The 60,948-nt window shown below is 38.6% G+C and overlaps 3 protein-coding genes across 6 annotated transcripts in view; 2 read left to right on the top strand and 1 right to left on the bottom strand.

Moving 5' to 3' along the window:
* Nucleotides 1–236: 236 nt before the first annotated feature.
* Nucleotides 237–25,068, top strand: GKAP1 (G kinase anchoring protein 1). Its single transcript, XM_065657242.1, has 12 exons — nt 237–339; nt 6,313–6,576; nt 8,702–8,845; nt 11,927–12,004; nt 13,596–13,719; nt 14,790–14,812; nt 15,496–15,648; nt 16,026–16,127; nt 17,326–17,389; nt 19,546–19,616; nt 20,560–20,637; nt 22,584–25,068. Exons 2-12 carry the CDS (start codon nt 6,364–6,366, stop codon nt 22,629–22,631), a joined length of 1,098 nt encoding a protein of 365 aa, XP_065513314.1. The 5' UTR covers nt 237–339; nt 6,313–6,363; the 3' UTR covers nt 22,632–25,068.
* A 3,483-nt stretch (nt 25,069–28,551) lies between these two features.
* UBQLN1 (ubiquilin 1) lies at nt 28,552–54,140 on the top strand. 2 transcript variants are annotated; one of them, XM_065656421.1, is made up of 11 exons: nt 28,552–28,848; nt 38,157–38,308; nt 43,032–43,147; nt 44,361–44,623; nt 45,408–45,566; nt 46,182–46,425; nt 46,919–47,061; nt 48,027–48,110; nt 50,622–50,737; nt 51,064–51,232; nt 52,981–54,140. In XM_065656421.1, the coding sequence occupies exons 1-11, from the start codon at nt 28,687–28,689 to the stop codon at nt 53,131–53,133; spliced, it is 1,761 nt and encodes a 586-aa protein (XP_065512493.1). In that variant the 5' UTR covers nt 28,552–28,686; the 3' UTR covers nt 53,134–54,140. The 2 variants fall into 2 exon arrangements, with proteins under 2 accessions (XP_065512493.1, XP_065512494.1); XM_065656422.1 differs by having other exon boundaries at nt 28,607–28,848; nt 52,978–54,140.
* Nucleotides 54,141–59,801: 5,661 nt separating this feature from the next.
* The window catches only part of IDNK (IDNK gluconokinase), a 6,762-nt gene continuing 5,615 nt past the window's right edge, over nt 59,802–60,948 (bottom strand). For all 3 annotated transcript variants that reach the window (XM_065656480.1, XM_065656481.1, XM_065656482.1), the window contains one exon: nt 59,802–60,948. This exon is cut by the window's right edge and continues 278 nt beyond it. In XM_065656480.1, coding sequence (XP_065512552.1) covers nt 60,866–60,948 — 83 coding nt within the window. In that variant the 3' untranslated portion in view covers nt 59,802–60,865.

The raw sequence follows: 60,948 nt of genomic DNA, 5'->3' as shown, positions 1-60,948 counted from the left end.
GCTCCCGCGGTGCATGCCGGGCAGGGCAGGGCAGGGCCGGCCCGGGGGCCGAGGAGAGGCGGCTCGGGCCCGGCCGCGCTGCCGCCTCGCGTCCCGCCGCCGTTTGACCCCGGCGGGGGCCCGTACGGGCCGGCGCTGCCGGGCTGCCGTCATTAACACCGCCCTGACGCGGCCCAGCCAACCAGCGGGCGAGGGACAGAGACCCGCCGGGCAGCGCCGCGCGCGCGCGGCGGCGACAGCGCCCGCCCCGCCCACGGCCCAGCTCCGCTGCAGCTGCCCGCCCCGGGGCAGCGGCGCGGCCGCTCTCCTCCTCCTCCTCCTCCTGCCGCCGCGACCGGAGTGAGTGTCCCGTGGGGGGCGCCCGCCGCTGCCCGCTTGCTTCCCCTTGCCGTGCTGTGCCCCGCGCTGCCCGCGGGCCTGTAGCGGCGCGGGGGGTGTGGGCGCCAGCGGCCCCTTCCGAGTGGGCCTCACCGGGCGCCGGCGGGAGAGCGGCGCCCCCGCCGCGAGAGGCGTTGCGGTGGCGGGGCGGTTGGCGGGGTCGCCGGGGCGGGGGGTGAGCGCCCGTCGTCTGGCCGCGGCCGGGCCGGGCTGTCCCGCCGTAACTTCGCGGCTGCTCCCCCGCGCGTCCCGCGCTCCGGGCGTCTGCGCGGAGCCGCCGCTCGCTCCCGCCCCCCGCGCGCGGGGACGCGCCGGGCTGCGCGGCCCCGCGCGTGACGGGCAAACGCGCGGGGCGGGGCGGGGCCCGTGCCTGCCGGACGCGGGGGTGCGGGCGCTTCTCCCCAGACGTGAAGTCTGGGTTATCTGCGGTGGCACAGGGCGGGCTCGCTGTCTCTGGTGCCGTGTTACTCCGCTACAGCCGAAGTGCTGATAATAACTAGAAGCCAGAACGTCATTGGGACATAGTATTTACTGATCACTGGATGTTTGGTCATGTAAAGTTACTAACGTGTTGGTTTCTAAAGGGTACCGATATGTATTGGTATCTAAGAACGCTAATATTTTTTGTTGCCTTAGTCACGCACAGTAAATTTAGTGTGGAGTTTCAAAGTTTGTTAGATAGAATTCCTAACTTTAGAACTTTAAAACTTAACTCGTGTCCTTTAACTTTTTTGGGGGGAGGGAAGAGGTGGGAATCACGGGAAGAAAAGCATGGGAGGTCACGCTGTCGATCAGCGTTCCGTGCTCAAACTGAAGTCAGACTTGCCTGGTTGCTTTTGCCTTTTAATCCCGAGTTTAAAGAACATTTTAAAACCTGTTCTTCCTCAAGAACATTGATGATTTTTTTTTTTTTCCAAAGCACAGCAGTAAATGCACCATATTCCCCTTTCAAACTGTACAAGGCCCCTTACCTGTCTTGGTTTTATTGCTGCCATGTATGCCAGTGGTGCAAATCTCAAGCAGATTTCTGAACCAGGGTGGTTGGTTGGTTTGGGTTTTTTTTTTTTGGCTGTAAAGTTGCTTGTAAAACTCATTGACAAGCTGGTGACTTTAAGTAATTTTAAGGGTTTGGAGCAGTTTAATGCAGTTTTATAGCTTTTGATCAGATGGCATAAACCAAAAGCAATTTAAATGGTGAGAGCTTGTCCAAGTGGGAGGACCTCCTGTGCAAAACTTCCTGTACGTGCACTGATAAGGAAAAGTACATTGAGCTTGCCGTGATAAATGTGTAAACAGGCAAAGCTCACTTTGTAACTTGCAGAAGGTGTGAAGGTTGATCAGTGCCAGAAAGGAATTGACATGTTCCTTTATTTGTAGATGTGTATTTTAGTGTTATTTCACTTTTACAAGCAAGTACTGAATCAGTCAATACTTCAGTGTTTGCAAAGAGCGTATATTGATTGTAGATTATCATAAACATGTATTTTAGTGATAGAAACAAGTAGAACAAGTGGGAAGAAGCTGTAGCATGACAATACACTATTTTAAAAGTTTTCTCACATTTGTATCTTTATTAGTGGTTTATTTGATGATGAGAGTGGCTGAGTAGGAAATGAGTTATATTTTTGGGCTCTTCTGCATGTTTTCCTTGAAATAGTAAAGCCCCACATTCGAAGCTACGTGGTTATTTCACAGATGCTTAGAGGTGTACTGCTGGCATCGCCTGGAGGTTCTGACTTGTGGTGTGCCGCTCACTTCTTAGAGGTGCGTGAACACTTAAGGGTTCAATGGTCGGCCAGGCGCCTGTGCAAAGCTGCACACAGGCCAGGGAGCTGCTGATGCTCAAAGAAAACAAGCTTATGGATGCGTGCTAAACTCTTCTTAGTATACGTATTTGGACAGTTTACAGTAGGGCTTTTAAAACTTAAGTGTTTCAAAAGCTATTTCGCCTGCAACGTGTGGGTAAATGTACGTAACTAATACAAAAGGGATTTCAAGTTATGGTAATACCAGATGAGTGTGTTACTTTTATTACTGCAGTCTTCGTTACATCATGTTTAAAAGGAGACTGAAGCTCTTCAGGGCATGGGTGGATCTTATAGTTCAAAATACACTTAGTACACTTCAGGGAACCGAAGTTAAAAAGATACCGTTTCTCTTCGGTCATATCACAATTCAACTTCCTAAATATGTCTCATTCTTTAGCAAGAGCTTAAGGTAGAGTAAGCATTTTGTGCTTACAAATACTGTATCAGACGTGCTAAAGTAATACAGTACTTGTTTCATAAATGGGACCGAAGAAATTCCAAAATAATCTGTTCATGTAGGCTGACATGATTTATAGAAGGGTATGACCTAAGAATGAGTAGAGGACGAAAAAAAAATACTACTTGTGAGCCATAACAAATGCTTTTATGTTGCCTGGAAATTGTATGGTGTATCATGCTTATGTTGTTGATAGTCTGAATATGTCATTTTGGTTGTAGGAGCTCTTCTCGTGATCTTTATAGTTTGAAACAGGTCGCAGAGGCAGTTGAACTCAGTCTGCTAGTGATTTGCAAAGCAGAAAGTTTTGAAACGGGCTCATTTATTGGTACCAGCTGTGTGCGATGCCATAGTGATGTTGCAACTTCAAAATCTATTATCAGTTATCTTTTTATTAACAGAAAAACGAAGGGCTGGGTACATTAGAGAAAGTCTGTTCAGAAGACTAATGCATGACACATGGAAACAGCTTCAAGTATTGATGTTTGCTGGGCTTTTTTAGCTTGCAGGCTTGACATATTAATGAGTTGTGTAGATGCCACAAGCACACTCTGCTTCCTCTTGCTCCTCTTGGAGATTTTCACTGTATTCTATATCATAAGGAAAGGAATTGTCTTGTGTTTAGATGGGCTTTGGCCAGTTGACTGTTATGCATATATAACATTTCGCAGACTGCCAAGCTCCTGCAGCCACTGTAAACATTGAAATGACATTTTCAGATCCTAGTTTGATCTGTAGAATTATGTAACACTCTGTGGTATTTGAATGCTTTTTCGTGTGTCATCAAAAAGCCTCTTTGAGCACAACCTCAAGCTTAAGAATGTCAATGCTTTTTAATTTTATAAGGCTGTTCATATCTATAATATAAAGAACAACACAAATTATAATTCTGTTAAAGGGGAAAAAAAAATCTCAGGGGTGGCAAGCATTTATGCTTTGCTGAAAGCTTTTGAGATCAGCCCATTGGTTTCCTATGGGAAGGGGAGTCAAATCTTGGAAAAGAAATATTAGGTACTTGGTAAAATTTTTCTGTCAGAATTGTAGATGTGGCATTAAAATGTGAAGCATGGCATGGTGGTAGGCCTTAGTGAATCACTGGATCCGCCTTTTTAAGTCTTGCAAAAGTGGGATGATGAGATCCTGCTGTAATATAAATAGCCGTATTGAAATGTCCTACTAACTGAGTTAGCAATGTTAACAGCTCTTCTAGACTTAACTGGAAAAATAATAATCTCATGTGTTTGCAGTTTCCTCTACAAGCCCATTACTGTCCATTTTTCTGTTCTGTGGAAACAAATGTAATTCAGGAATAAACTTCTGTAAATAAATTCCATGTTGTTACTGAAATATTTCAGTGAATTACAACAGCAGAATTCTGTGGGTATTACTTGCTTAATAGCTTGTCAGCTGGGCACCTTATTGCTTGCCGACTGCAGTCAGACACAAAAGTATACCTGTTGTATTTTTGTTGTATTTTGTTGAAAAGAGAGAGGGGAGTTTGCAGCCATATTTCATAACAAGAGATTAGCTGCTATGGCTGAGTCCAACCTCTTTTCATCTCTATCTCTGTTCTAAAGTAACTACTAATTGTCCCTTGACAATATTTTCTCTTAAACTCTATTGCCAAAGAATCTAGCTGCTACCACTGGAGCGTGAAAACATGAAATGTTTTAAAATTGTATGGGTAAAAGGAGTATTTGTCACCGTTAGCAGCTGACAATTTAATAAAGACTGAGTTGTGAAATTTGGTCTATGAAAACCCAAATACATCACAGTAAGTAGATAGAGACTAGAAATTCCAAGCTTTTGACGGATTAGAGTCATCCTGTAGTGCACTGTTTTTTTCAAAAATGAAATACTGTAGAGAGTTTACAAACTTTCAGTGTTGTAGTCTGGTGTAGTGCAAAGAGCACCATCTAGTTTTGTAAGTTCGTGTTATAGCGCAACTGAGCACTTACCTTTGGTGCTGTTTTTCTGTGAAGATTAATCTTTAATCTTTCCTCTGAGTTTCAGATTTCAACTTACTGTATGTTCAGGTAGTAAGAGCACAACATCTCGCTGCTGTAACTAAGCTCCTAAGTAGGGTAACTGTAGTTACTGAGTATTAAAATACATTTAAAAACATACCACAAACCCAGGAAAATCCAAACTCACTCTGTTATTTAATCATTTAAAGAGAGTTAACAAGTACTGATTACTTATGGTGTTTTAGATGTGACTAATGTGAGTATTTGTAGATCCATTGTTGTGGTCTAATTAGAGTCTGAACATCAGCATCAAGTAGATTCTCATTTTGATGTCCAGTTGGTTTTATTCTTAGGATATGGCTGGCTGCATAGGATCAGCTTTATTTTGCTTTTTTGAGAGAAACAGAGTAGGGTAACTTTTGTATGAGAATAATGCTGTTCACTGTAACCTTTGTCTTTGGTAAACTTGAAGAAGGACAGTGGTAGCTTACTTGCTCATTCTCTTTCACCTCTGAGAAATAAAATGTAATACTCCTTTTTAATAATTGTTTTGGGTAATGGTCACAATGGTGACCATTTACCATAGCATTGTTTTGTGTTGATGTGTCTGAGCATCTTTAGAGCGCCTATACAGGTTTGTCCTTGAGAAAGTCTGGAATTTAATTATAAAAATCTCTTGAAATTTCTGTAGATCCTCATGCTCTTCTATAATAGTATTTAACAAGCAGCACGTTTGTAGAACATCTAGGCAGACATTCAACTTCTCATGTTCACATCTGCCAAACTGTAAGGATTTCTTTCAAACAGCACTTTCAAAAAGTATGTATTATTTCACTACACCTCTCTGTCACAGTTTATCAACATAGCTAGACATTTTCCTTGAAGTTTATAATCACCAACGGAATAACATCACTTTCAATCCTTTCTTAATTCACTAAATTTTGCTTGGACACGTTGAAATTAGCCACATATTCTTATGCCAAAATTTAACTTTTACACTAGATAAATTATTTGTACTTTGGAGTGATTTCATGGCGATGTACACATCAGTTCTAGCTACAGGGGGCAGTGGAAAGTGTGTTTCCCATTTCTGCCTCCCCCCAGCACAACCTCTGTGTTGTGCTGTGAGAACAGGTGAGCCTAATGTTTGAGAACAGGAGGAGCCACAGTGCTGGGTTTGCCTTCCTGAGGAGAACACTGCTTGTTGAATCTCCAGTGGCTTGGGAACAAAATCATACCGCTTGTAAAATAGGAAATACGGCTACTTACCCCAAACGGAAGCCTACATATGCATAATATCTACTTGTTTTCAAAGCATGCATTTGTGAGGATGGCATCTGAAACAGTTTTGGAGCCCTATACTATTCTATATATTTCTTTCTTTCGTTTTTCTCATGCAGATCATGAAGGCCATCTTCTTTCAGAGCCTTCTATTTGTTTTTTTCTATCAAACATAATCTCTCAGGAACAAATGTATTAGCCTAAAATAACATTTGTTTTATAGATTATTCTTTCCTTTCGTAGTTCTTGTTTGAATACTTAAGAAAATACAACTTAGTAAAAATATAAAGAAATATTACTGAGTTTGAGTTTGTGGTGTTTGGGGGTTTTTTAAAATACTAATCTTTTAGCTAAGAGAGATGAATTATTGATTATTTGGTCTAACACTGTTTTCATTCTTATTTCTCTGCTACTTTCCTAGGAAACCTAATAACTGAAAAGAAGCCAGCTCAGTAGAATTTCAGATGTGGCAATGGCATCTAGTGTAATCAGTTCGGTTCCCACTACTGCATCTCGTTTCGCTTTACTGCAAGTTGAAAGTGATTCTGATTCGGAGCCTGGAAAAGGAAGAAGTGGCCGAGGTGCCAGTAAATCTCAGGCTTCAGGAAGAAGATCATCTGCAAATGAGAAAAAAAGAAATAAAAGGAGAAAAAAGAAAGAACAGCAGCAGAGTGAGGCCAATGAGGTAAAGGGATTATGTTTGCAGTATTGGGTAAGGGTGTTATCTGGTAAATAATTTTTGTTGTTCCTGTCAAATCATTGTTTTGTTTTGTTTGTTTTGTCTTTATGAAACAAATGGTACTTTTTGTTCTTTGCTTTATTAAGAATTCTTTATATAAAGGTAGGGTACTCCCTACTATACAAGTTGAAAATTTTTAATGACAATAAATTGCTACGTTTTACTTTTTTGACAGCACTACTTGAACAATTAGTTTTCTGATGAAGGGCATGACATTTGTAAAAAGTCATTAATAGGAATCATACTGTTGTCAGAGATTCATAGGTAGTGAGTTCTAGTTGCCTGCTTGGAGACAGCCAGCATGTTAAAATTCAAAGTTGCTTTCAAGGCTTTTTTTCTTTTTAGGAGATGGTTAGACCTACTTGCTTTGTCTTAAGAACTTTAAAATATGGTTTCCTAAGTTGTAATTTTTAGATTTATGCATTACTCCAGACCCTTAATCTATTAAATCCAGAGCCTTTTTTTTTCTCCTGTGAACCAGAGGGCAGGACGAAGAACAGTGGTGATTTTCTAACATTGGGATTCTTAAACCTCAGATGAAATGGAAATTAAGAAGTTAGATTGAAAGAATTGTTCCAAGGTTCTGCAAACTGGAATTCTAGATTGCTGTGTTTGACAACTGGTCTGAGATAATCTTTCTGCCTGAAACTGTACCTATACATCTCTTATCAAATTTAGTATGTGAAACACACAAAACCCCAAAACCCATCTTTTTTTTCTTTTAGCATCTATTAAAATTTTTTAAATTTTAGTAGTTGCAGTAATGCTGGGGTTTTTTCAGCTTTGCTGTTCTTTTTATGTCATAGATTAAGTTTTCAGTAAGCATACCTGTTGTTTCTTTATGCCTGCCTTAACACCATCAAAAGTTTTAATGTCGTAAGGATAATTGTGTGTATGTATATGCACTACTCTACAGAAATTCATTTGCGTGGAAATTATACTTATTCTTGTGATGGCTGACTCATTTTCACCAGCCCAGCATGTACTATGTTGATGTCTATACTCCACTGAAATTACAAATCAGAGTGGTCTGCACCAGTATTTTTGCCAGCACTGTAACCTGGAGAAGGAAGCAGGGGTTGCAGTGCTGGTGTGGGCAGCAGGGGACACAATAGTGGAACAAAAGGCAGTATGGCAGGGGCCTGTTTGGAGAGAAAGGAAAACAATTCTGAAGGAATTGCGTTATTGCCTGATATTAAGTAACTTTAAGCTAAGGTGAGCTGTCATTTTAAGAAGGGGTCATGACACTCGATAAACACACATTGAAGAGAACATTGGTTGTGTACTTCGTTTCTGTTTGTTTCATCTTTCTTCTGATAATAGCTTCTTTCTCCCTTCTAGGATCCTTTATGTTAAGGAAATTCCTGTCTCTTAAGTTGGTAGTAGATTGTATTGGTGCCTTTATTTTCACTCTAAGTAAGGATCAGACTGTTAATGTTGAAGCCTGAGCAATGAATGTGTTTGAGCTGCCAAATTTGCAGATTATTTGTTCACTATCAAATTTTATAATTATGTAAGGTATTTTTAAGATGGTACTGTTGTATCCATATGGTGCAATGATTAAAAATAATTCTTACTGCAGGTTCTTAAAATGTGAACACGTTTAGATTGTTGACAAACTGTAAGGGCTGTCCACGTTTTTCTTTTTCTACCTGAACATCTAGTGCGTCTGTTTGCTGATGCCCAATCTGTGTATACCACGTTTTCTTTGGCATTATATTTCATTTGGGTCAGATGTGAGGACACTGTAATATCTGATCTGGCATGAAATCTGTCAGACACATTTATTTCTTAAGATTTGTTGAAAGTATTTTCAGCTGGCATAATATGTTTACTTTTTCACTGTTTTATGTTATGTGGCTGTGGTGTTTCTGGTTTACAGTTTTCTATAATTTTACATTATTGTGTGTACCGTAAATGATTAAACAAAACCATATCCCAAACAACAGAGTAAGGTAAAGCGCATGCATGTCTATTTGCACATGTATCTGAATGCCTTTCTTAGTCCATTAAAACTGTTTCTGTATACTTGTCAACATTTTCATTAACGTTAAAAATAACTCCTTTTCAGCTGAGAAACCTTGCTTTTAAAAAGATTCCTCAGAAATCCTCATATGGAGGCTGTCTATCTCAGAATGAACAAAAACCGCACGCTGCAATGCAGAAGGACTCTCAGGAAGAAAATTGGCAGGAGTGGAGACAAAGAGATGAGCAGGTACAGCTTACTGTATTTACTGTCTTTGGCTTTTCTGAAATATGTTACTCTGTAAAGTTAAGCATCATGGATAAAGAGAGATGGCTGGAGAAGAAGGAACAAAATACTGCCCCATAGAAGGAAAGGTTTCAGTGGAAATTCAGGCCCCGTCTTTTGTTAGATATAGTTTAGACTCAGCATAGGCTGCTGTTTGCACACGTCATAGCCGGACTGTGAATACTGGAGTATGGTTAAGAGGAATTTATATCATTTGGACAACAAGTAGAAGTACTACCATGGAAGGATGGTGAAATGCTGTGATGGGAGCAAAGCTGGGGATGTTTTGGTGGAGCAATATATGGATATACAGTACGGTTCTGTAGTAAACCAGGCTTGGCAAGCTCTGTTAGGCATGAAATAACTAGTTCATTTCTAGGTAACAAAGAACACTTGAACTCTGAGTGCTGACTGTCCTTCAGCACACTAGGGTAGTCCTATAGCTTAAGAACCTCTGGTTTTTAATGTTAGAACGTATTTTTGGTAATAATATTGTTAGTAGGGTTCATTAACACTTGAAGAATACCATAGAGATAAAGCAGACTGCCTGTGCAGTATTTTCACCAAAGCTACCACAAACAGAATTTATATAGCAAAATATACTTAATCCAAACCAGTAAAACAATCTTCACCTTGAACAAATACAATAGTTTGCTGCCTTTGTAATGGCACGGTGTTATAGATGATATGAATTATCTGAATTGTTTGTAGTACTTCAGCTATTTTAGGCCAAAATATCATAGATGAACAAAGAAAGAATTAGTTTTAGTGCTTAAATAAATATTTTGGCATGCTTTTTTCTAAATTACTTTTAAATAAAATAATTATCTGCTATGCACTCATTTACTGTGGATGATAGTTTTGGCTGTCTCACACTTGAAGATCTACTTCAGAGTAACTTTGCACAATCTTTTTCGAGGCAAATTGCTAATAAGTGACACCAACTGGAGTTAAAGTGTTTTTACAGAGAAATTTTCTACTTAGATCTCACTAAAAAAGGTGGTATTGAACTGCTTCTTGTTCTCATTAAGACACGATACAGAAAGCCCTAATGACAAAAGACTGACATTTGGATTCTATCTTTGATTACTTTGTGTGTTGCTTAGGCTTTGGTATAGGTGCCTCCTGAAACAGAGTATAGACAAGTTCTTAACTTTGCAGGCTTCTAGATGGTTGTCCTAGCAGTTGAGTAATGACCTAGTAATCCTGTTGAAAATTTCCAGAGCTAATTAACTTCAGAATTACCTTTTAAAGGTACAGATTTCCTTTGTTCAGTACTTACAGGTCTGGAGGTTTTTTTTATTGTTTGTGGTGTGAAGCAATTATTTCAGGTAAAAAATAATTTTATGGTCTATTTGCTGGATGGTGAAATGGCCAGACAAAATAAACTCAGTTATAAACAATTCTTATTAATTTCAATCTTATTGACATATAGCCTGTGAAGTTACCTTGGGATTCTTTTATTTTAAAAATAACTCTAGAGCAATTACTGTGCTCTGCCCTTCGGGGGACCCGCAGCATCTCCCCACCCACCCACCACGAAAACCTTGCCAGTGAGGCACAGTGCTGCCAAATGATGCTAAGGTTGAACCACAAACCAAACACGGAGCTAGGGATGACAGTATCGCAAAGTCTGTGTCCAATCCTGTAGCAATTTGTGCTGAGCGTGCTATTTTACTGTGTTTCAAATAACCGCTCAAATAGGGCTGGTTTACTGTGGTGAGAACTAGAAGCCACTCTTTGGTTTTCTCTCGTGCGAGACTGATCATATGAATTGTTGAACAGTTAGGAAGAATGTGTGTGTGTTTACACCATATAATCACTTTTAGGCATATGTAAGGCATATGGGAACTTCTAAGGTTTTTTTCAGAATGTATAGTTCCTATAGACAAAAAAGGTAGTGTACATCACACAGCCCAGTTTGAGCAAAGTACATTCAGACCACTTAAGTCATTATTCACTCTAACAGCTCTTGCCGTTTGTTCTGGAATGAATGAGAAGAACCTCAATTTGAAATTCAAAGAACAAGAAAATGATGGTTACATAATTATATTCACTAATCAATGTTTCATTTAAGGGCATGAAAAGGAGAGAGCTATGATTAAGAATAAGGTTTGCATTTGGCAGCACATTACACAGGGGATTGTAGTGATTCCTTAAGACACTAGACCTCAAAGGAACAGAGTTTCAGAACAACTTAATTTTGGTTAACTTTGCTGTAAACAGTAACTTAGGTTATTCACTGTTCATACACTTACGTTATCCACTATCTGATTTTACTATAGCATCTATATCCTCTAGGTAAATCTCTTATTTTGGCTCCATTGAACTGTTGCTGGTACTGTTCTTCTCAATTAAATCCTTCAACATTCTGTGCAGCAGGAGCTGGACTTGCCTGCACTCACCTATTTTCCTCTAACACAGAAAAAAAGAGACATCCCATCTTTCATTCCTGTTGTACTGTTCCTAGTTCTTTTGCTTAATAGCTCACATCTAGAAAGCTTCAAATTTTCTCTGCATCTTCCAAGAAGATTTACATACTTCCTTTTCTCAGAAATGACAGAAAAAATATCTGGAAGCTCTCTGTTTAAGAGAAAAAATAAAAGTGCTCTTAACATTCTTTTCTATGCAGTGGATGGGTGCTTAGACTTTCTGGTAGTCTACAGTGACCATTTTCATCCTTCAACATCCTTTGGTTTTCATGTTTCAGACTAAAAATGAAATTACTTCAAAGAAATCTCATGTAAACAAATTATCAAGATGGTAACTGTATTACATAAAAATGCGCTCGATTTACTGTATGCTTACATCCATCACAAAGTTTCCTGAAGCAAGATATTTTATTACTTAAGGTACAAAAAACTATATTAGCTGTTAATAATGCCATGTGCCACATCAGTGAAACTTAGCTTTTTGGCAATTGTAGTGATACATGTATTGAAGCTGAAATTTTAGTGTGGTCTTAGTAGTTTTGTCTGCTTTTCTTTTTTTTTTTTTTTTTGGAACAACTTAATCACATGAAGTATGTGAATTTTGTTTCTTTAGCTGACCTCTGAAATGTTTGAAGCTGATCTTGAAAAAGCATTGCTGCTAAGCAAACTGGAATATGAAGAGCACAAAAAGGTATTTGCAGGATTCATCCTAATGTAAAAGCTGTACAAGTTTGAGGTTTGAATTTTTAAAAAGGGCAAAAACCTCCTAGAAGTACAGTTTTCTTCATGTAAATTGTTTGCTTACACTGTTCAGATGCTTAAGAGTTCAGAGAAATACTGAATAGGAAAGAATCAATTTATAATATTATTAAGTGGTTTGGTGGGTTTTTTTTAATTGGCCTGTAGAGGCAGAAAAATAGTTTTACTTTTTCATTTTTTTGGCATGTAAATGCACTGAAGTTTTTTGAGTACAAGAGATCCTGACCTTTCTCAGAAAAAAATCCAACATGCATGAAGAGTAAGAGAATCGAAGCACTGACTTGTCCTTAGGCCTTAAAGTGTTAGTTATGGTTGAATTATTTGCATTTTTGCTAGCATCTTTTCTCTGTTCTGAGTGTAAATATTTTAGTTCTAATAAGGTGTGTACATTTTCTTAGCTGGTCAGGCAGCTGTTTTCTGAGTGGTTCTTATGGTACACTGAAGAATTGTTCTGAAAAAGTATGCTAAGATGAAATTTTTATTTCTAACAGGAAGTTGCTTCTTATTTACAATTAATCAGGAGCCAATGAAATGTTCTGAAAAATTTTAAACTTAAATGTAATTATTTATCATAAAGAAATAAAAATTGCATGTGTGCTTTTGTGCAACTATAATACTTCATTTTTTTGAACGGGAGAGTACTATAAATTTTTAACTTACTATAAGTTTTTTTTTTTAAAAGGGAAGACAATCTTTAGGCATAGTAACATAGCATCTTTTTTAGACTTCTTGGGAATTACCTCTGAATAATTTAAAATATATACTATGTATTCAAAATACACAATACATGAGTACACTGAACAAACCACATTTCTACAGAAAGAAAAGTGCTCCATTTCCGTCATTACTTTCTATATAACTTTTTTTTTCTCAAGATGATTTAACATTTAAGAGTATTTTAAATATTTATTAAAATATGCAATGAATTAGTATTTAGGATTATTTTTAACAATTGGGACATTGATAATTTGCTAAGAATGTTCAAGTGGATGTGTGGGGAGGTGGGACTTTGGTTCAAAGGGCTATCGTGTATCAGGCCGTTGGATTTCAACAGGAGTAAGGTCATTTGGTAGAGCATTGCTGCACACTAATAGCTCTTCGACTTCTACTGAATGAGCAAGCATATTTTGAGAATAAAAAGAAGGTACAGTAGACCTGTGTTTTTTAAAGAAAACAGTAACCTGCATTTTGTAGCACTCTGCTTTCCTGCATTTGACTACCATATGTTCTCAGTTTATGAGTTTCTGGATAGAATTTGATGTAGGTGATTGAGGAAATATTAAGCTGATGTAATAGTTCATTCGCTGTTTAGTGAAGAGCAATGCTCTACTTCACAGAACAGAATTGATGCTTAGTTGTTGACATGTCTTGCACTCTTTAAACCGCTCTGAAGCCCGCAAATTACTGTTCAGGCTAAAACCTCCTTTAGTATATTATCACTATTTCTTTTTTCTTTGTAAAGCTTCAGGAAAAAATATTTGGGTATTGAAGAAAATTATACCAGTGGGACTTTATTCTTCTAGGAATGTGAAAATGTTGAAAATACTTCATCTCAGTCAAAGTCTGTGAATAAGAAAAAGAACCAGCAAGGAAAAGACAAACCTCTCACTGTGTCTCTGAAAGACTTTCAGTCAGACAGTAATATAGGTATGCCTTATCATACCATATCAGCTGTTCTATTCAGAATTTTCATAGTGTGTGTGCTAACAGCAAAATGCTCTTCTGTCTCTGTTCATTAATACCGTGTTCAAACAAAGACTAAATGAGTTGCAGTTAGTGTGTCCTACCAAGTCTAAAAGGTTAAGTGTTTGTTATGTAATAACAGGCTAGTTAGATTAGCAGGGAAAAAAGAAGAGTTTCAGGAAGACATAATTCCATGTGGTATCCCTGGGGTGGGTGGTGGACTCAAACACTCTTAATGTGACTTTTTTTTTTTAAACTAAGTGGATTTTTTTTGTTTTACTATGTTTGCACTCCTCAGGCAACTGAGTTTCTCTGTTTCCTGGGTAATAGCAAGTCACTTTTTGCCTTTCTTCATTATACTTTTATTAAGATGAGTAAATATTGAAATAACTTGTATATACTCATTATATGCATTATTTATATGTTTAAAATTCCTTCATCTGTGTCTACAAAGCAGAGATTCTGAATTTTAGTGAAGAAATCAAGCTAGATGTTAGGAAGAAAGTAGTTTGTTTTCTAAGGTTTTTCTTCTATGGATGTTTTTATCTAAATCTACCGAATTTATTAAACACATTATTTTCAAATAATCAGAATAGAGGAAAAAGATGGAAAGCAGAGCAGTCTGGAAGTCATGGAAGGCATTCAGGTATACAGTGAGATTTGTGCTATAAAAGCCTAAACAGACTTGAAAAGAAACAAACCAAGAAATGCTTTAAGTTCTTTAAGTGCTTTAAGACATTGCCTTCCACTTTCACTGAAGCAAAGAAATATGGGATCCTGCCTTTGATTAGGTAGTCTGAAGGATCTGGGTGAAGATGCAAATACAGAGATTGATGTAAAACAGTTTATAATCTTGGCTTCTGATGCTTTAGTAATGACTTTTTTTTAAATTGTGACTTTGAGAGGAGAGTTCATGTTGAAGAACCCCAATAGATTTCCCCTCCCTACACACACACACTTTTCTGTCATTTCAGTAGCCAACTGTACAATATTTGAGTAACTTACTGATGTCATATTTTTTCTATTCTTTTCAGATAACCTTGCTAAAAAACATGAGGTAAGTCTTATTCAAACTAGTTCAATTTAAAAACAAACAAAACTTTTATGTTTAGAAGGTAATTATTTTGGCACTTTTTGTAGTGACAATCAATTATGCATTCATTCTAAAACTGATTTCCATTTGGAAAATTTTTACAGGTGCCAATTTAATAGACATGTATGACTGCAGTTCATGTATCTTGAGAACTCAGCACTGGTTTTCTTAGAACTGCCTCTTGCTTCTTTAGTTTTCAGGTAGTCTTTGATGCAACTTGCAGATTTAAAAGCATGTTAAGAAATAAAAAATTTAGTACAAAAAAAGAGAAGCAAATTATATAAGAAAGTGCTGCGATGCTACTACGCAGTCCCCAAATACTAAAACTCCTAGAGGGAAGAATAGTTAATAGTGAAATAAAACATAAATTGGTGTAGTTGTAGTGCAAAACTATTAAGTTCCAACTTCATGCTTTTGTGTCATCTCATCATCAGCTAATGTTAACTGTTGATTAATTTCTAGGCTCTTCAGTTGGTATCATATTCTGTAGGTGGAAGTCACAGTATTCTTAGGATGTACAACATAAAACAATATCTAGATGCAATGTTTTTCCATGACTTAAGCCATTTTTTGAAACATGTTGTTTTCTAGCTCAATATTATCTTACATGTAAAGGAAGACATGTTACAGAATTTATTTTTTGACAGGACCTGAACTCTTCCCAGTCTTCATTGCATGATGGAGGATTTTTCAACAGGCTGGAAGGTGATGTTCACAGAGCACTTGAAAGAGAGAAAAGGAGAGTCCAGGTCACTGATGGCGGTGAAACAGATAACTGCACATTTCATGAACACAACCAGGCATGTAGAACAGCTGACATTCTGAAGTGAAGTTTGCCTAATGAAGCTTGTTCAATGATCGGAAGGGAGCACCTGAGTAGAAAGCACAAATTAAAAGCATGATAAAGAATTAAAAAAGACACAACACTGTAATACCTTTATCTATCTGAAGAGGTATTTAAATTATTTACTTTTTTAACATGAAACACTTGTGATTGAAATAATTTTTGCTCTGCAGAAAATGCCAATATTTATTACTGAGTTTCTTATCCTTTTGGTATCTATTCACATACACCTCTTTAGTTTTGATGAAAAAAAATCACTAACAAATATGTTGCCTTTCCCGAGAATCAGATTCACATGACTAAATTATTCAGAATTTGTTTTCTTGCTTATAGGAGAGCGTTTTGAAAGACGGAAAAACAGAACAACTAAAGCTTGAGCTTGAAAAGAAAGATGCAGAAATTGAGGAACTGAAAAATATAATAACTCAGTGGGAGGTATGTAGCTGATAATACCTTCAAATAGTAGACAAAATTTAACATTACTATACATTTGAAACAAAGTGTTTATTAAAATGTGAGCAATCTGTAGAGATGCTTTAGATTGGTCACAGATGACATTCACAGAACAGATTATTTCTTCAGTGCCACATGAAGTGGTCTTTTGTGGTAAGTTAAGCATCTAAAAATAATCAAAATAATCAAGACAAAGCATCCATAAATAAACATCATATTTAGCATATCAGTCACTGCTTGTTTTCTAGTATTGCTGTTTTCATGGTAAAAACAATAAACATGTAATCTAAGACTAGGCAAGATCTTGAGCAATCTGATCTGCCTTGGAAATTAGCTCTGCTTTGAGCAGAAAGTTGGATTTTCTTGGGTCTTTTCCAACCTGTTTGTGTTTTTAAATTCTACTCATCTTTCCTGTATTTAAGAACTATATATTGTTGGGATTTTTTTGTATGCCTAAAATTAAACTTTTTTCAAACGCCTATAAGAGCAAACTGTATGAAGAGACTTGTGACAGGAAAAATAAGTTTACAGCTAAGATACATGGCTAGCACTGACACTAGTGGCCAATTAAGGAAAAGACTAACTGATGAAGAAAGCGTGGTGATATCAGATAGATTGGAAAAAACAGCAAAAATAGGTTCTCGAGTAGTAAATTTTGAAGAGTTGAAAAGGAAAGAAACTAACATAATAACAATAACTGTTGAATAAAATAATCTGTAGAGCAGTGGGGTCTTGTCCTACTTGCCAAGTAATTTGGCAAACTATTTATATCTAGAAAGTGCATTATAATTGTTGTAAGTTTTTGGGGGAGAAACCACAAAGCCCTTGATAGAACGGGCATCAGAACGGCAGACCTGAATGGTTGTTCCTGCACTATAAATGCCCTGACATAACTTTCTTTAACTTGCTCTAAACCTTGTGCTTGCCGCCTTTCTTTTTTTTTTTCCCTCAACTCTCAGTTATTAGTCTACTTCTCCTGTTGTGTATTCCTTACTTTGGCTGTGGTTTAATTAAAACATACATGATCCTAAAGGGCTTTTCCAACATAAATGATTCTATGATTAGATTATCTGCAGAAGTGATCATTTTAAACTCTTTAAGTCTGACTCTAAGTCATGCGTAGTTTATAGATACTTTTTCAGTAGGGTATACATGTAATAATTCAATCTCTTTAATACAGGCAAAGTATAAAGAAGTAAAAGCAAGAAATGCACAGCTTCTGAAGATTATGCAAGAAGGTGAAAGTAAGTAAGAGTTTTATCAGGAACTTGAATGTTCTTTTTAAAACATGGAAGGAACTTTCAAAGCAGCTTTTTTTAAAAATAATTTAACTCAGTGATAGCTATAAAGAGCTGAGAAGCTATCAATTTTCAGCAACTCCAGTGAACTACTGAATTGGCTGGACCACACAGTACTGCATGTCTGTTATTATATAATCAAATAATCAGTTGCATGTTGAGTTTCTTTGAAATACAAACTTTTCAGTTATGTTTTAGGCAGAATGATACTTGGAGTTTGTCTTTCTTTTGCTAGTGACAGCCGTCTGTTCTGAGCTGATCTCGTCATAATGTCTGTTTAGACACACTTGAGGAAACTTTTCAGTGCTTGCATCTTTGCAAGCTGTGCTTTGAACTGTTGGAAACATCATTCTACACCTAAGCAATTCTTTTGCCACACAATGAGAAGGAATAGCTAAACAACAGGATTATATGTGCTACTGTATCATAATTTTCTTCTGTTATTACAGTATCCAAAGTTTAAGATTCAGATTTTGTTAACAAAGTTTGTGGAAAAAAATACACTCATCTAGATGTAAATATCCTGGCATCTTTAGACTTGTTATGTGTAGTTATCCTTTAATATTCCTAACCTTGCTTGATGAAGTTGAGTCTATGATGCTAGCCACACTAATTATGTCACAAAATTGCCTTTGCTTTTCAATTTCTTAATTTACCTCTTGAATATAGTTTCTTCTCTGGGATAAATTTTCAGCTAAAAAAAAAGCTTTTTTTTTTCATATGTTTACAAAAATTATGTCTAAGCTAGTTCAACTGTTCATAATGTGATAGATCACTGCAAAATATGACTTGGAACTTTATTACTTTGAGTCATTGTCTGAGCCAAGATGAAATATTTTCACCTTGAGAGGAAAGAGGTTCTGAAGTTCTGAAGGTTTTTCCTTTGTTTGTGGAATAGTAACATACTATAAAATGAGCAATTTTTGTAGTTTTCTACAGACCGAGTATTTGGTATTTTGGGGAGAAGAAAGTTTATGGCAGATTTGAGCCTTGAAAAAAACTTGATTTCTTATTATTGAGAATTTTAAGTTATCCACAGATATTTCACATACACTAGCTAAATATTTCAGATATCTGTTGGTTGATGAGAGGCTTAACATGACCCAGCAATGTGCGCTTGTAGCGCAGAAAGCCAACCCTGTCCTGGGTTGCACCAAAAGCAGCCGTGACCAGGAGGTCAAGGGAGGTGGTTCTGCCCCTCTGCTCTGTTGTGATGAGGACCCACCTGCGGTGCTGTGTCCAGTTCTGGGGTCCCCAGCACAAGAATGACACTGACCAGAGGAGGGCCATGAAAATGGTCAGAGGGATGGAACACCTCTGCTATGAAGACAGGCTGAGAGAGTTGGGGTTGTTCACCCTGGAGAAGACGAGGCTCCGGGGAGACCGTATTGTGGCCTTTCAGTTTCTAAAGGGGACCTACAAGAAAGCTGGAAGGCGATTTTTAGAAGGGCATGTAGTGATAGGACAAGGGCTTTAAAACAAAAGAGGGTAGATTTAGATTAGAAATAAGGAAGAAATTCTTCACCATGGTGAGGCACTGGAACAGGCTGCCCAGAGAAGCTGTGGATGTCCCATCCCTGGCAGTGTCCAAGACGAGGCTGGATGGGGCTTTGAGCAACCTGGTCTAGTGGAAGCTGTCCTTGCCCATGGCAGGGGCATTGGAACTAGCTGATCTTTAAGGTCAGTTCCAACCCAAACCACTATTAAGATCTCCATATTTGAGTAAATGGAAGTTTCCATAGCTATGACTGAGCTTGTAAGTAAAACATACAATGCCAAAATCTTCATTCATTGCCAATATTCAGTTTTCTGATAGACTTTGTTCACAATGGATATCTCTAAAATCCATGCTGCTTATAGGGTTAACCGTGGGGTATAAGTAGTGCAAGGGTGGGGCTTAATCTCCAGATCTTTCAGGCTGCTACTAATGGCACTGGTAACTAATAGATTATTTTGATTTACAACATCTACTGTTCTTTTAGTGAAGACAGCAATATTTAGAGGGTACAAAATAGTGAAATAAAGTGATGTCATAGTGCTATTGCAGATGAAGACCTGTAAATCTAGAAGGATCCTCATGCTGTATCTTTGTTTCTCTGTAGTGAAAGACAAAGCAGAAATACTCCTACAGGTTGAAGAATCTCAAATTATCAAAAATGAACTGACTGTACAGGTAAGCAAGGATTTCTAAATGTAAACTTTCACAGGTATTTCAAAGATGCTGTTTATTTAAGGCAGCGATAAAGGGGGGGAGGAAGCTGAAACAAAACTTGTTGGAGGCAAAAAATGTTGCATTTCATCCTTAGCCCCAAACTAAGTGTGTCAGAGAACACTGATTATGTAAATCCCCAGTGTAACTCACTTAGAACTGTTTCAAGGAAGATGGCAGACCTCAGACCTGAAATAATTTTGCCCTAAATAGCACTTCAGGATGATCATTCTCTGGTAAACCCAGCTAGAAAGCTCAGAAAGGTGCTTGAGATGATGCTCTTTTACTGGATGAGGGTTTTTTTGATGTGTTGTGGTTTGTGGGGTTTTTTGTTTCTTTTTGTTTGTTTGTTTTTAGTTTGAGTTTTGTTGTGGGATTTTTTGTGTGTGTTTGTTTGTTTAATTTCTAATCTCAAGTTTACAAACACAAGTGAGCTATAAATTACTTAAGACATGTCAGTTGGCAGCTCACTCCAGGAGAGAGCATGCAAGACTTCTATGCTTAGTTTTTGGTCTGCAGTGACTGTTGTAAGGCCTTGTCCAAGTGTCCTACCTATAACACAGTACTATTTTCTGAGGGTGATGTAATAAGCTTGTCTGTTGCATAATACTATATCAGTAAAGTGTTTTGCTGAATAAATTAATGCAGAGTCCAAAAGTCAAAGACATTCTAACTTCGTAGCTTTTCTTTATCATTATACAGGTAAACCAGTAAATGTAGCTTGGGAAATAAAAGTCATTAAAGAATATTTTACTTGTACTTTCAGTTCTTGCACAATGATAATGGTAGTCACGCTGGAACTCAGCCTGTGTTACCTGTCTGTCCAATACAATGGAGATCAACTTTGACTTCATAAATTTATGGATGTAAAGGATATTTTATAAATTCATATTCTGTGTGTTTTTAGGTAACTGTACTTCATGGTGCATTAGAGCAAGAACGATCCAAAGTGAAACTACTGCAGGCAGAATTAACAAAATACCAGGTAGTTCTTTTCTGTAAGTTTACCTGTTCTTGGTGTAGCTGAGAGTATCATGAGGTAATGTGCTCTGAACTGACCTATTAGCTCTAATTTTTCCAGGTAAAAAAAAAATTAGCACTCGTGGAGGGGGGGTGGAAGTAGCAAAAGTAAAGCACAGTCTTTGCAGGTTGAAGTCTGCCACTTGTTTTGTACTTCAAAACTTCTCGAAGTGTGCTAGTCAACAAGCATACTTCAAGCAACGAGTTGGTTTCAGTGTGTAACTGGAGTAACTGTAGACTTCATGGCGCTGCTTTTTTTTTTTGCCACATTGTTTCTTTGATGCTTGATGCTGTATCTGAGTTCTGTCTCCAGCCAAATCGTTATAGGAAATTCACAAGCTGTGTTGAAATACAAGTGATAAGATCAGTGTCTTGCTGAGTGTGCATATGCTGTTTTGTTAACTTGGCTGCTCATACAACTCACATTAGTGATTTCAGTTAACTTTGCATAAGTAGTATCCTGCTTAACATTCAACTTTTTTTTTTTTCTTTTTTTTCAGAGTGACAGTATTTGCGAATAAGGATATGTACTTGTGCATGACCTGACAGATTTTGGGGTTTTTGTTTGATTTTGGTGGGTTTTTTGGTTGGTTGGTTGAACTGTGACCTTTTGCATAGGTTACAAAAAGAGCCTGTGGTATATAATGGAAACTTCTAAGGTAGCCATGTAGTCTTTGGCAAGCTATCCTATTTCAAGTTGAAACACATTGTTTGTGTTGGAATACTATAATTTTGTGAAAACTGTCTCATTAAGCCATAATTAGGTTTCTGAAGGAACAATCTTTTCTGCTTACATCAAATTCTTTGGCTAGCATTACATGGGGTTCTGTATGTAACCTCATCTTTTCCTCTTGTCTTTTACCCCTTGCCACTTTACTGAAAGTGAGCAAGTTCTTTCTTAAAATTATCTTGTAGCAGTTGACAAATATATATGCTTGTTCAGTCCCTTACAGACAAGCTGAGTGCTCATACCACTAATTGAAACTAAAGTAAATCTCTTGTCAAATTCAGTCACTGACATCATTGTTCTGACTTAAGAACTTCAGGCTGTTTGTTTTCCCCTCCCATTCATGCCTTTGCTAATGTTGAGTATTTTTCTCTGTAAATAGAAATTTTTGAATACGGGAAATTTATCTGGTGGTTAATTGTAATAAACAGGATTAAAAGAATAATAGTACAAAAATTATGAAATATTATCTTTGTATGCTTAGGAATTACTGCAAAATTGCCTATTCTGTTGCTCTTTTCTCCCAGACCTCCTCCTCCTCCCCCAAGTCTAATATGCTTTTATCTTTTCACACCTTGCTATATTTCTTGCTTATTTCATCACTCTGGGGTTTTTTTGTTTGGCTGGTTGGGTTTTTACTTTTTTTTAAAACTGTTTTTGTGTGTGTGCGTGTTTTGTCTTAGGACAAGTGTCTCATCTGCCTTGCAGGGATTGTTGTTTCTGCTTTTATTATTCTATCCTGTAGTCTTGCAGGCTGACCAGGACAACCCTTCTTATGTTACTACTTGTGGCGTTGTCTTTGATAACATGAAACCCACTATTTTATGGAATACTGCTTTGAAATATAAAAAAGCCTTTCTAAAAAAGTAACCCAAATCTGTGGATTAACAACAAAGAAAGAAACTAAAAACAAAACCAAAGGGAATAAATGAGTGTGGTTTCATCCCTAGACCTTAACATCTCAGTTATTTATAAATGCCTTGACTGTTTTAATTTATATAACAGTATTTTGTGTTCAGACAAGTTTGCATCCCATAATAATTGTATAATTTAACAAAAGTATGCAACTTAACTCCTGAGTTTTTCTTTCTTGATAGTTTATACTACTTCAATATACAAAATAACTGCAGATATAAAATGCCATGTCAAGTATATTAACTAAACATTTGTTTTAATTCTTACAGAGTGGGAAAAAAGGGAAAAGGCACTCAGAATCTGACCAGTGCGGCTGATCTCCTCTGTCACCAGATTCAAAGAAAAAAAAAAAGTCTTTCTTCAGGGTTTTGCAGAAATTTATATATTTGTTGCACAACTGCTCAACTATGCAGTTTTTGAAGAGAAATTAACAATTACTAGTTTGTTTAACAGTCTGAATAATTGACTTGTTGCACTTTCTGCTACAGGAAAATTTAAAAACTAGTATTCCAGCAGAGCTGAAACTAACTGTAATGCCATTAGATTTTCATCATTCAATAAAATTTACTCTTCCATTTCTATGTTTGAATTCTTGCTTTCACAGAATTTTTCAACTAAGACAACTTTGTTTCATGACTATGAAGATCCAAGTGTATTGGTATGCAAATGGTCAAAGTCTCACCAAGTCAAAACTGAAAATGAGACAGCTCATGCAAAAGCATCTTGCTGTTGCTGAATCCAGATCTGTTAGGAAAAAAAAAATCAACAGCCATTATTTCCTCTCCCTGTATAGGACATAATGAAGTTCAACAAGGTCAAGTGCAAGGTCCTGCACATGGGTTGGGGCAATCCCTCCTATCAATACAGGCTGCGGGATGAAGGGGTTGAGAGCAGCCCTGCAGAGAAGGACTTGGCGATACTGGTAGATGAAAAGCTGGACATGAGCCAGCAACGTGCATTTGCAGCCCAGAAGGCCAGTCATATCTTGGGCTGCATCAAAAGGAGCGTGGCCAGCAAGTCTCACTGCTCTGGTGAGACCCCACCTGGAGTCCTGCATCCAGCTCTGGAGCCCTCAGCACAGGAACGACATGGACCTGTTGGAGAGGATTGATAGGAGGCCACCAAGATGATCAGAGGGCTGGAACACCTCTACTATGAGGACAGGCTGAGAGAGTTGTGCTTGTTCAGCCTGCAGAAGGCTCCAGGGAGACCTTATTGAGGCCTTTTGGCATACAAAGGGAGCTTCTAAGAAAGAGACTTTTTACCAAGACCAGTAGTGACAGGATGAGGGGGCAAGGGTTTCACACTGAAAAAGGGCAGATTTAGATTGGACATAAGGAAGAAATTTTTGTATAATGAGGGTAGTGAGGCACTGGAAAGGCTGCCCAGAGAAGCTGTGGATGCCCCATCCCTCGAAGCATTCTAAATCAAGTTGGATGGGGCTTTAAGCACCCTGACTAGGGAAAGATGTCCCTGCCCATGGGCAGGACTTGACGATCTTTGAAAGGTCCCTTGTGACCCAAACCATTCTGTGATTCTACGATTCTGTGACCTGTGTCCTTTTCATACCTGGGTTGGTTTCAGCTACAAAACGTAGAAGCTAATATGTAGAACTGCCATGTGAAAAGAGCTTTCCTACCTGTCAGCTTTGAAAAGTGCCCTGTGTCATTCTTCAGAGCTTACCTAATAATAATTCCTCTTGTGCTAAGAGACAAAGCTTAAACATTTTTTTGTCCTGTGGTAACTGTCAGTGAATGCAGTACAGCTGTAAAACTGCAGAATTGCTTGTGCAGCACTAAATGCAGTATTAAATCCTAGGATCTTAGATATTTTGGGATAGCTGTTGAAATGGAACACTACAAACATGTTGAAAGTCACATTTAAAGTTATAGGCACCACTGATTTGATAAAAAGTCTTGGTCCTGTTCTGGTAAATATTTCCTGTAGGGTAGCAGACAATGAAAAAAACACATGCGACCTCTGCAAATAAAGGGGTTTTAGTTTGAATATGACTAGTAAAAGACAGATTACATCGTTCCACCCAGCAGTGTTTTATCTGTTAGGATACGATACTGCAGTTAAGTGTGGTGACAGGGCTCACAGTTCTGAAAAGTGGTGTTGGTCCCATCCTGAGGATGTAGTATTGGAAAACTATTTTCAAAGAGGTGGCCAGACCAAAAAAAGGTAGGACAAACAAGTCAGTGAAGCTACAATAAGGCTTCCAGTATTATTATGAAATTAGAATAATTATGGACTATTAGCTACGGTGTCTAATTTCTTAGAAAAGTCTTGTTCCACTGTTAGCATCTTCACGGTATTAGTTTTCAGAAGTCACTACTAACTACAAGAGCTTTACAAACTCATAATACTGTTACTGATATACTCTTGTCCCACTTTCTGCACTGCCTCCCAGTGAAGTACTGTCTTCACACATACTTTGCTTTGGAAATTACTTAGTGCTACAGTGTGTTAAAAAAAGGACTTTTAACTAAGTCCTCTGTATTTAGATCTACAGGTATTTTGTTTTGTCTCCTCCTTAGTCTCTTCTGTGGCTCTTTCCTTCCCATTTCTGTGTTCTCTGCTGATTTTCTGTGTCTAGTCAGCCAGCTTCTACTTGTACTTCTGTAATCACAGAATGTTAGGGATCGGAAGGGACCTTGAAAGATCATCTAGTCCAATCCTCCTGCTGGAGCAGGAACACCCGGATGAGGTTACACAGGAAGGTGTCCAGGTGGGTTTTGAATGTCTCCAGAGAAGGAGAATCCACAACCTCCCTGGGCAGCCTGTTCCAGTGTTCTGTCACCCTCACTGTGAAGAAGTTTCTTCTCAAATTTAAGTGGAACCTCTTGTGTTCCAGCTTGAACCCATTACCCCTTGTCTTACTGTTGGTTGTCACTGAGAAGAGTCTGGCTCCATCCTCGTGACACCCACCCTTTACATATTTATAAACATTAATGAGGTCACCCTTCAGTCTCCTCTTCTCCAAGCTAAAGAGACCCAGCTCCCTCAGCCTTTCCTCAGAAGGGAGATGCTCCACTCCCTTCATCATCTTTGTAGCCCTGTGCTGGACTCTCTCCAGCAGTTCCCCGTCCTTCTTGAACTGAGGGGACCAGAACTGGACACAATATTCCAGATGCGGTCTCACCAGGGCAGAGTAGAGGGGGAGGAGAACCTCTCTCAACCTACTAACCATCCCCCTTCTAATACACACCCAGGTTATATTCTAAAAGTGCTTATTAATGTCTTCATAAAAACTTATTCTGTTTTTAAGTGCTAAAGAAATAGGCACACTTTTCTAAGTTTGGCAGTTCTCATTCTTCAACACAACTCCTTTCCCTGTTCACCATTTGGTGTATTAGCCCATCCAGTATAAGTTACAGAGAAATTCTTCTATCAGCTGATGTGTTCTCCACTATGTTGCTCTTACTTGTTAATTCTTGTATGACTCTTGGAAAAAAAAATAAATTGTATTTTCTCATATCTATTTCCTTTTACATTTGTACTAACTGAATGTTCATAAAGACAAAGCTTTTTTTAATAGCTGTTGCAGCCTGTTTCAGGAGAGATACTCCCAGTGTGCTTACTTCTGAAAATTCAGCAATTGTCTTGCTATTACTTTCCCACAATGAGTCATTTTAGACTGTTAGTGTAAGTAACTTTACAGTAGCCAGTTTTGTCATTGCTGATTTCCCTTACAAATCTTCAACAGTATTCTGTATCTGTCCTAGTTGCTTTGAAATAAGCTGGAAATTGCATATGTAGCAACACAATATTTTTTTTTCATTGAAAAAAACAATCATCACAATCTCATAATCAAAGGTGAGGTGAGACAGCCAGAAGAGAGAGATAAATGTTCCTATTTACTGAACATTAGAAAGTAGTTAGACTGCATAGTTTCTGCAGTACCTTTAAAGTAGGTGGTTAAAGCAACAATACAGATACAAGTTTCCCATGCTGAAATTAGGAATACTAATGAATTTTGGGGAAAAAAATCTGAAATGAGGGGAGCTGAGGTGTCTTTGCCTAAAGAAACAAAAAGCTCCACACAACAGGTTAAGGAGACAAAAAGGCTGTTGGAAAGAGCAAAGCACAGGGTACACGCAGAGTGGCGCTGGAGAAAAGGAATTGCTGGGATGGATATGACTAAATACAACTACAAACTTTAAATATGGTTCTTGTGAATCAAACCAACAAAACAAGTAGGAATAGGGCTTAGGTAATAAAGTACAATGGAAAAAGATGTGTTCAGCATAAAAGTGGTTTTTCTAGACTTCTGAGTGTGTGGTTCTAGCTACGAAGTAGCAGTCACAGTTCAGAAGCTCAAGATGCTGTTCCTGCCTAACACTACTTCTATGAAGATCTTTATTATCTTCCAAAGAGTAAAGCAAACCCCACTGAAAATGAGGCGACGGCATTTCATTTATTAGAATTACTGATGAACTGACGAGGATGTTGCCCTCTGGTTCAGATCTAAGATGATGTTGCTGTTTGCTGTACTCCAGGCAGAGTATCCGCTCAGTGAGCACCGTATCTGCAGCAGGAGATAATGGCTGTCTATCCAGTTACACTTTAGCACGCAGCTTTTTTTAATTTAATCCCTTTAACTGTGTCTAAAACAAAAGTCCTAACCTTTGTCCTGGTAAATCAGGAATGGGAAACAGCATCTAGAATATATTTTTTAAGGTCATATGAAAAGTCTATACTCTTCCCTTGTACAAATACTATAGCCATGGGTGAGGAAAATGAAGCGGCATAAACATTAAGCTCCTATCTCTAATAATTGTACTCTTTAGGCTGAGAAACTGATGAAGAGGAGTTGCACAGACAGTTATAGGAAGAGGAAATAAAGGCACAGGTGGAAGGACATGGGAAAGAAAAGTCAAGAGGAAAGAAAGATGTGTTTAAAACCCCATTGGCCTAAGGAGGATTAAGAACGCAAAATTTTTTGCTGTATCATTTTAATTTCCATGCATTGTGTATAAGCGGTATTCTCAACTATCTGACTGTGAACATGCATGCACTTTGTCTTGGTTTAGGGTATTTTTCATCTGGATGCTTCCAGTACTGGCAAATGAGCTCCCAAATGTCCTCTTTGCTTAATTAAGAACCTTTGATAGCTTCCAAGTTTTCTACCAATTTTTACTAGCCTTGCCCCTTGTAAGAAATATGCATCAGTAAATTAGTCATTATTCATCTGACTTGTAAATCTCTGCTAACTGTGACCAGGTAGCAGCTGTGCTACTGTGCACGGCCGTACAAGAGATGACAAACTCAAGTAACAATAAAGTCAGCGCAAGCAATCGCTATAAACTAAGAACTGCCTGGGATGAAGAACATCTTGCACTTTGACCCGACTGATTTCTGCTTGAAATTGCTGCTTCGTTGCGGCGCGAAATGTTGCTTCACAGCGTCCCTCGCTCTGGCATCTGTCAACGTGCCCCGCTGCAGCAGAATTCAGCACTTTGTAGGGTCACACCTAGCGTGGACAAGGAACAAGCACAACCAAGGAAAGGCTTAGTAGTTAAAACGTGGCTGAAATTATTTTCGTCTGCGGCAAACGAAAGCTCTAGGGGAGGCGAAACCTGGAACTGCCTTCAGCCAGCCTTTGCTGTATGGAACCGGCTTACGTCGAGCTGCCGAGACGTTATCCCAACAGCGAACCCAGCCAGCAACCACCTGGCGAGCCCGGATCCTGCGGGGAGCGCCGCGGCGTACTGAAGGGAAAGCAAGAAATCGGCATTTGAGCCTAGAATTCAATGCCACACGTGTATTTTACACCAGAACGAGACTAGGCATCTTGGATTGCCTGAAAAGACAGGGAAATCACCCGTTTTGTGGGAGAGCGCTCAGTTTGCTGATACTACGTTTAATTAATAAGGGGGTTTTTTTGGTCCAAGTTAGAGCAAAACCCCATCCCCGACTATAGAATGCTTCCATAGCAATGCTACTTTTAAAACAGCAAAAGTTTGGTACTTATTACCATTTGCAAAGTACCTCTAAAAGCAACAGGTGCGATTAACTCCCCCGCTGTAGGCCGCGCCCGCGGACGCCCGAGCGTCCAGCGCATGCGCAGGCCAGAACACCCGCTTCCCCCCCCTCCCCCCAGCACGCATGCGCGACTCCCTCCCAGCCGGGCCCGGGCTGCGCATGCGCGTTGGGGGAAGAGAGACGGGCGAGCCCACGCCAGGGCAGACACCGCCCCTTTCTAGCAACTTCCCCGAAGAGCGACGTCATCAGCGCGCGCCGCGCCCCGACCGGGCTGTTTCCGCCCGGCACAGCGGGAGCGGGTGTCGCCAGCGGCTCGCGGGGCGGAGGGGCCGCTTGGAGCCGCAGCCGGACAGGCCGAGCCCCCCCCTGCCCCCCTCCTCCGCCATGTCGGAGAGCGCCGAGGGTCCCACGGGGGATCGCAGCCCCCCGGACCCCCCCGCCCAGGGCGCCGGCTCCGCCGCTGAGCCGCGGATCATCAAAGTCACGGTGAAGACTCCCAAAGAGAAGGAGGAGTTCGCCGTGTCCGAAACCAGCAGCATCCGGCAGGTGAGGGGCGGCGGGGCCGGCCGAGGGGGCGGGAGGGCGGGCAGCGGGGGCCTGGCGGGAGCAGCCAGGCCGGAGGGAGCGCCCGGGGCCGGCTGGATGGCGGCCCGGGAGGAGAGCCCAGGCCGCGGTTCCGCCCCCGGCGCTGCGGGGCGAGGGCCCGTCCCGGTGACAAAGCAGCTTCTGCTCGCCCGGGCGCTCCGGGGCGAGTACCGGGGCCCATCCCGGCCCGGGAGAGGACTGCTGCCGTCTGAGGAGAGCGGGGTTAACGAAAGAACTTCCCGCTTCATCTCCTCCTCCACCCCAGCTTCTCTCCTCCCTGTTGCGATGTCGGGAGCCGGCTCGGGAGGTGCGTGGAGCTCATTTTCCAACTGTGAGTCGTCCTGTGGAGCTGACTCAGCCTGCCCGGCCAGCATGACTCTCGGAAACGTGTGCAATCACCTGTGTCTCAGCGCTCTATTGCCAGTGGTTATCTTGATCTAAAACAGCGAGTAGGTTATGCAAAGATGCCTTCATTTTAGAGTAGACATGCTTTTAGGCTGCGTTAGTAAAATTTGCAGTACAAATAGATCACGCCTTCTGCTGTACTTAAATGTGCTGGTTATTGATATGGTACTTATCGTGGCTGTACCGTTGGATGACTCTGAATTATTAGGGTTTTCTTTGTATCCTTGTGGGAGTCTGTGTCCCATGGTGCCTTTGGCTCAACAGAAGAAGTGACACCTACTGAATCATCAACACTTATTTCCTGCAACTCTTCTGTATTTCTTAGAGGTTTTCCGTGCAAGTATTGATTAGAACTTCATTTACTTAAATTAGAAAACCACAAATCATAGAAGAGGTGTAATCAAAGTGTAATACAGAGGTTCTATAAACCCGGAGTCTCCTGCTTGTGAAGGATGTAGGCCTTTTGATGCTAAAGTACTTCAGAAAGTGAAGTTTCATTTTTTTCAAAGCTTGATTTTCCATAGAATTTCTCTGAAATCTCTCTGAATGGGGCAATTCAGTTCCACTTCACTTTGTTTTTTTGGTATGGTGGGTAGCTGCAAACCTCACCAAAAACAGGTTGCATGTGTGAGAGTGCCACTGGTGTCTAGATACAGAGCTTGAAATAATTCCTTATGGGTGAGCTGAAGGATATTGTGCAGTTATCAGAGGAAGGTACAAAAAATTAAGTAAAGGCTTCTGAGTGTAAGATGTAGTGCCAGCACCTTGACTAGAGTATCAAACTCATGCTGTGAAGAGAAAAAATGCTGATATTTTTTTCATGTTTTTACCCGTGGGTCTGTTTTAGATTCAGAGGTTTTTATGCCAGCATTTGGCTTATAAGCATCCTAGACATAAGTTTCATTGAGGTCTTCTCTGCAGCTGCCAGAGGGGTGAGACTACTCCCTTGTCTTCACAGGTCTTTTCATAGCTGCAGTATTGTATGCTATCAGCTACTCTCTGCAGGCTTAATCTAGGCATTTCTCTCAAAGGTAAAATGACTGTGTTTGCTTTTTAATATTGTCCACTGTTTCCCCAGCAATCTCAGTCTGATAGGGGTGCTTTTCACTTCTCTGTTCACCATAGATTTGTAAGCAGTGTCAGTGCAGTTTTTTTAAGTCTTTGCAGGTTTAGGGGAATTGTTTTGTTATGTTTTGTGAAAGAGAGATTCGTACATTGGATCTAACATGAGGATGCAGACTGCAAAATACCAAGTTGTGCATTCCGTGAATATTATAACTCTGAAACCGAATAACAAGCCTTGCTGTATATTTTTAACTGGTAGGCCAAAGAAGAGTGCAAATGTAGCAAATCTACATTAATAATTTCAGAAGCTTGCAGTTCTTGCAGAGAGTTATTGCCAGTCCTGTGATTATTTTAGAATTTCAGAGTAATGTTCATTTGGAAAAGTTACTGAAATTGAGTTTAGCTCCATGCAAGATAGATTTGGTTATTTTGTAGTTTCGTTTTGTTTTTTCCATTTTTGTTTACCTTCAGCGTTTTTATGGAATTTCTCTTCAGTGCAGCAACAGTTTTCAGTATTACTGTTTTTAACATCTTATAGCGTGTTTTTTAAACTAAGTGAACACATGAATGTTGTGCCTTCTGTGCTACACTAAATTATAGACAAAAAATCGTGACCTACTGAATTGTATCTGTAAATGTATACACTGTGTTGAGACTCTGCTTTTTGTCAAGTGGAGATCTCATAAAGTTGTATTCTCATGGAATTTTTAAAGATTGTCCTGCATACAGTTTAAAATTGCCAACAGCAGAGAAAACCCTAATGAATGAACAGCTGTGGCAGGGATGTCATAGTAAAATATTCTTCGTATTTATTTTAGACTCCAGTCAAATTCTTAATCTTGTGACTATAAACCTTGGCTATATAAGGCGGGCCAATTCCTGGGAGTAAGATTAGGTCAAAAGCTTAAGAAGTGGGGATTACATAGTGACATGGAGAAAAATGCTTACATTTAGACTTCTTGTTGTTAATGGGGTTAATCGTTCCATACTACTGGCAGGCTAAAAAGAATGTTAGCCATTATGTCTGCAGTCCAGTCATGATTGTATTCTGTATTACCTTTAATTTAAAGTTTGCTGAAGTCAAACAATTTAAAGGTGCTTAGCTAGAAGGTCAGATGAGAAGGAATTTGTGTGTTGGCAGCACCTCACATCTTAGTGTTTCCTCAGGAAACATGGATGTGGCCCAAGATCCTCCCAGTTAAGTTGAAGGATAAGACAACTTACACTGTCTTGTGAAAAGGAATATAGAGTGTAAGTTCTCAAAAAGAATCTCTACTGCAAGAATCTCATTTTACACATAATCCTTTTATGCCTGTTTCCAGTCTCAGGGGTTTGCTAGAGAACAGGCTAGTTCTGTTGCAAGTGCAATGCTTTCCACCAGTAGATTGCAAAGGGCTTTCATGGAGAAGGCAAGTGTTGCTAACCATTTCTTCTAAGTCAAAGCATGGAGGGAGGAGTGCGGTGGCATGCTGAAAGATGCCTGGAAAGGTTGGAACTGGCCACAACATGAGTCCCAAGCCCTTTCCACTAGATTGCACTGCTGCAGTTTTCTTTTATGGGCTACTAACCTTGTAAGCTCATCAAGAATCTGAATTTGTTTCTTGGTTTGTGAGTTTGGTTTGGTTGCAGAGATTTGAGGAAATAATTTGTTGTCAAACTAGCATGAGTCATTGGCAAGGGCACAGGAAGATAGTAACTCCATCAAGTCAGGAAAGATGGAATATGGAAGTCTAATTTTGGGTGTACTTTCTAGCTATGGTTTATGTGTTGCAAACCATGGGCTGTGTGCCAAAAGTGCTTTCCTGCTTGAAACCACAAGTTCGCATCCCCCTTCCTGTATAATGTCCAAGAATTGTGCAATGAAACCCTGTTTTCACTGACTCACTTTAATTCACAGTCATAAGACTACCCAGGATGATTCACCAGCAAAGGACACCACAGCTATCGGTGGTTGTATTGTCACATGTGTTTGGTTCCTTATCTCTTGGGTCAAGAAGACCCATAGCCATTAATTCTATTGTATAAGAAAACGCTGGAGCTCATCAAAGTTAGGCTCTGTTGAAACTGCTAGGCGTGGGTGTAAGAGAGACTAGAGTCCAGCTAATATGCTTAACTGCACGTGTTAATAGGAATGGCAGTTGAAAGTTTAAATGGTTGTGGGTGTGTTTTGGATCAGCAGTGCTGAACAAGGTAATGTAATTCGAAAATCTTCCTTTGTAGTAGACCTGTTTGAGGGACTGCTGGGAACATAAACTGCAGTTCAGCCCTCTAGATACAAACCTTTGCTTCCACGCCATCCGCTACTGTTTTCAAAACAGGGTTTGTTGTGGGAGGAATCAGCAACTTTGCTTTTTTATTGTCATCGAGATGAAGTTGTAGCTTAGTATTTTCAAAGCAGTTGAAGTTTTTAGGGGCCTGTTTTCTGTCACTTCTCAGTGAGAACTGGATGTTAATTTCCTGAGGCATCTTTCAGGCTGTTACTTTAATTTAATTTTTAAAGATGTCTTATTAAGCCAAGATTGAGAGGATTTGGGAAAGTATTTTTCATTTATTTGTTTTCTTCTTTTTAGTCCTTTTTCACAGCACTTTGTCATATGAATGGATAGTAGTGTTACCACAGTTGCTGTTTTTGATGTCAGAGAGTGAGTCAGCAAAAGCTTTTGAATCATTATGTGGTGGTAACATACCAAAGGACAGTTTGCATGTTAAGATTTTTATTTTGCCTGGAATTACTTTACCAGGCCCTTCCTAGGCCAACTTGTCAAATGGTCAGATGCAAAGAGATTAACGTTTACATAATGAATCTGCTCTGCAAAGTGGCAGTGCAAAACAGTCTGTTTAGTCTGCTGTTCTACTTCAAGTGTATTCAGATATTTGCTTCGTTCAATGACAAAATGTTTAACTAGCTCAGGTACGAGCATGTGTTCAGCACTGGGCATAAATGCTGTGGTGTCCACCCATACTTTTCAAAAGCCTTCAAAGGCAGTCAAGTTGAGCAGGTGTAATAGAAGTCCTAACTTGCTTTGCAAAACCTTTTTTGTGTTAACTCAGCTTCTTTTGTTCCACGTTGCTTGTTTGTTTTGAGCTGAGTATTGGTCTGAATTTTTTTAAGTTGTGTGAATGTGAGAATATGTGGCATTGAAATTGAGAGTGTAAACAAGAAGTGGTAGTGCGATTCCAAAAAAATGTGAACGTTCTCAGTGGTAATGTGGGCAAGGTGCTTCAACAAGGCTAGTTTGAATTTGGTGTAGTTCATGTCAATTTTACAAGTTGCCATGCTTTGAGGAGTCTGTGATGTTAAATTAATTTGCTCTGGGTAAGAATGCTTTCTCCTTTTATCCCTAGGGAAACCAGGCCTCTGTCCCAATATTAATATTGTTTCAGTCTGATTCCCATTGTGTTTCTCTCCACTGATTTGTGTAAGAATTACGTCTAAAACTGGTATCACTTTACATTGTTTTTATTGTATTCACTTACTGGAGGCGTACAATTAACTACTTTCTGTGAATATGCTAGGTGTTAGGTATGGTAACACATTCTTTATCTGTACAACTTCATGTCGTTTTCTATGCTCAGATATAACTGAACACCTTTGTAATATCAGAATGCCTAGTATTATTACAGTGAAGTAAAACTCATATTTTAGAACAGTAAAGCAAATCAGCTGAAACCATTACTTGGAGTGTTAAAAAGGAAGAGTCAGTGCAGTAGGAGAATTGGACAGAAAAGCGCGTAATTTCCAGTGACGCTAAGAACTCCTGCTTTTGGTTTACCTAAGTGACAAGGTATTTTAACTGTAATTTACTGAAAGTGCTGTTTAGTTCGGTTGTACAAACTCAAGATTTAAACAGTACCAAATTTTATTTTCTGGCAACTGCCTAAATCTGTATTAATTCCCATCATCATAATATCATTTCCTATATGCTCTTTGCTGTCTATTGCATATGTTTAATTTGAGGCTCTGAGGCGATACATACTACATTGATATTTATGGTTCTGTTCAGGGAAAGAAAATTGAGAGGATTGTCTTCACTGTTTATGCTGCATTTCACTACTGTAGTGCTATAGCACCTTATCCCCCAAATTATTTGTTGCCAGTAAGAGTGGTGGGAGTCCTATAAAAACTACACAGATAAGGTCTGTGGGAGTAAGAATGCAATTACCAGACATTTCTTTTGTCCTTTCGTTGTCTGAATTTAAAGAACTTCTGGATTTTCCCTTTATTGTGGAGGAATGGTCTTGCAGTTAACAAGACAATGGTCATTGTCTCTCATTAACAGTGAAAGACTAAGAATACTGAAGACGGGTGGTAAAGAGTCTTCTCCCCTCCTTATTGTGCAGTGCAACGGTAGTGACTTGTGCTGAACTCTGACCTAAGGCTAATCATCTTCCAGTATTGGTAGAGATCAGGTGATGCTGAAATCTGACTTATTAATCTTTTTGATTTTTAACTTTTTTTTTCCCTCCCCTCTCCCAGAAGCAGCATGTTAGATGCTGACAATTAAAAAAAGAAAAACCGACTTGTGTAGAAAATGGTTTTGGGATTCTGTTTTACATAGGTATAGATGATTCTCTTCCCCCTGCCTAAGCAAAAAAATAAATGTTGCAGACCTAATCTGTTATTGATAGTATCTTTGCATGTTAATACTAATCAGACTAATTTGCATACTGTCTTGCATGATAACTTAGGTTTTATGTGGTAGTCTTCTGTGAATGAAGTGTCAACCTTGCTTGGTTCTGCTTATACCTTGTCATTTCAGAAGTCCCAAGGTTGTGCTGAATGCAAGTGAAGCTGATAAAGAGACCTGACTCTTTTTGGCATCTCAGGTTTTTTATATAAATGTGCCTCAGCCAAAATTTGCACATTATTCTTGACAGCTTTATTATGTTGGCTGGAAAGAGATCTGTTGTGTGTGTGGATCATGCACTTACGTTGCTGTAGAGGTTGTTTTGGGAGTCCTGGTGCATTGGTTGTTGCATTCATGTCTTACTGTAGCATTTTTGCAGGTCGTTTAAATAGTATTACATGCAAGCAGGGAAAAGGAAGTGTGTAGCCTTTGATGCCTATATACTAGTAATACTAGATACTTTTTGATTATGTTCCATAAATGGTGTTTTGTTTCCTTGACTTGATAGGTAAATATCAGGTTCCAGAAATGTGTAACAGGGCTTGGTTTAAGATGAAGTAATTTGAAGAAAGCCATTAGACTATTAGAGGCTGTCCAGAGGCAGGCAACCAAGATGGTGAAAGGTCTCAAGGGAAAGACTTATGAGGAGCGGCTGAGGTCACTTGGCTTGTTCAGCTTGGAGAACAGAGTGCTCATCACAGTCTACAGCTTCTTCAAGAGGGGCAGTACACGAGGAGGTGCTGATCTCCTCTCTCTGCTGACACAAGGGAATGGAATGAAGCTGCATCAGGAGAAGTTCATATTGAATGTTAGGAAAAGGTTCTTCACTGATAGAGTGGTCAGGCACTGGAACAGGCTCCTCAGGGAAATGGTCATGGCACCAAGCCTGTCAGAGTTCAAAGAGTGTCTGGACGATGCTCGTTGTCATATGATTTAATTTTTGGTAGTCCTGTGAGGAGCAGGGACTTGGGCTCAATGGTCCCGATAAGTCTCTTCCAATTTGAGCTTCTATGATCCTGTGAATATTGTTATACTACAGCCTCCTGATGAGAATGAAGTTGTGGATCTCACTGCAACAGCATATTGTGGAAAATACAATAATAAATGGGTTTGGATAAATGACATTACTCTTTGATTTGGCACAGTATGGTATTTCTTTATTCTTGTTTATTAGCTTTGTACCAAATTCTGAATATTTCTGCTGTTTTTCTATTACTTTGGAATGTGTGTTAAGAATAATTAACCAGAAGAATGCAAAATAGGAAGCAACTGCCTGAATAGTTGCCCTGCAGAAAAGGGTCTAAAGTTTATAGCTGTTAAATAACTCAGCACTGTTACACGGATATTTTCCCACATGGATTTCTCACTTTTTCTTGTAAATAGGAATATAGCTTGCATGATGTGATGTTTATCCTTTTGTTCCACTAAGTATAGATAAGAACTGGTATGGAATGTTTTTGCCAGTTTTGAGCGCCACACTTACAAAACAGTGTAATTTGATTTGAAAATCCAAAGAGTGGTGGGAATGATAGGATTAGAAAACATAACCCTCAAGGAAAGATTAGCCTTACTGCAACCTTTTATTCTGAAGAGAACAACAATCTTTGTGTTGTCCATTGTGGTCAGGGCAACAAAGAAATAGGGTAGTAGAACACTGGAATAGGTTTATTTGGAAAAAAGTCACTGAGGACCTTGGAGAACAGATTCGGTAAACATGTCAGGAATAACTCAGGTAAGTAACCTGCTTTGGGAAGTAATGGACTGAGTGACTTTCTGGAATACTTGCCAGTCTGAATATTGCTAGTATAAAGGCCAATTTAAAAGTTGTTTCCCCAAAAACTGGAACTAACTGTGTGAGCAGACTTTTAACTAATGAAAGACAGCTTCCTACCCAAACATGGAGACTTCTTACCTCTGTTATCTCTCAGACTGTCCTTTCCCCACGCCCCCCCACCCCCATCCACTATAAACTTTTTCAGTTAGAGACTCACCTTCAAAACATGATACAGTGGGATTTTACTCTTTCGTTCCTGCCTATTGTAAAATGTAATTTAATAATAACTAATTGCAAGATTAATATTTTATTTTCCTATATGGAGTGAGAAATCCATAGGATGTTAGGGATGTTTTTTAAAGTAACATGGCCAATTGAATTTTAAAATGTGAAATAGACTGAAGTTCTGAAGGACTTCCTAACTGCCTGCGATTGTTTTAAAAATACTTAGCCTACTGACTGGTCATGTTGAATAAATTTATCTGGCTTTCTGATAATGAAGTCATTCCTTAGTGTTTTTCTTGGATGTGGGGGGGGTTTTTTAAGTTTTGTGGTGGGGTTTTTTTTTGTTTTTTTTTGTTTTTTTTTTTTTTTAATTTCAGTGACAGCACTTTTGTAGATAATAGTAAAACTCAGTCAAAGCATAACCTGGTTATTATTGTCTAGGAAGGCAAGAAGGTGGCCTTCCATGTTCAGCTGTTTTAATGAGGGTATGATTTCCTGGTCAGCAGAAGAATGTGGCTATTCACCATGCCCTGGGCTACAAATGCATTTCATGTAACTGTGTTTTGTGTTGAATGAGAAAGCAGAGCCACTTTTGCCTGTGTGGAAAGGATGCTATTTTTGACACATGAAAAGCAGCAAAAATATGTCTGAAAAGATACTTCTCTCTTCAGTTCCAGCAAAAGTGTAGACAGATTTATTGTACTTGTGACAGTGCATGCTCAGTCTTTCTGCAATGGATAGCTTCAGTGGGGTGTGTATTAGTGTATACTCGCTGGTGTGTAGTTATATACGTATTTTACAATGTACATATGTGTGTGTATATATAAGTAGTACATATATTAGTACATATTTATTGTCATGGAAGCGTGCTTGATTGAAGCCACTGTAGTCTTTAAGTGGAATAAGATTTTTGTTATTGCTAGTTATATAACTAGCGATCGAGATGTGAAACTCTTGATTTCTATTGTAGAAAAAAGTAACTATTTCCCATCTTCCTATGGACAAAAAATATTGAGAAAATTTAATAAAGTATTTCTAGATTGTAAAGTACAATGTGCAGTGCAAGTAGAGTGATACATTATGAGAACAAAAGAACTTGTCCTTCAATCATTTTTAAAAATATAGTTCAGTGTTCACTTACATAAATGTGTAATATTAACTTTTTTGTTTAGTTCAAGGAAGAAATCTCTAAGCGTTTCAAGTCTCACACTGATCAGCTTGTGTTGATATTTGCTGGAAAAATTTTAAAAGATCAAGATACTTTGTCTCAGCATGGAATTCATGATGGACTCACTGTTCACCTGGTTATCAAAACACAAAACAGGTAACCTTACTGATGGGTGATATCTTCTGTTTACCTCTCAGAATTAAAAATACTGTGAATTCTTAATGTGACAGCTTTCTGTTGGGCAAATGTAGGTTTGACTAAATAACTTTAATCAGTTCCTTAGTTACAGTGGTCTTTTTGTTGGTTTGTCTTGTATTTTAATTTGGTTACTGTTTCTAAATGTAAGTCTCTTGCTTTGTTGTTACTGAACTTTTTGGTTTTAGTTTCTGAGTGCTGGCTGTGTCTTAGTTACCAAATCTCAATATATGTTATGCAGCTTTTCTTTTCATGTGTGAAAACTTCAAGTGAATCCTTACTCACTGTTTTGGTAAAACAAGGAAATAAAATTATGAGATAAATTAGTTGCACTAAAGCAGTTATCTGGCTGAACATAAAGACTTGGATTTTAGGATCTTTTTTTTTTGGTGATACAATTTTAATGTGCCCATTACTTTCTGTGAAATGCTCAGAAGGAGGAGTCTGAACTAAAAAATCCTTTTGGTGAGTAGAGTAATGTTATCCCTCAATTTAATCTAGCTTGCTTAGTCAATAACATGTTGTTTGTTCTAGAATGAAAGTGTTCTTCCTCCTCTTTTACTTCAATCTTTCCTGCTTGTCTTCAGGATCTCCTTCTGTGGGAAAATGTCCTATGATAAACGAAAGAACATAGAATTTTTGAGAGACAGGAAATATACTTTCCTTTTCCAAGCCTCACAAAGTCACAGAGGCCTATTAGTAACATTAGCATTAAATTTAGGCACTTTTTGACATTAGTAGCATTAAATGTAGGCACCTGTTGAAATGGACGTCTTCAATTCCATGCTTATATCCTGCGGGAATGATCTTCTCTGTCCTGGAGTCTTGCTTCTACCAAAACACTTTTGCTTGCACTGGCAGAAGTCTCTCTAGTCTGCTCTGTGCCTCCCTAGCCTGAAATTTAAGCCCAATAGCCATCACAATCTTGTATACAGTATTAGCTGATATTTCAGTTTTGTGCTTTTTGCATCTGAACTAGTATTCTGTTATTGTCATGACTTTTGCTTTTTTGCTTTTGTGGCAGAGTGGCTTCATAAGTAATGATAGCAGGATGCTTTTACCTTGCATAGATTGGACCTATAATAACGACTCATAGTGATATACCAGTGCTAGTTTCTGATACCTTCTTTGCACTTTGCCTTTGGCCAAAGGAGCACCCATGCATAATGCCACGTTTATGGCTTTTGGAGAATTTTTGATATCCCTGTGTCAGTCCTATCAGCATTGCAATCCATGTCTCCTCTCTCTCCTGCTTTTTTAAAATAACTTTACAAGAGTGTATTACTGTTATTTTCAGAATGTTTTAATCACGTCTCCAACAAGGAAGTACAAAAAAAACCTACAGACCCTTTGCATGTATCTATACTATCTTCAAATGATACTTGCTAGCTTTGCCCAAATAAACTAAAAATATGCTCATAAGACCTGCTGAAGAGAATTGCCAGCACAATGAAAATCACTTTTGAGAAGGTATAGTCCTGAGAAGGTATTGTCCTGAACCTGAACCATCTCAATGTTCTTCTTACTAAAATACCTGGATTTTATGCTTGACTCAAAAGGCAAGACTTACAGCCTGCTGATGTGGCCCACCAAGTGCTGATTTTCAGCCATGAGCATCAAGATCAGATTGCTCCCAGCCGCTTTATGCTTTGCCATTTACTTTTCTGTTAACAGTTGCTGCTATTGTTGCTGCCATATACCTGAATAAACAAAAGTTCTTTTCTAAAACTAGACCTGAAGATGATCTTTTCCCTTCTAAACAATATTAGATGTGTAACTTTTAAACAGGAATCCTCATGCATCCCAGCTGATGCTTGATGAAAAAAGATAATTTTATTATTATGTGCTACATTTTCCAGAATGATACAGGCTTCCAGTGTAATCTTCTGACCTGGCCTATGCAGTGCCAGGCTAGCAGTGAGTGATTAGCAATGGGCAGTGAAAATGCCTTGAATTTCTGAATACAGAGTTCGAAGTCAACACCTGTAATTTTTCACAAGCAACAGGGTTCCTCCTTTGCAACATAATGGCAAAGTGGATATAAAGACTTGAGACTGACAGACTGGACACTCAAACTGTTTTCTTGAGGATATATACCCCCAATTTCCATAGAAGCACTGTGAACTGCAGGTTTTCAGTTTAATCTACTTTTTGGTCTTGCTTTGAGAACCTTTCTTGTCCAGATGTGAAGAGTTGCAGTTGCTTCTCAAAATAGTTTCTCCGTTGAAAAACCAAATAGCGTTTTATGCTGCTTATTTTCCTTTTACTTATGGAGCAAAGATTTATGTGTTTTCTAGACCAAAGGAAACCAAATATCTCTAGCAGAAGATCCACAGTCAGTATATGGTCTGTAATCTTTCTCATTGAAGTTACAGCTGCTTAGCTAATGTTAGTCATCTCGTGTTCAAAGTTTGCAGTTGCTATTAATGTTACAGAATATTAATGCTTGTCCTTCTCAGGAGCTGAGAGTTTAACCCGATGCCTTGTCTCGGGGCAGCTTATGTCAAAGCCAAGTATTCAGGTATTCCCTTTCCTGGATTGTTAGTGTCTGTCTGGAAGGTTTCCTCTAGAACTGTTTTTCATTCAGCAGAATCTGTGTGTGTTTTGATAGACCTGAAAGTGAACAAAAGAGGAATACAAATTAAAATACACAAAACCAAATTAACAGGAATCACTATGGACTTAAGTTTTAGAAGAACTGTTAAATCTTGTGGACTCAAATTTATTTCTTCTCCTTCACACCCAGAACATCAGTAAGATCTTGAATGAGGCAATTTGGTCCTGTGGTGCCATATACCATCATGACTTGGCCTGCCATGTTTTATTTACCTATTTACAAGAATGCTGGTTCAAATCAGCAGAGTGCACCAGTAGATGCGCTACTTATAAGCGATGTTGATTATTTGGTGAAAGAACTTTAAAAGTGTGCAAAGTGTTTCATTTTTCCTTTGGTTTCTGTCTCTGGTTTTGGTAGATGATGTCTGGAGTCAGAGAACTTTTAGAAACCTCAGGGAAGCCTCTAGACCAGAGGCATCTCTTGGGCTTGTTTTTTTGTTGTTGTTGTTTTTGTTTGTTTGGGGTTGGTTGGTTTGCTTGTTTGTGTTTTTTCCAGTCTTTGCTTTAGTGAAACAAGCACAGAATTTTACTATACCCGAAAGGTATTCTGAAGTGAACTAATGTATGGAATTTAGTGTACTGTTGTGGTTTAACTCAAGCTAGCAATATAACCATGATAGCTGCTTGCTCACTCCCCTCCCAAACCACCCCTGAACATGGAAGAGAATCTAAAGGAAAGGGAGAAACTTGGATTGAGATAAACACAGTTTAATAAAATAACAAAATAACACTAACATACTACTACTATTACTAATATAAAATGGAAATAGAATATAAAATAAAAGATACTCAGTGCAATTCCTCATGAACTCCGTCCACACCAAGCAGCCAGTCCCAGGAAGCAGCACCTGGTCCCAACAGCCGATCCCAGGAAGAGAAGAGAGAAAAAGGCAGAAAGTCCCAGAGGCCTCTGCAAACCACAGGATGGCAAAAGGCCAAATTAAAGTAACTCCTAAACAGAACTCCACCAAAACAGAGCAGGAACCAGAATGTGTCTCTGTCCCACTAGTCAGAAAATCCTGACTGTCCCTACATATGTAGCATGATGCTAATGGCATGGAATATTCTCATTGATCAGTCTAGATGTCAATCAAGGTCTGCCCCATCCATGCCCACCTTGCCAGCTGCCTCACACCTGTGGGCAGAGTGCTCAGAACATCCTTGGCTCTCAGACCAGAGCAATTACAAACACTAACTCTGTGCTGGGGTGTTATCTCTTGTTCTCAAACTAAGTCCATAAATGACCATGCTAGCTATGAAAAAGGAAGATTTCTAACTGCATGAATAAAATCAGCTCACTTTCAGTCAAACCAGCACAACTGTCAAATCCACAAATCTTTGTGTAAGGTCTGAATTCATGGTTTCTACAAGTTTTTTTTATGCCGTATTCTGCAAATACAAGCATTTATGATATTGATTGTTGGACGAGACTGGAGAACTGATTTGGGCTTCAAACTAGTGTCTTTTCGTTTGAATAGAGACCAGGTTAGTTTTACACAGGCTTAGCTTTTTGATCTCAATAATACTGGTTTTAACTTTGTGTAACTATGTTTTTGCCCTGTTCTTGAAATCTTAAAGGTTATTGAGATTCTGATATTTGTAAGACATTAACTGAATTTCACATTCAGTAAGGCATCCTATTAAAGATGCGGATGAAATAAATCTGTCATTAAATCTTGCTAGGCTTTATTTCTTTAAGCCCTGGGCATGTAATCAGTAGTATTGGAGTACAGTGGAACAAGGCAAGGATCCTTAAGGTAAAGACAGAGGAAACAATTCATTGGTGGTCATCACAGGGGTAGTGCAAGAAGGCAGTAATAGCTGCAGTGGTGTCCATCCTTTTAAAGTTTCAAACTACTATTCTGAAAAAACGATGATAATACAGATGTCTGAGAAACATTTTGTTGGTGGTGGTTTTGTTTATTTGTTTTTGTTGTTACAGGAAGCCATCTAGAGATAATAAGTGTGATTTTTGAGAAATAAAATGCAAATTAAGATTCTCAAGTATGACACTATTCGTGTCTTTAATGGCATTATTTAAACTAACTTTTTAAACTTGCTTCTTTAGATCACAAGACCATGCTGCTCAACAAACGAGCACCACTGGGAGTACTGCTACCACCTCAACATCAAGCAGTAGTACCTCAACACCAGCTTCAACAAATAGTAACCCTTTTGGCTTGGGTAAGGATATTTGTTAGGTAGCATGGTGGGTGTCTTCCCTTGGATTCAGGTAATTGTCCCTGAAGCTTTATTCTAATGTAGACAGAACTTATTTAAAAAAACAACAACAAAAAACCCAAGACACACACACACAAAAAAACCCCAAACAAACAAAAACCCAACAAAAAAAGCCTACAACCACACCACCCAAAAAAACTGGTTACAGATATCTGTGGTATTGGTTGTAGAAGATCAGTAGTTTATCAGTTGTTTCCTTAATTTTATATGCAGAACTTCAGACTTGTGCTGTTCTGCCTTCAGTAGTAAGGTGCCACTGATGATATATCCTGGCACTATGGGTGATGAAACTCCTTCCAGTGTCCTTGTGCTCTTAAAAGTGCATCTGAATTGCTGTGAGCAAAGTATTGATGAAGTTGGACCTGTAACATGAAGCCAAGATCTGGAATAGAAGTAATAAAATTGCTGCTAATCTTACAATTCAGTATTTCTGAAGCTCCAAGTCTGATAGCATTATCTATTTTCTCTTTTATGAATAAATAGGTTGCAATCCGTTGACTTAAAAATACTATCTATTTCCATAATCACAGTGGAGTTACTGGTTCATTGTTCTTCATCTCATTTGCTTTCATGGGGTGGGGGAGAGGTAGAATTGGAAAGCTAACCATAGTAAGCAATTGCTTTTTTAGGTGTAAACAGTTCTTCAGACTGACTAGTACCTTCTGAAAATTTTTGTTTGGGCTCAGCAGAGGAAGCAAGTTCAAGGCATTATTAGTTCTTGATGCCTTAGTAAGAAGAGCAGCTCTAATATTAATTAGAATAGGGAATATGAGTCACATTGAGAGATCTCTCTTGGCTATAGTCAAACCAAGAGGAGATCGATAAATGCTTTGGAAAGTGTTGGGGGTGGGCAGAACCTAAGGTCCAAAAACTCAAACATTCCTCATATCTTAGCTGTGGCAAATGAGAGAAAAACTATTAGAATTGTATCAAGTTATATTTCAGATGCAGTTTGTTGGATTTTTAGTTATGTATCTTGTTATTTAAAGAAGCAAACTCTTAGTGGGTAACTCCTTAGCAGCCTTGCAAAGGTGGAGTTTTCATTGTTTTGAAGTGTGGGATATGTTCAGTTACTTTGTATTTTGAAATAATTTGGATGTGTTTAGATGTATACTAGAAGCTGAAAGTTCAATTATATTTTTTCATCCCCTTAAAGGTGGCCTCGGAGGTTTGGCAGGTCTGAGTAGCCTGGGCTTAAATACATCAAACTTTTCAGAATTGCAAAGTCAGATGCAACGGCAACTTATGTCCAACCCAGAAATGATGGTTCAGATAATGGAAAATCCATTTGTTCAGAGCATGCTTTCAAATCCTGACCTGATGAGGCAGTTAATTATGGCTAATCCTCAAATGCAGCAACTGATACAAAGAAATCCAGAAATCAGCCACATGCTGAATAATCCAGATATAATGAGACAGGTAATGTAGAAAGAACTCTAAGTTCATGACCTTCAATTATACTGTAACTGTGAACAACAGAGCAGAAATTTGACATGCTTAGTTGAGTGCTTTAACATCTTTGAAGTATTTTAGGCTTGTTAGAAAATCCGTAAAAGGTTGCTTGTAGGCAACTGATGTTTGTATTTCTCGTTGTTAATGTCCAAAATAGACTGATAATTCAGAAAATCTGCAGTATAGTTTTGAAAGACATTGAAGACTGTGTAATCCCATCTGAGGTTAGAGCTGGATATCCCTGTGTGTACTTGAAGCCTTCTGTTGTTTAGCCAACAATGAGTTTACAGAAAGTAATAATAATCCAAAATACTACACATCTTAATTTTATTTAACTGTAGGTACTTCTGAGTGCTTTTAAAATTAGATGATATGTCACATATGCTGTGTGGCAGAAGGTATCAAGAAAATATAGGTATTTCTTTTAAAGTTCATATTATAGACTGTCTGTTGTAATTATGTTAAAAATGATAGGAGTATATTGTGTTGAAAAGATGAAGAAAGAATAGTTCGTTTGAGGTTTTTCCTCTGTTTAGGCAGTGCTTCCTGACCCAGCCAGCATAGTGACAGTTGTAGAACGCTGGCTAAATATCTAATTCAGTTGACTCCCACTAAGCTGACATCTTGATTTGACTTAAGTCATAATTTGGAACTGGGTTAGACAGTGGGAACCGAGATAATGCCAAATGCTGATGTTTTCACTTCAGAATGGATTTCTTATTAATACAGATTAAATGTTTCACTTCCCTAGACACTTGAACTTGCTAGAAACCCTGCAATGATGCAGGAAATGATGCGAAACCAAGACCGAGCCTTGAGCAACCTTGAAAGTATACCAGGGGGATACAATGCCTTGCGCCGTATGTATACAGATATTCAGGAGCCAATGTTGAATGCAGCACAGGAACAGGTGAGAAAAGATTGGAAATTCCACTGAAAGTAAATATTTTTTTTAAAAAAGCATGTAAGTAATGTACGTTTCCAAATGTGTACTTGACAAAACTCGTATTGTAGCTTAAAGTCACTATGTGGCCTCTTGCTCTTGAGAGGAAAGATCTTTAAAAATTCTGTGCTCTTCTAAGCTTAAAGAAATACAGATATCACTTTGTGTGTTTGAGAAGCTGATGATTTTCTGTTTTACTTAAATTTGAATTCCTTTAATTGTTTGCCTTAATTTTTCCTGGATCTCAGAATTTTAAGGGCGTGTTTAGTAACTTGGAACTTAACATGGGAAGAAAAGGCTTTTAAGTTGGAAACCAGTATGATCTTACTGTGATCAAAGTACCAGTGTAGTAGCAATAGTGCTTTTGAAAAGAGATGTGATTTAATTTTTTTGGAGGTGCTTGTATTTCTCAGTGTTGGCATCTTTTCAGAATATTTACAATAAATTACTGTAGGATGGTGAGTATAACTGATATCAACATTTATCTTCATGAGTAATTTTGGAAGGGTAACTTGATGTTTATAGGAGACTTAAAAACTATTTGCTTTAGTAGTTGAGACATTGTTTTTCCTTCCTCTGTAGTTTGGAGGTAACCCATTTGCTTCTTTAGTAAGCAATGCATCAACAGGAGGGGACAGTCAGCCATCTCGTACAGAAAATAGAGATCCTCTACCAAATCCCTGGGCTCCTCAGTCCAGCTCGCAGACTTCCACAACAAGCACCAGCACCACTGGTGAGAGCGGTAACAGTAGTAGTGCTGGAAATAGCGCCTCTGACAGTACGGGACAGAGCTCAACAGCACCAAATTTGGGACCTGGACTAGGAGGTGTGTTTATTGTTGCAATTGTATATATTTACATGTACTTGGGAGTTTGCTGAAATGATTCTTTCATTAGAACGAGTTTTTGATTCCATGTTTTTATTGCTATTATATTAACTTACGTAGAGCATTTGACTAGTATCAAAGTCCTCTGTAGAAAAAAAAACTTGAAAAGTAAACTATGAATGAAAACAGTACTTGTGTGCTGCCTTAAAATAACAAAGGTAGAGAATCTTCGAATGAATGATAGTATCTTTCCTGTTTGGAGGCAAATGTGAAGACAGCTAATAATGTAGATACTTTGTGGGACTGCTTGTTTGGATACAACCTCTGTCTTAACTTTTAAGGTAGATGCATCTATGTAAGCAGAACCACATTGAATTTTATTTAAAGGGATAAAACTCTTAGAAATGAAGTGGTTACACCTTGGGTTTATGTAGTCTAATTCGTGTCATGATAGTAAGCATGTTTATTAAACTGACCTTTTACTTTTTTTAAGCTGGTATGTTCAATACACCAGGCATGCAGAGCTTATTACAGCAGATAACAGAGAACCCACAACTTATGCAGAACATGTTGTCTGCACCCTATATGAGAAGCATGATGCAGTCATTAAGCCAGAATCCTGATCTTGCAGTGCAGGTAAATGCATTTGGTGTAGTAATATATGCAATGAAGCAAAGAAACAAAAGTTCAATGTATGATACAGTTAAATTTTCACTTGTGCGAACATCTCAAGTCGTTTGTAGTGAATGGCCCAGTTTTTAATGTTAATGCCTAACTCACTGAAATTATTAGCTACTTAAATTTAACAATTTGTTGTAGTGAGCTGCTTCAGTTTGTATTTGGCCATCATGCCAGGTATGCTTCTAAAATAACTTGTAAGTTTTTGTATGTTTTCTACAGCCCTAAACTTGTGACTCAGCATAAGAACGAATTAGTTATACAAAATATGTTTTGGTTGTAAATTAAGGTAGATCTTCCAGTAAATAAATACCCTAGTAGCCTGGGAGGAGAGAAGTGAAGGGTGGGGAGGTGGTGCCCAATCTAGGCATTATTCTGGTTTTAACTTCTTTTGTGACTAACTGTAAAAGTGCAGATGCTGTTCTATGAATGGTATCGTAGAAGTGCTTTCAAATGTTACTTGAAGTAGTAATATCCAAAGTCAAATCCTGAACTGAGATTAAAATGATGTTATCTTTTCTGTATTAAATACTCACTGGGAAAATATCCCTGACTTCAGGTGATACTCCTGGGGAAACTATCACTTAGATCTGTAGTGGATGCTGAGCAGAAAAGGACTTTCTTGTAACATAAACGAGATTGTCTTTGCAGGTATCTGGCAATTCATTCACTTAAAAGACAAAAAAACCCTAACCAAACAAAACCAAACCAACAATAACAGCCCCTGCCCCCCCTTTAAAAAGTAAAAATAATCCCTGCAATGTGTTCAGGTTGGTGGTTCATAACAAGTTTTGGCAAAAGAGATAGATTATTATTATTCTGTCAGTCTATTTTCATAGATTATTACTGTGTAAGAAGTTGTCTTAAAAGCCTCTATGATTTTTACTGCATGATCTTTGAAGTTAAATATTTTTGTCTAATAGATGATGTTGAATAATCCTTTATTTGCTGGAAATCCTCAACTTCAGGAACAAATGAGACAACAACTTCCTACTTTCCTTCAGCAAGTAAGATTAAATACTAGCTGTTAATAAAAGTGTGCAAGTCAATGACCAATATTTTCAATAAATTGATGCTTTCTTTGATTTGGCTAAAAGCTAGATTTTGTAATATATTTTCATTAGCTTTAGACAACAGGTTAGGTTGTCTCTTGCTAATAAGTTCTTGCTTCGTGTCTCTATTCCTTTCGAAAAGTTAACCTGACTTTTAGTGGGTGTTTTTAAACGTTGCTAGCACAACTGCCTAGATTTGCTCATTTATTTGTTTAGAAGAAATAGTTGTCTTGCTGTGCACCAGTCAGAGATCACCTGTTTGTGACGTGATTTGTTTTGCAAATAAAAAGATTAGTACTTTTCCCACTATCTTGCTATGCTTTTCTCGTACCTCTTCAGATGTGCCTTAAGTATTTGGGTAAGCAGATCTTAACAGCATCCCCTGAAAGACCCAAGTCATTAATTCAGAAGAAGTGACTTCTGAAGTTTTTTTGCCTGTAAAGATTGCTCTACCACCATCTTCCCCTCCAAACAACACTGTGCTTGCAGCCCAGGTATCTGTTTGATTCTAGCTGCTGCAGTGTACAGTAGTACTGGCTTCCCTATACAGGAGCAAGCAAGATTTTTTATTTTTATTTTTAAAAATTTTTTTACAAACTGAAAACTTAATCTAGTGCCTGAGTTCCATAATTAGGCAGTCCCTGCAAATCAGACTAAATATGTGTTGCCAAGATCTGATTGCGCACAGGCGGTTTTGAGTAAAATAATTAACACATACATGAGTTAAAGAAGCAAGTTCAGTATTCAGAAGAAACTGTTTAAATCAATTCAAGCACATGAATAGCTGTAGTGTTTCATAATCCCACTTCTTTGTGATGACTCAGTAATATCTGAAGAGCATGTGTGTTTTGAAATCTGTGAATAAATGGTAATTAATGAAGGCACATTAGGGAATAATTTGTTTCCTTTGGGTGTCTCTGTCAGTTTCACCTTGGGGTTTACCTCCACAGCTAGTTCTCCATTGTATTCACTATGTTAGGTCAGATGATCAGCAGCATCAGCAGGTGAAGTGGCGGAATACCCAGTTAGGGTATTCTCAGAATGTTGACAATATTGCAACTTATACTTCCCTGCTTATCTACTGGCATGTGTATTATGGGCTTGAGTGGCAGAAACTGTTTCATGTTCTTCTACATACTGGAAAGCATCTTTTGCAATAAATGGCAATTGCCCAGCAGAGCTAGGAAAACTCATCTGTGAGCGACTGCATCTGCAGCTTTTACACAAGTCTTAACAAGGATTGCTGCTGCTTAACAACTGGAATTAATAACATTAATAGAGACAAGATCCAGGTCACCTAAGTGCTCTGAGAATTGTTGGGCCGTCATTTCTGTAAAACAGCTCCAAATATCAGACAGTAAGTTGTGATTTAAATGTTTGCTTAAAGTAATTGGAGTAGCTTTCTTTGGAGAACCCAAAATGTTTTCCTCTTTAAAATCTGGGTAAGCTTTGCCAGCTATATATTTAGTTATTCTCTGACTTTTAGGTATCAGAAAGATAAAAATCCAAGAGATAAATGGAGAGTATTAATAACTTGCCATGCTTAAGTCTCGTTATGCACCTGTATTCCAGACTGGAGTTCTTCATTTCCTATTCTGCAATTCTGCTCTGTGTGTTTCTGTGTGAATAAAAAATGTTTTTGCAGCAGAAGGAATATGGTCTAGTTGCCCAGTGAAGTCTGCTAAGATACATTAAGCCTGTCCGCTATTTGAAGTAGGTCTTGCTACCAAGACTGTGTTGTGACTGAAACACATGATTTTTACTTAGCTGTGACATCTAAGCAGAGGTGAGCATAGGCCATTAGTTTTGGTTTTGGGTCTGTAATCTCAGAAATGAAAAGGGTTTGCCTTTTAAATTATCTGTGGAGCCAGTGAAAGCCAGTTTTTAATTGAACTCACAGTAGAATGAGAGCCTTTGAATATTGTAAGTTTGCTTGCTAGTATGTTTTGCAGTGTATTTGTGTTTCTGTGTGGTGTGAGGGCACTACAGACATGAAGACATGTGCAAATAGTCATGCTCAAACTGATGTGATCTGAATTGAGTTATGAAAAAGAAATATTGTATAACTTTTTCTTAGGTATCTATTGGCCAAGTTTTATTGTGTTCAGTGTTGTTTCTCACCAGTAGTATGATATAGGAGATTAATTCTAGAATGATGTTGGACTAATATGGTCCCATGCTTTGAAAGATGATGCAATCTGCTAGAAGAGGTAATGAAAAATATTCTTCCTGTGTGCTGCTTATTTGAAAAGCTTTGTCCACACCTAGAGAGTTCATTGATCACTTTCTATAAAACTTGGGGGGGGGAGGGGGGAAACAAAACACAAACCTAAAGGATTTAATGTAAATATTCGAAGATAAACTTGAAAAACAAGTTCTGAAATTGTTGGACTCTATTAAACATCTAGTGGTAAATATTAACTTTGAACATCTGCATATGATTAAGAGTTTCTCTCCTTTTCATAGATGCAGAATCCTGACACATTATCAGCTATGTCAAACCCTAGAGCAATGCAGGCTTTGCTGCAGATTCAGCAGGGCTTGCAAACACTAGCAACAGAAGCACCGGGCCTTATACCAGGGTAAGAATTGGTCTTACAAATTTAGACAATAACTTTTCTCTTGTGTTATGTTGTCATTCTTTCTGCACATAGGGATTTACACAGGTTTTATTAAAAGACTCTTCCTCCTGCCTTTTTTAGTTCAAGTAAATTTGTTTTAGAATCCGTTCCATTTTTGCCTGCCATGTACTTTTAAACAGGGATGACTCTGGTCTTTGTCTTAGTACTTCAGTTAAATTGTCACCTACTTGTTGACAGGATTTTCACTCAGTAATTAAATAAATGAGGAGAGACAAGCTAATATTTATTGTTTAAGTGGTGTATTTATTTTTCTGTCATTTATGCAGATTCAATCCTGGTTTAGGTGGATTGGGAAGCACTGGAGCTCCAACAGGGTCCACTATACCAAGTTCTGTTCCCAGTGAAAATACAAGTCCAGCATCAGGAACTGCCGAACCTGTTCACCAGCAGTTTGTCCAGCAGATGTTGCAGGCACTTGCTGGTGCAAATACTCAGGTAAAGTACATCACTGTATTCTACAGTTCTTTAATTCTTCCTTTATTTTTTTGTGGCAAACCACCAGAAAGGGAGCTGATAGTTGAGGGGAGAGCTCCCTGGATACTTCTCGTTAAAGCAGGGCAGAGGAGGCTTAAAAGTGCTGTAGCAGCCATGCAAGTAAATGCTGGAAAAAATCAAATTTGTGGAGAAGTGTCCTCTGCGCAGTTGATTTTTATGTGCTTACCTTCATACCCTTGAATTTTTGAAATGCTTGGAAAGATTGAGGCAGAATGAGGTGATAAGGTTCACTGACAAGTGAAGCATGGGCTCAGACAAGAGAAAGGCTTAAGCACATTGAACACTGTTAGCGCTGTGCTTTTTGTCTCTATTGCTGTTACTCTCTAGCTGTGACTAAGCCTCTGTCCCACGCTTCAGCACAGCCACACTCTACTTACTTGGATCCTGCATTCGTTGTGTGGCTTCACTGACATTCTGCAGGTCCAGACTGCAGTGCCTGTTGTTACTGCACTGAGTGGGATTAAGGGTTTTCAGAGAGTTCCAGAAGTCGACTAAAGGTCACAGCTTTGCCAGCAGTCATAGGGTGGTGAGCAGGACCAGCTTTAAGGGTGACGTGCTGTTAAGTGTTGAGAGTGCTGTGTGAAACAGCACCCTGCCGCTGGGGTAGGTACCCGGTGTAATGGCAGACTGCTGGTGGCGGGGCAGTCCTGCTGCTTCCTCCTCTGCTGCCACAGGGTGTCAGTTCAGCTCACTGATCTGACAGACTTTTTTCCCGTTGTTGTCTAACCATGAGAAAACGTCACTGTAGGAAACCATATTCTCATACCTTTTCAGTTCTTATGCTGTCAAGTCTTACACTACTGAGTGAACATTCAATTTAGTTTTGCTTGGGGGAAGCAGGTGGGTGGCAGTTCTTAAATTCCAGGTTATGTCTTTACATCGTCTTGATTTGGAAACATATGCAGATTTTAAATACTGGTAGCAATTTCTTGATATATGAAACTGTTGAATTAGAACAAAAGGAAAATTAGCAGTAGCTGCACAGGTTTTGTGTTGATATCTAGATCAACTCATTGGTTTCAAAAAGTGATTTCTTGGTATTACTCCAGCATATTATTTTCCGAGAATTGTTCTGATTCAAAAATGCCTCTGAAGATCATACCACTGAAATAATGCAGAATTTTCCATGAGTTTGTGTGAGCAGGATCATCCCATAAAGCACAGCTGTCAGTTTGCTCTAGGCTGAAGCTTTCAAACCATTAGAATTTTGGTAATTTTAGGCAACAAATACTTGGAGCACTAAGAAAGAGGTGATTTTCATGTCAAGGCAAAAAAAGCCTGTGACATTCACTATTGTAGGCAGTGACATCATAATCCTTACTGTTCCACATTACTAGGTTGAAGTCTGTTTCAATTAAAATACCTATACTCACTTTTAAGAAACTGTTCATGGGACATAAATTTACCCAATTTAATTTTAATCATTTTTTATCAAACAAGCAGCTTTCCCTGTAGTTCAATAATGTAATGTAAATGTAGGTACTCTTAAAATTTGAAGCTGCTCTGACTTGTTAAAAAAATAATTCAATTGTGAATTGAATTTATATCATAGCGTAGTTTTAGGATCTCAAAAAAGGTGTTGTCAGAAATGAGTAAAGACAGAGTGGTGCACAACCAACTATGTTTAAATCCTGTACTTTGCTAAATGTGTATTATGTTTTTATAGCTTGAGATCTTATTCTTAGCAGTTACAAAATCCAGAAGTTCGATTTCAGCAACAACTGGAGCAGCTGAGTGCAATGGGCTTTCTGAACCGTGAAGCAAACTTACAAGCGCTAATAGCAACAGGAGGAGACATCAATGCAGCCATTGAAAGGCTGCTTGGCTCTCAGCCTTCATAGCAGTGTTTCTTTAACTTGAAAAAATGTAATTTATTTTTGATAACAGCTCTTAAATCTTTAAAATATTCGCTTTATTTCATTCTGACTATGGGGATTGTCTTAACTAAAATTGATGCATTTTAAGGTGGAGTGCAGTAGTTTTCTTCAATGCATTTTCACTCAGTTGCATGCATCACACTTCTTTTGTTCTGCATTATTTGTGATTTTTTTTTTTTGAAACTATCAGCTTTCACAGTTGGGTGAACAGGTTTTGTTAGGCCTACAACTGTCCAATTTATTTACTACTTAAACATTAGCCTTCAGTAGTAATTTATGTAGAATTCAAATTAAAAAGGAAACAGATTAATTGAAGCTACGATTTTTGGGTACCAATACTGCTTACTGTGATTTTGGCATGTTGTTTTGTTTTGTTTTTTGCTAGCAAATTGCTATAAGATTTATACCACCCGAGTAATCTAACATTTTTTGCTTTAATTTGTATAAAATATAAACACAATATATACAATGGATACAGCTAATTTCTAGAGATTTACACATTGCAATAGAATGAGATTATAAGTAATGCAAAAAAGCCAGGAAAAAAAAAGAACATGTTTTTGGTGTAGAATCTTCCAGCATCTTTGGTAACCATCTCAGCAAAAATGCTTAGGCAAGTTCAGTTAAAATATACTAGAATTACTGTTCTGGTTATCTCTTTACATCAAACTGTACAGAAACTTGCATTGTAACATTGTCTCAATAGTCACAAAGATTGTCAATTACCTTTATCATTGTGCAAACTAAAGGGGATCTGCCTTGTGCTCTGGAACTGCTTCTAAGGCTTTTTGGCTTGTTCCATTGCAGTTCTAACATTAATTCTCATTTGTAATTGGAAACTTACTTTCATGGTCTTGTGATATTCTAATTACTTTTGACCACCATGTAAAAAAATACTGTATATCTTTAGAGTTTTTATTGGTAGTTACTTCTCTTGTGCACTGGTAATAAATGAATGAAAAAATCTTCAAGCATCTTGTCTCGGTGTGTTTGCAGTTGATCATTACCTAGAATTCCAGATGACTGACCAGCTTAAGAGTTTGCATTTGTGTGTATGCTCGGGGAATATTCACAGCTCTGGGCTAAGATTAGTAAACAACTCTTGGAGTGCGAGAGTTGAATAAATGATGTTGAATACTACTAGCTTAGATATCGTGGGGGTAGCAGAATAAAAGATGCTATGTGTGTTACTGAATGGCATCTGCTTTTTATTGGTCTTCCACGTCAGTGTAGTTGTGAACATGCTCACTGAATTTCTGTATTGATTTTAAACATTTGGTTTGAATGGTCTTTTTCTTTTGAATGTACAAGCAGAAATTCGGTCTGCTCTAAAATTATTGCTTGCAAATGCTTTAAAATTACTAGTTCTAACTCAGTTTTTCATCAGTTGGAAGAAAAATTATAATGCGATATAAACGAGGAAGTTGAGCACACTTCAGCATACAGTGAAATTTAAAAAACTTTTGGCAAAGCCATGTATGCAGTTTTGTTGGCAGTAACTGCGTTGTATTATCACAGAAGTTTCTCTCACTGTCCAGTAGTCTTGTCTTGTAGTTTGCCAGGAAGAGCAAATACTGCTGGTGCATGGTACTGGGAAAACTTACAGAAGATGTCTTTGTTGGCAGCCTCTGCCTGTGGCTTAAAGTCTCCTAGATGCAGCAGTGTTAAATAAACAGAAATAAATTAAGATAGAATATATTGGTAAGATGAATTTAATATAAATCTTTAAAAATATTTATAGTTTGGGTACAAAATTATTCTTACTTTTATTTCCTAGGCAGTGATCAGACCCATCATCATACCTTCACAGTGACTTCTGTTGGGTGGGTAGCGTCCATTGCACTGAGTACAAGGCTGTGATAGGGAAGTGCTAGATAGTAAATGGTTTCTGCAGAATAATCACTACCTTTTTCAGTTTGTTGTGGTTTAACCCGAGCTAGCAATACAACCACGATAGCTGCTCACTCACCCCCGCCCCCCCCACAAAAAGGGGAGAGAATCAAAAGGGAAGGGAGAAACTTGGATTGAGATAAACACAGTTTAATAAAATAACAAAATACTAATACGCTACTAGTAAATATATATATATAAAATAGAAATAAAATATACTCAAGGCAATTTGCCACAAACTCCATCCACACTAAGCAGCCAGTCCCAGGAAGTGATACCGCAGTCCTGAACAGCTGATCCAAAAGAGAGAAAAAGGCAGAAGAGTCCAGAGGCCTCTGCAAAATAGCAAAAGGCTGAACTGAACGTCCTGACCGAAACTCCCCAGCTGCACTCCTGAGAGCGAGCGAGCCAGAAAGAGAGAGAAACCGGAAGGCCATGACTCCTTAAATATGAAGCATGACGCTAATGGGATGGAATACTCTCATTGATCAGCCTGGATGTCAGTCAAGCTCTGCCCCATCCATGCCCCCCTTCCTCACTGCCTCACACCTGTGGGCAGAGCGTTCAGAGTGTCCTTGGCTCTCAGACCAGAGCAATTAAAAACATTAACTCTGTGCTGGGCTGTTATCATCTTGTTCTCAAACTAAGTCCAAGTAATGAGCATGCTAGCTATGAAAAAGTAAAGTTTCTAACTGCATCAAGAAAACCCATTTTCAGTCAAACCAGCACAGTTATATTCACAATTAAGATTTATTAGGATCTTCAAATTAACTAATTTGACTTGACTTTGTAGTGTCTCTTATTGGGACCTTGCTTAAAAGAAAAAAAAAAAGACCCCTCATCATTCAGAAGGCAGGTCCTATGAAGAGTACAGTCTGTAACATCCAAAAAGGCTACTGTCAAATGAAAGGGCGAGGTGAAGAAGGGAGTAATTTTTACCAAGCTTTACCAAGACACTCAAACAATGTGTCTAACTAGCGGGAACACTTTCTTGAGAGAACACTCAGGTCACCTATGTAAGTATTTCCGTTGCACATTGCAAACGAAGAGATGCTATATTTGAAATCAAATTTTATTGGAATTCAGTCAGAGATGAAGTTTGACTTAAGTTCTACAATGAGCCCTTAAGCCACATTTCCTTCTTGAAGTAAAATTTGTATTAATCAGTAACTATTGTCAACCTATAACAACACTTGCTGACTTTTTTGTAATTAGTGGTAAAAACAGCCATCTTTTGCATAGGAGGAATTACAGTTTTCTTGGAAAACACAGTAAGTAGAACAAGGTTTATAGGTGGGTTAGACTTCTTATTACATCTTTAACAATAAGAGAGATCACACTTGTTGGTTTTATAGCTTATTACAGTGTTCCTGTTCATCCCCCATATTCCTTGCCCCTTTTCCTGTTTAAAATTCTCTCTTCAGAAGTATCTGCCTCTTCTTTCAGAAGCAACCATGTAGTTCACTCTGAGAAAACTGGTAACTTGCATTTGAAAACTGCTGCTTGCATTTTGGCCCAGAAGAAAGGCATGTGTGCCTGAAGTGTTATCTCTTTATTTTCCTGCTTTCCTCTTTTCCCCTGCATTGGTTCAAACAATGTCATAGGATTGTCTGCAAAACTGCCTTGCCTGATCATCAAACGACTGCTAGAGAAAGCAACTGTTGCAAAAAGAAAAAAAGCTGAAAGTCGTAGTAGCATCAGCTGGCAGGTGCTGTTTAAAAGATTTAAAATACATGCATTCAAATCGAACGCTGTTACAGTACTCCTGGGAAAGTGACCGGAAGATGATTGGTTTTGTAAAGGATGTGGTCTAATTCTCTTCTTGTTCAGTGCCTGCGTGATAAAATAACCACCTCAGTTAAGAGCTGAGCTGGCAGGTCTGTTCCTTTGCCGGTGCAGCTTAAGAAGACTGTTCTTCTTGTGTTCAATATATGAATGGATACTGCTATTGGGATCTAACATTTTACTTCCTCATTATAGTATTGCAAAATGCTTATGCTGTAGTAGGTACAGTATTTATGCAGCATGTTACAAACTGCTTAGCACACATTCCTGAGGAGGTGTAGTGCATGTACCTTCCATAGATAACCTGTCTCGTGGCAGAGACAGGAAAAGCAATTTCGGACTCCAGATGCTTCCTCACTTAGTTTCTGCTACCTTTGATAAATGTATTTCAAAATATGACAGAAAAGTTGCATCCAGATAACCTACCCAAACAACTGGAATTGCAGCTACCCTGAATATAACATCCCTAATGTACTGTTGAACTCATAAGGGAGGAAAAAAAAAAAAAGTAAGTAAACAAAATGTTGTAGGATTGGTTTTGTTACAGGATTGTGTTTGGGCAAGTGAATGTGAAACTTAGGTACAGTGTTTGTCCTGCAATCTTTTCCTTCCACTGTACACATGCACAGCATCATCAAAATCAGAGAGCAGCTGCATGTGATTAGCATTTGGGTGACTGACATTGTTTCAATTTGTGATGCATAGAATGTAAGTGAACAGAAGTCGTGCTTTGTTGTCTTTCAGAACAGGTGACAGCCTACCTAACTGATTGACAACCTTCCATGCAGTATCTGGAACTGTCTCAAATAGTGGAGCTGGGGTCCACAGACAGCACTGTGAAATGCAAGTTCAATATTCTTCTTTTTAAGCAATTTGTGCATTCCTGCAGCCGCATGTGAGCAGGCCAGCAGAAACCAAGGAGGCTTTCCCTGCAGACGGGAAAAGCCAACCGCTCATGCAAGGCCCTGAGGATTTAGCATTGCAGAGTTCAGAGATGTGGCACTGTGGCAAAAGTTTAAGAAAGAGTAAATTTCAACAGCTCTGTCCAGCTAAGTACACAAGCCTGGTTTTCTGTTGGGGAAAACAAACATCAGATGGAGTTAATGAAAAGCTTCCCAGGAATCTTGCAACCTTCTTTTTCTAAATAAAAAGCAAGCAAGAAGAGTTTAGAGAGAGTGCATCTGTAAGAAGTTGTGTTCCTGAAGATTTCACCCACACTTTCCAGTGAAAGTTATGGCTTCTTGGTTTCTGTTTATTCGTTGAGAGGGGCAGGTTCTGCAGTGTTTTTGGCTGTATCTGTTCTGCTCTGAGATGGAGCAAGGTGGAGGCAAACTCCTTCCTCTTCTGAGATTCTGAGAGAGAAACACAGATGCTTGGCATCACCTTCAGATCAGCATTCTGAAAAAAAATTGCTGTATGTTTAACATCTTGCTGTGTTCATCCACATACCACCTGCTGCCCGTTCTTGGAAACGAGGTTCTCATGAACACTAGGTCTGCAAAACATGACTAGCTTTAGGTGCTGATGATTTCATGTATCTAAGTAAAAGGATGCAAGTGCAAATTAGTGTTCAAGCACTAATTAGGACACAACAGACTAAAGTACTGAACTCCAGTAATGAAAACTGCACCTGTCATTCACAAGATTAAGGGACTGTTAATTCAAATGGTTGCTTTGTTGTCCTGTCAGCATAATTTGAACTGTGGAAACACTTTGTTTTGCTTTAAGTAAAAGCAAAAAGCAAATATATTAAAAGGAAGGAAATATTCCTGTTGCAGCGAAGACCTAATGTGAAGAAGCATGAACTACCTGTAAGAACATACTATTTTGTTCAGAGAAGACTTCCAAAACACAATGTGCTTACATAGACTTACTTGAGAGAATGGTTTTAAAGTGTTGAGTACAATTTTCTGCTAGTGCCAGCCACTTTGTGAGCATGCTATAAATGCTGAAAACTAGAGTCTAGCCTTTTCAGCACTTGCACTTGAAAATGTTGCCCAATTTATTATTTTTTTTTAATTTGAAGGTCTGATCGTATCTATTTGTTATAGGATGCAGCTGCTTTCCCATCACTGTACACTGTCCTGATCTGGTTTTATTGTATCTGAAAAAAGTGGGCATAAATCTGTATTTAATAATTGGCTATATTACAAAAGCTCTTCGTAAAATGGTGTATTGGGAAAATACGAAGACTTCAGTAGAAGCAGAGGTACCACAAGAGGGTGCCGTTTCTTTGAGTTTCAGAGGTGCTAAACTTTTTTAGTTCTGGTGAGTCACTTGGTCTGAAGAGATGCTGAGTCTCTAAAATTGGAGCATGTGAAGAATCAGCCAGATGTGCCCACCTCTTGCCTCTGAGTCTTCAGCTCACACCTTGGCTCTCGGAATAAGCAGGCTCTGAACTAAAGAGTGTTTTTTCTAGGGCTGCTGTTGTGTACAGCAGCACACTACAACTGGTTAACTGCCTGGTATTCTTCCTCTGGGTCATGAACAAACAGGGAAAGACCACTTTGCCCAAGTGTGTTCATGTCTACGATCCCAAACCTGTATCTACAAATGCCCACTCTCAGTCAGATAACGCCCATTTATCGCACTGGTCTAAGCATAGTAGTTTGTCTAGTAAACCACAAAGCCCTTACACAAAATGAGAACCAAGACAAACATTTTTCAACTAGTTATCCAGTTAAAAATTACAGAAAGATGCTGTGAAACATGAATTCTGCTTCTAAAGGTGTTCATCCATCATACTAGAAACACTAAAACACACACTAAAAATAATTCATGTGCAACAGCACACGGGGATAATGCCATTCAGAAGTGACTCAAATCTTTCTTACAGAAACTCTCTGCAGTTTTCATTAAGTTAAGCTAAAAAGCCACATCTTGTATAACAAGGCATAAGGAACTTTTTAAAAAACACTTTGGAAATTAAAATATTTTTTAATGTTAAATTGTGTGACTTAGGTAACCGATTGGATATTTGGAATTTTCTTGTTGCGATTGAGACAGACAAACGACACAGACCAAGTTCTTCCAGGATGAAAGTATGACATCTTCTTACCAGAAAACAAGTTGTGGAAAATGTGTATTAGGAACAGCTCGATCTAAGCTTTACAGCAGTTGTATGGATACCTATCCATAGCATATACTGGACTGGGTGCTGGCTGAGGTGGAAGACTAAAGCACACGAGAAAAGGGACGTGATGGAAGAGAAGGTCCAGCTGTGAAAGAGTAAGTTAGTTTTTCTGAAAGAAGGAAACACCCATCAGTCTGGTGTCCAGTGTCTTAGATCACTGGTTGACTCACTCTCCACTGCACTTCTTCAATGGGTACGCTTTGTACATGAAATATGCGAGTTCAGAGCCAACATGATGCCACTTGCGCTTTAATTCTAAAGCTTTCCATACAATTATATTTTGTATATTACCTCACCACCACTACCTTTTTTCATACGTTTTTCAGCTTGGTGTTCAATACATATGAGTTCACAAAAGCTCTCATGGAGTCACTAGTGCCCTGGTGAGGTTAGTAGGGACACAAACACAGAAGCTACAACTTGTTGAAAATCTGGCGGTGAGACAGTGGCAGTGTCAGGCACAGAACTTCATCATGCATGTTCCTGCCTCTTATAGAAAAATAAGTATATTTTCTCTAACAAAGCTGTAAATTATTTCATCACTTACTAGCCCATCTCCATCTTTGACAGAGTAAAAACTAAAGTGAAGAACTTAATGTGTGACCCTTGGCAGGATTTTCAAAAGCAGGCTCTTCCTAGAATGGGAGTTTTATTTTCATATGGTAAAAGATTTTAAAAGTTGTTAGTTTTTAAAAATTTAATCTTCTGTGTCTTTTACGGGGCCATGATAAAAACACGAACACCAGTAAACCAGCCCTTAACATTGCAATCCATTTAATTTTGGGGGGTGGGGGGGAAGTTGGTTTAATAATCAATTTCATAATATAAAAATGCTGTTTCGTACCCTTGATATCCTTAATGGAATTTCTCTATGTGTAATTCCAAAACTTACTCCAGAAAAGCCTCACCCTGAGAAATGGCACGCTCGATCTCCAGCACTATTTCAGGGAGAGATTTTTCTAGACTGACAG

Source organism: Caloenas nicobarica, chromosome Z, assembly GCF_036013445.1.
Source record: "Caloenas nicobarica isolate bCalNic1 chromosome Z, bCalNic1.hap1, whole genome shotgun sequence".
NCBI lineage: Eukaryota > Metazoa > Chordata > Aves > Columbiformes > Columbidae > Caloenas > Caloenas nicobarica.
Note: the sequence above shows the minus strand (reverse complement) of the source record. Positions and strands in the feature narration are given on the sequence as shown.

Coding starts and splice junctions, on each gene's coding strand:
- GKAP1 (XM_065657242.1), top strand. CDS start 6,364: ATGGCATCTAGTGTAATCAGTTCGGTTCCCACTACTGCATCTCGTTTC. Junction 8,846..11,926: donor GGAGACAAAGAGATGAGCAG/GTACAGCTTACT, acceptor TTGTTTCTTTAG/CTGACCTCTGAAATGTTTGA. Junction 17,390..19,545: donor GATTATGCAAGAAGGTGAAA/GTAAGTAAGAGT, acceptor GTTTCTCTGTAG/TGAAAGACAAAGCAGAAATA.
- UBQLN1 (XM_065656422.1), top strand. CDS start 28,687: ATGTCGGAGAGCGCCGAGGGTCCCACGGGGGATCGCAGCCCCCCGGAC. Junction 38,309..43,031: donor GTTATCAAAACACAAAACAG/GTAACCTTACTG, acceptor TTGCTTCTTTAG/ATCACAAGACCATGCTGCTC. Junction 48,111..50,621: donor TTCCTACTTTCCTTCAGCAA/GTAAGATTAAAT, acceptor TCCTTTTCATAG/ATGCAGAATCCTGACACATT.